The 60,948-nt window shown below is 38.9% G+C and overlaps 1 protein-coding gene across 3 annotated transcripts; it reads right to left on the minus strand.

Moving 5' to 3' along the window:
- Positions 1-28,563: 28,563 nt before the first annotated feature.
- Positions 28,564-60,141, minus strand: LOC106829430 (phospholipid scramblase 1-like). 3 transcript variants are annotated; one of them, XM_070493553.1, is made up of 10 exons: positions 59,966-60,131; positions 52,894-52,917; positions 49,585-49,647; positions 45,438-45,567; positions 45,008-45,294; positions 43,597-43,639; positions 40,421-40,641; positions 38,499-38,660; positions 31,697-31,858; positions 28,564-29,167 (listed from the first exon to the last, which is right to left on the minus strand). In XM_070493553.1, the coding sequence occupies exons 5-10, from the start codon at positions 45,062-45,064 to the stop codon at positions 29,129-29,131; spliced, it is 684 nt and encodes a 227-aa protein (XP_070349654.1). In that variant the 5' UTR covers positions 45,065-45,294; positions 45,438-45,567; positions 49,585-49,647; positions 52,894-52,917; positions 59,966-60,131; the 3' UTR covers positions 28,564-29,128. The 3 variants fall into 3 exon arrangements, with proteins under 3 accessions (XP_070349654.1, XP_014694017.1, XP_070349653.1); XM_014838531.3 differs by lacking the exon at positions 45,438-45,567 and having other exon boundaries at positions 59,966-60,141; XM_070493552.1 differs by lacking the exons at positions 45,438-45,567; positions 49,585-49,647 and having other exon boundaries at positions 59,966-60,098.
- Positions 60,142-60,948: the final 807 nt, after the last annotated feature.

The raw sequence follows: 60,948 nt of genomic DNA on the forward strand, positions 1-60,948 counted from the left end.
GATATTTTTAATTGTATCTAAAGACATGAAATATTTAAATTTACTCCTAATAGAATATTTGCAAGACTAAGCACTGAAAACACCTAACCATTACTGGGAATTCTTAAAGAAGACCTAAATACAAGGAGAAATGTACCATGGTCATTGAGCAGAAGATACAGTATTAGTAAGACATCAGTTCTGTCCCAAAGTAATGAACAGGTTCAATGCCATCCAAATCAATAGCTCAGCAGGAATTTTAAAGTAATATAAAAGGCTCTTGTAAAATTTGTATGAAAATGGAAAGTACTTAACAGAGCCAAACAATCTTTTAAAAGCAAAGCAAAATTGGAAGCTTATATTGCCTGATATTAAGATTTACTCCAAAGTTAGAGTCGAGACAATGTAGTATTGACATAATGGTATATATCTCTATACATCTATCTATCTATATACAGATCAATGGAACAATGGGAGAGAGTAGATTCCAGAAATAGATATATATATTGGCAATTTATTTTCAAAAAAGGTAAAAAGACAATTCAATGGACAAGGATAGCCTTTTTCAAAACATGGTGTTCAAACAACTGGATATCAAATTGGAAAAAAATGAATCTCAACCCTTTCCTCAGATGCACAGATTAACTCAAAACAGAGCTAGACCTAAATATAGAATTTCTGGAGGAAATATGAGAGAGAGTTTTTGCCATTTTGTAGTAGGCAATGATTTCTTAAACAAGTCATAAAAAGCATGAAACATAGGGCCAGCCCAGTGGCCTAGTGGTTAAGTTTGGCGTACTCTGCTTTGGTGGCCTGGGTTCTGTTCCCTGGCACAGACCTATGCCACTTGTGGCCATGCTGTGCTGGTGGCCCACATACAAAATAGAGGAAGACTGGCAACAGATGTTAGCTCAGGATGAATCTTCCTCAGTAAAAACCAATAAAAAAAGCATGAAACATAAAAGATACATGCTAAATTAGGTTTCATCAAAATTGAAACCTATTTTTCCAAGGACAAGAATATGAAAAGTCAAGCCATAAACCTGGAGACAATATTGGCAATTCATGCATCTGAAAAAGGACCTATAGCCAGACTGTATAAAGAATTCTTATAACTCAATACTAAGACAAAGAGACTGATTTTTAAAATGGGCAAAAGATTTCAGCATTTCCTAGAACACATTCAAATAGCTAATAAGCATATGCAGGAAAATGCAAATAAAACCCACAATATTTTAGAATAGAAAGGTTCTAAAAATCTAAAGATCTTCTGACCTTCATTGCCAGAAAAATATTTACAGCATCGTGCATGATCCTCACCTGCAGGTATGTGGTACAAATACATAATTCTCTCCCTGATATATATTTCTTTCCAGACGCTTTGCAGCCAAATCCGCTGTTTTAATTTTAACACACTGTCCAATGTTAAGGCTTTTTCAAAAAAACTCAAATATTTATCTTCTAAATCAGGTGGTAGAAATAATATTTACCTACCTTTCCTAAGTAGCAGTTGCTCCAGCAACAGCTACATCTTAGAGCTTTATGCGTGGTAATGATATCATGGCCTACAATATCACAAATCCTCAAGGTAAAAAGGCCTTGAAGGTCCACAGAAGTGTTGGAGGAGATTGCTTTGCTCTTCTGCAAAAGGAATTCTCTGTCCTTGATTGTTGATGACTTCATATTTTTTGTTTCAAAATGACTGAGGACTAAAGAATGAAACAATGTGGTGGTTTATTAGTAATACTGATGGAGACGTGTATAAATTGCACGTCAAATTACCTTCAAATATGGAACTTACATTGGGTAATCAATGGCGTAGCTTTAAATCACTTAGCTTCACTGGTATCTTAGTTTCCCCCTACAAAAAAATTTAAAAAGATGCATTAGCCACTCTCTGATTCCTTTGACTACTAAAATTCTATGCATAGCTTTTTTGTATCATTTTTGAATTTCAGAGAGATTAATCCATTATTATTATGTTTTCAGTTAGGTTAAGTTTTACTCCTTTCCATCTTTTCCTTCTTCCAGGACACAAAAAATTCTTTATTAGGTCTTCAATCTGGATAGTAGAAACCAAGAAAAAATAGTGGTCCAGTTTCATTCTTTTGCAAGTGACTATCCAGTTTTTCTCAATATCATTTATTAAAGAGACTACCATTTCCCCATTGTATGTTCTTGACTCCTTTGTTGAAAATTAGTTGAGCATATATACTTGGGTTTACTTCTGGCCTCTCTGTTCTGTTCCATTGATCTATGTGTCTGTTTTTATACCAATACCATAATGTTTTGATTAGTGTAGCTTTGTATATAGTTTAAATCAGGACGCTTCCAGTTTTATCCTTCTCTCTCAGGATTTCTTTGTCTATTTGGGGTATTTTCTGGTTCAGTATTAATCTTAGGATTTTTGAAATATCTACAAGAAACTATATTTGAATTTTGATAGTTATTGCATTGAATATATAGATGGCTTTGGATATAATGGGCATTTAATAATATCAGCTCATCTGATCCAAGACTTTGGGATATCTTCTCATTTATTTGTGTCTTCTTCAATCTCTTTCATCAATATCTTATAATTTTCAGTGTAAAGATCTTTCACCTTTTTGGTAAATTTATTCCTAAGTATTTAATTGTTCTTGATGCCTTTGTAAATGGGATTGCTTCTTAATTTCTCTTTCAGATAATTCACTGTTAGTGTATAGAAACAGAACTGATTTCTGTATGTTGATTTTATATCCTGCAATTTGACTGAATTCATTGATTAGTTCCAATCATTTTTTAGGCGAGTCTAGGATTTTCTCTGTATAAGATGATGTTATCTACAAACAGAGACAATTTTACTTATTTCCGTCTGCTATGGATGCCTTCTACTTCTTTTTCCTGTCTAATTGCTGTAGCTGTAGTTCCTGTGCCATGTTGAATAGGACGGATGAGGCTGGGCTCCTTGTCTTGTTCCTGTTCTTAGAGGAAAAGCTTTCAACTATTCAGTGTTGAGAGTGATGTCAGCTATAGGCTTGTCATATATGGCCTTTATTATTTTGAGGTACATTCCTTCTATGCTCAATTAGTTGAGAATTTTTATCATGAAAATATGTTGAATTTTGTCAAATGCTTCTTCTGCATCTATTGAGATGATCATATGATTTTTACCTTTCATTTTATTAATGTGCTATATCGCATATATTCATTTGCATATGTTGAAACACCCTTTCAACCCTGGGATTAATTCCATTTGACAATGTTGTAGGATCCTTTTAATATGCTGTTGAATTTGGCTTGCTAATATTTTGTTGAGAGTTTTTCTGTACATATTTATCAGGTATATTGGCTTGTAATTTTCTTATGGTGTCCCTGGTCTGGTTGTGATATCAGGATAATGCTGGCCTTAGTAAAATGAGTTTGGGAGTGTTTCCTGCTCTTCAGTTTTTGGGAGAGTTTGAGAAGGATTGGCATTAATTCCTCTTTGAATGTTTTGTAGAATTTACCAGTGAAACCATCTGATTCTGAGCTTGCCTTCATTGGGATGTTTTGATCACTGATTCAATCTCTTTACTAGTAATTAGTCCATTAAAATTTTTTATTTCTTCATGATTCAGTCTTGATAGGTTGTGTATTTCTAGGAATTTCTGCATTCTAGATTATCCAATTTGATGGCATGTAATTGTTCATAGTTGTGTCTTATGATTCTGTATATTTCTGTGGTATCAATTGTAATGTCTCCTCTTTTATTTCTGATGTGATTTATTTTTCTTCTCTCTTTCTTCTTAGTCTACCTAAGGTTTGTCAATTTTACTTATCCTTCCAAAAAATCAGTTCTTAGTTTCATTGATATTTTCTATTGTTTTTCTGGTCTCTATTTTGCTTACTTCTCTTTGATCTTTTTTTCTTTTTGTGAGGAAGATTGACCCTGAGCTAATATCTGTGCCAATCCTCCTCTATTTTATGCAGGATGCCGCCACAGCATGACTTGATGAGCGGTGCTAGATCTGCACTTGGGATCCGAACTTGTGAACCCTAGGCTGCTGAAGTGGAGCACATGAACTTAACCACTATGCCACCAGGCTGGCCTCTTTCTGGTCTTTTTTTATTTCCTTCCTTCTTCTAACTTTGGGCTTAGTTTTTTCTTCTTTTTCTAGTTCCTTGATGTATAAAGTCAGGATGTTTATTTGAGATCTTCCTTTTTTCTTAATGTAGGTGTTTATTGCTATAAACCTCCTCTTAGAAATGTTTTTTCTGCATCCCCTGAGTCTTGGTATGTTGTATTTACAATTTCATTTGTTTTAAGACATTTTTTATTCTCTTTTTTTCATTTCTTTTTTGATCCTATGGTTATCCAGGAGTGTACTGTTTAATTTCCACATATTTGTAAGTTTTCCAGTTTTCCTCCTGTTATTAACTTCTAATGTCATACCATTGTTGTCAGAAAAGATATTTCGTATGATTTCCATCTTCTTAAATTTGCTGAGTTGTTTGATACCTGACTTATGATCCATCTTGGAGAATGTTCCATGTGTGCTTCAGAAGAATAAGTATTCTGCTGCTGGTGGATGGAATGTTCTGTATATATTTGTTAGGTCTATTTGACTAAAGTACAGTTTAAGTCCAACATTTCTTTATTGATTTTTTTGTCTGGGTGATCTAGTAAGTGGTAAAAGTGGACTATCGAAGTCTCCTACTACTGTATTGTTGTCAGTTTCTCCCTTCAGATTTGTTAGTATTTGCTTGATATATTTAGATGCTCCAATGTTTGGTACATACATATTCACTAAATTCTTGATAAATTGACCCCTTTGTCATTATATAATTACTATCTTCATCTTTTGTTGTGATTTTTGAGTTAAAGTCTATTTTGCCTGATATAAGTATTGCTACCTTTTCTCTCTTTTGTTTTTCATTTGCATGGAGTATCTTTTTCCATTCCTTCACTTTGACGGTAGCTGTGTCCTTAAAGCTGAAATGAGTCTCTTTTAGGCAGCATATCATAAATCTTGCTATTTATCCTGTCAGCTACTCTGTGCCTTTTGATTGTCTATTTTAACCATTTAAATTTATGCTAATTATTGATAGGTTAGAAATTTCTAATGCCAACTTATAGTTTTCTGGCTGTTTCATACTTCTTTTATTGCTTTCTTCCCCTTTTGCTGTCTTCCTTTTTAATTAATGATTTTCCATAGCACTATGCTTTGATTCCCTTGTTATGCATCTTTTCAGTATAGGTTTTTGCTTTGTGGTTACCGTGAGGCTTACATGGAACATCTTATAACAGTCCATTTAAAACTGACAACAACTTAACTTCATTTGCATACAAAAGCTCTACCTTTTTACTCCTCCCTTCACATTTTGTTTTCTCTCTTTTTATGTTGCACATCCATTAACAAATGATTGTAGGTACAGTTATTTTTAATACTTTTGCCTTTTGCCTTACATACTAGAGTTGAGTGATTAACACACTACCATGTTACAGTGTTATGGTATTATGAATTTGACTATATACTTATCCTTACCAGTGTGTTTTACATTTTCATAAGTTCTCACGTTACTAATTAGTGTCCTTTCATTTCAGGTTGAAGAACTCCTTTCAGAATTTCTTGTAAGGCAGGTCTACTTGTGATGAACTCCCTCAGCCTTTGTTTATCTAGGAAAGTCTATATCTCCCCTCCATTTCTTTTTCTTTTTTTAATTTAATTTTTATTGAGTTAATGATAGGTTACAATCTTGTGAAATTTCAGTTGGACATTATTGTTTGTCAGTCGTGTTGTAGGTGCACCCCTTCACCCTTTGTGCCCACCCCCCACCCCACCTTTCCCCCGGTAGCCACTAATCTGTTCTCTTTGCCTGCATTTTTAAATTTTTCATATGAGTGAAGTCATACAGAGATTGTCCTTCTCTACCTGGCTTATTTCACTTAACATAATTCCCTCAAGATCCATCCATCTTGTTGCAAATGGGATGATTTTGTTCTTTTTTACGGCTGAGTAGTATTCCATTGTGTATATATACCACATCTTCTTTATCCAATAATCTGTTGATGGGCACTTAGGTTGCTTCCATGTCTTGGCTATTATAAATAGTGCTGCAATGAACATTGGGGTGCATGGGACTTTTGGAATTGCTGACTTCAAGCTCTTTGGATAGATACCCAGTAGTGGGATAGCTGGATTTTATGGTAGTTCTATTTTTAATTTTTTGAGGAATTTCCATATTGTTTTCCATGGTGGCTGCACCAGTTTGCATTCCCACCAGCAGTGTGTGAGGGTTCCTTTTTCTCCACAACCTCTCCAACATTTGTTTCTATTTGTTTTAGTTATTTTTGTTATTCTAATGGGTGTAAGGTGATATCTTAGTGTAGTTTTGATTTGCATTTCCCTGATGATCAGTGATGATGAACATCTGTTCATGTGCTTATTAGCCATCTGTATATCTTCTTTGCAGAAATGTCTGTTCATGTCTCTTGCCCATTTTTTGATTGGGCTGTTTGATTTTTTGTTGTTGAGTTGTGTGAGTTCTTTATATATTATGGATATTAAGCCTTTGTCGGATGTATGACTTGAAAATATTTTTTCCCAGTTAGTGGGTTGTTTTTTTGTTTCAATCCTGTTTTCCTTTGCCTTGAAGAAGCTCTTTAGTCTGATGAAGTCCCATTTGTTTATTCTTTCTGTTGTTTCCCTTATCTGAGAAGACATGGTGTCTGAAAAGATCCTTTTAATACTGATGTCAAAGAATGTACTGCCTACATTTTCTTCTGGAAGCCTTAGGGTTTCAGGTGTCACCTTTAGGTCTTTCATCCATTTTGAGTTTATTTTTGTGAATGGTGAAAAATAATTGTCAATTTTCATTCTTTTACATGTGGCTTTCCAGTTTTCCCAGCACCATTTGTTGAAAAGACTTCTTTTCTCCATTGTATGCCCTCAGCTCCATTGTTGAAGATGAGCTGTCTGTAGATGTGTGGTTTTATTTCCAGGCTTTCAATTCTGTTCCATTGAGTTGTGCACCTGTTTTTGTACCAGTACCATGCTGTTTTGATTGCTGTAGCTTTGTAGTATGTTTTGAAGTCAGGGATTGTGATGCCTCCCGTTTTGTTCTTTTTTCTCAGGATTGCTTTAGCAATTCAGGGTCTTTGGTTGCCCCATATGAATTTTAGATTTCTTTGTTCTATTTCTGTAAAGAATGTCATTGGGATTCTGATTGGGATGGCATTGAATCTGTAGATTGCTTTAGGTAGAATGGACATTTTAATTATGTTTATTCCATGTACACGGAATGTCTTTCCATCTCTTTATGTCATCATTCATTTCTTTCAGAAAAGCCTTGTATAGGTCTTTCACTTCCTTAGTTAAATTCACCCTGAGGTATTTTATTCTTTTTGTTGAGATTGTGAATGGTATTGTGTTCTTGAGTTCTTTTTCTGTTAGTTCATTATTAGAGTATAGAAATGCTATTGATTTATGTAAATTGATTTTATACCCTGCAACTTTGCTGTTGTTGTTGATTACTTCTAAAAGTTTTCCAATGGATTCTTTGGGGTTTTCTATATAAAAGATCATGTTATCTGCAAACAGTGAGAGTTTCACTTCTTCCCTCCCTATTTGGATTTCTTTTATTCATTTTTCTTGCCTAATTGCTCTGGCCAGGACCTCCAGTACTATGTTAAATAAGAGTAGTGACAGAGGGCATCCTTGTCTTGTTCCTGTTTTCAGGGGGATGGCACTCAGTTTTTGCCCATTGAGTATGATGTTGGCTGTGGGTTTGTCATATATGGCCTTTATTATGTTGAGGTAGTTCCCTTCTATGGCCGTTTTATTCAGAGTTTTTATCATAAATGGCTGTTGGATTTTGTCAAATGCTTTCTCTGCATCTATCGAGATGATCATGTGGTTTTTATTACTCAGTTTCTTGATGTGGTGTATCACATTGATCGAGTTGCAGATGTTGAACCATCCCTGTGTCCCTGGTATGAATTCCACTTGATCGTGATGTATGATCCTTTGATGAATTGTTGAATTCAGGTTGCCAAAATTTTGTTGAGAATTTTTGCATCTATGACCATCAGTGATATTGGCCTGTAGTTCTCATTTTTCATGCTGTCTTTGTCAGGCTTTGGTATCAATGTGATGTTGGCCTCGTAGAATGTGTTAGGGAGTGTTCCATCCACCCTAATTTTTTGGAATAGCTTGAAAAGGATAGGTATTAAATCCTCTCTGAAAGTTTGGTAGAATTTCCCAGGAAAGCCATCTGGTCCTGCAGTTTTATTCTTTGGGATGCTTTTGATTGCTGTTTCAATCTCTTTCCTTGTGATTTGTCTGCTCAAATTGTCTGCTTCTTCTTGACTAAGCTTTGGGAGATTGTAGGAGTCCAAGAATTTATCCATTTCCTATAGGTTATCCATTTTGTTGGCATACAGTTTTTCATAGTATTCTCTCATAATCTGTTGTATTTCTGTGGAGTCTGTTCCTATTTCTCCTCTTTCATTTCTGGTTTTGTTTATTTGAGCTTTCTCCTTTTCTTTGTAAGTCTGGCTAGGGGTTTGTCAATTTTATTTATCTTCTCAAAGAACCAGCTCTTTGTTTCATTAATCCTTTCTACTGCCTTTTTTGTTTCAATAGCATTTATTTCTGCTCTGATTTTTATTATTTCTCTCCTTCTGCTGACTTTGGGCTTTGTTTGTTCTTTCTCTAATTCAGTTAAGTGTAGTTTAAGATTGCTTATTTGGAATTTTTCTTGTTTGTTAAGATGTGCCTGTATTGCGATGAATTTTCCTCTTAAAACAGCTTTTGCTGTATCCCATATGAGGTGGTATGGCATATTATCATTTTCATTTGTCTCCAGGTGTTTTTTAATTTCTTCTTTAATTTCTTCAATGATCCATTGCTTGTTCAATAGCATATTGTTTAGCCTCCACATCCTTGTGCCTTTCTCAGTTTTTTTCTTGCAATTAATTTCTAGCTTTATAGCATGATTGGGGAAGATGCTTGTTATTATTCAATTTTTTTTAAATTTGTAGAGGCTTGCCTTGTTTCCCAACATATGGTCTATCTTGAGAATGTTCCATGTGTGCTTGAGAAGAATGTGTATTCTGCTGTTTTTGGATGAAGTGATCTATATACATCTATTAAGTCCAACTGTTTTAGCTTTTCATTTAGCTCCACTGTTTCCTTGTTGATTTTCTGTCTGGATGATCTGCCCATTGATGTGAGTGGGGTGTTGAGGTTCCCTACTATTATTGTGTTATTTTTGATATCTTCTTTTAGGTTTGTTAATAGTTGCTTTATGAACTTTGGTGCTCCTGTGTTGGGTGAATAGACATTTATAAGCATTATTTCTTCTTGATGAAGTGTCCCTTTGATCATAATATATTGGCCCTCTATGTCTCTCTTTACCTTGAAATCTGTTTTGTCTGATATAAGTATTGTGACACCTGCTTTCTTTTGTTTGCTATTAGCTTGGAGTATTGTCTTCCACCCCTTCACTCTGAACCTGTGTTTGTCCTTAGAGCTGAGGTGTGTTTCCTGGAGGCAACAAATTGCTGGATCTTGTTCTTTAATCCATTTTGCCATTCTGTGTCTTTTTATTGGAGAGTTCAATCTGTTTACATTGAGGGTGATGATTGATGCATGAGGGCTTGATGCTGTCATTCTGTCACTTATTTTCTGGTTTTCCTGCGTTTCCTTTGCTTCTCGTTCTGTGTATTTTAGCCTATCCATTGACTTCTGCATTTTCTTATGCTGGGTTTCTTAGATTTTTCCTTATTTATATTTTGTGTCTCTGTTCTGTTTTTTAGTTTAGTGGCTACCCTGAAGTTTGTATTCAGAATCTCGTGTATAACATAGTCCATTTTCTGGTAGTCTCTTACTTTCTTAGCCTAGACTTATTCAATCCCTTTCCTCCTCCCCTCCTAAAATATTATTTTCATCCCTTATTCCAACTTGTGTTGTGAGTTTGTGGTTAGAGTGATAAGATTATCTTTGCTTTGGTGATTTCCTTCCCTTTATCCTAACGCTATAGTTGAATATTTGCTATCCTATTCTGATTCTATCTACTTGTCTCCCTACTCCGTGTTTTGTGACCCTTTTCTCCCTTTTTTTCTTTTCACAGGTATGAGAGCCTTCTTGAGGATTTCTTGTAGTTGTGGTCTTGTGGCTACAAAGTCCCTTAGCTTTTGTTTGTCTGGAAAAGATTTAATTTCTCCCCCATATCTGAAGGATATTTTTGCTGGATAGAGTATTCTTGGCTGAAGATTTTTATCCTTTAAAGTTTTGAACATGTCATTCCTAGCTTGTAAGGTTTCTGTAGAGAAATCTGCTGAAAGTCTGACAAGGGTTCCTTTGTAGGTTATTTTCTTCTGCCTTGCTGCCCTGAGAATTCTTTTTTTTTGTCATTCATTTCTGCCATTTTTACTACTATATGCCTTGCAGTAGGTCTTTTTACATTGACAAATCTAGGAGATCTGAAAGCTTCCTCCACACACATTTCTCTCTCAATCCCTACTTTTGGGAAGTCCTCTTCTATAATTTCTTTAAGCACACTTTCTGCTCCATTTTCCTTTTCCACATCCTCAGGGATTCTGATAATTCTTAAGTTGGATTTTCTCATTGAGTCCGCTATTTCTCAGATATTTTCTTCAGTGTTTTAAATTCTTAGTTCTCTTTCTTCCTCTGTGTGGAGCCATTCAGTCTGTCTATCTTCGATTATGCTAATTTGCTCCTCTATGGTGTCTACACGTGCATTCAGGGAATCCATATTCTGTTTTATCTGATCCATTGTATTTTTCATCTCTAGTATTTCTGATTGATTCTTCTTTGTAGTTTCAATCTCTTTTGTGAAGTAACTCCAGAATTTGTTGACATGTTTCTCTATATTTCCCTTTACCTCATTGAGTTTCTTGATGATAGCTACTCTGAATTCATTGTCACTGAGTTTACCTATTTCCAAGTCCTCAGGAAATCTGTGTTTTAATTATTTTTCTTTTGGTCTGGAGCTTTTATAAATTGCTGTATGGTAGAGGAGGGGTTTTTGTGCATAATGCTATTATTCGGTTGCAGTTACAGCCTGTTGCCACTAGATGGGGGTAGAGAGCCATGCGTTCTGAGCCCTCCGCCTTCAGCCATGATGGTGGCACGCAGCGCGGGTTGGGGGAGGAGGGGCACTTTCTGTCGCGTGCTGACCTGGATTCTGTTCAGTGCTGGCTCTCTGGTTTCCTGGGGCCCTGGCTTAATGGGGTTCCTCCACGTGAAAGCTTTCCCCCGTTAGAGCATTTTCACTGCACAGGTCTGTGGGAGTCCTGGACAATCCCACGGACATGCGGCCCCTCCCCTACTCCTTCCATCACCCCTAGCAGCGATCCCAGTCTCTAGGGGAGGGAGCGAAGACGTCTCTTACCCTGTTCCAGCTCCTCTGACGGCAGCTCCAGCCTCTCCGCCCTCCGTCATTTGGCTGCTGTGGGTCTCTGATGATTTCCGTTATTAGGATTTTTTCTTTTTGGTTGGAATTCAGTTGGTGGTTTTAGTTGTAGTTTGGAGGGAAGAGAGTCCCGGGTGAGCTGACGCCGCCATGTCGCTGATGTCCTCTCCCCTTCATTTCTGAAGGGCAACTTTTCCAGGTGAGGTATCCTTTTTCATTCTGCACCTTGAATATTGCATCCCACATTCTCCTGGCTTGAAAGGTTTCTGCTGAGAAAGCCACTGATGTCCTTATGGGAGCTTCCCTTGTATATGAGGAATCTTTTTTCCCTGCTGCTTTTAAAATCCTCTCTTTGTTTTTGATTTTAGACAATTTTATTATAGTGTGTCTTGGAGAAAATCTTTTTGAGTTGAAATTTTTGGGGGCTCTATGAGCTTCATGAAGCTTGAGGTCGAAATCTCTCTGTAGATTTGGGAAGTTCTCAGCCATTATTACTTTAAGTAAACTTTAAGCCCCCTTTGCACTCTGTTCTACTTCTGGGACTCCAATAAGTCTTAGATTGCTTCTTTTAATGGTTTCCTATAGTTCACATAGGCTTTCTTCATTCTTTTTACTTTATTCATTTCTGACTGAAAAATTTCAAATGACTGTCTTTGACTTCACAGATTGTTTCTTCTGCTTGATCGTTTGTTATTGATGTTCTATGTTGCATTTTTTATTTCACTCATATTCTTTACCTCATGATTTCTGTTTGGTTCTTTTTTATGATTTCTATCTCTGTTAAACTTGTCATTTTGTTCATGTATTGTTTTGCTAATTTCATTGAATTGTTTTTGTTTTCTTGTGGTTCGCTGAGCTCCCTTAAAACAACTATTTTGAATCTTTATTGGGCAAATTTCCATTTTTTGGGGGTTCTGTTAGTGCAAAATTATTATGTTCCTTTGGTGCTGTCATGCTTCCTTGATTTTCCTCTTCCTGGCAGTTTTACATGGCTGTGGTTTCATTTGAAGAAGCAGTCAACACCTATAGTCTTTTTTGACTGATTTTTGGAGAGAAATACCTTCTGTTACCTCTCTTAGGGATTCCGAGGGTTTCTCACATGCTTTCTATGGATATACCTGCTTTGTACTTCTTATTCCCCCTTGGGGGTAATTCTTAAGATTGTATGCAGGTGCTGAAAGCCTCCTGTTTGCTTTCCCTAGGGTGGTACTGAATGCTCAAGTTTATATGATTTTTTGGAGTCCTGCATAGTCAGGCCTGCTTTCTGTGTGTACTCACTGGCTAGATCCAAATGTTTGCTCTCGCCACCTTTGGGACTATGTGCAGAGAGCTGGCCACAGGGTGGGTGTGTTTGAGGGTGAGGTACACAGAGTGTTGGAGGTGGCTCTGAGCCTGCTGGGGAGATCTTGTGGGCAGGCTACCAGATGCAGCCTGTGACGCGAGTAGTGGAATCCGTCCCTTTGATGCCCTCCCAGAGCCCTAGCTGCAGTTCTCTCAGCTGCCCCTTAATTGTTTTACACACCTTCGTATTCTGTATAGGGTGAGAAAAAAGTAGGTCTCTTTGGAAGCATCCTGTACATTTGGAGACGTGGGCATTCGTTCACATGCTCAACGTTCCCCTGCAGGAGAAATCATGGGCCAAGAAGGTCTCCCTTGGTACAGAGCTTTGCTGCCTTCAGGGAAGGATAATGTGTATAAAGTGAAACCATTCCACTTATCCTCTTCAATATGTCCAATTTGTCATATCTTTTTGCTCCAGTGGTATGCTGGAATATCTCTGCTGGACTCCTGGACTTCCACAAAGGCACTCTCATTCGTAAGTGACTGTCAATATCAGTGTTCTTTAGAGGGAATATGATAGAAAACTCTGATTTCACCACTTCCATGGTGTCATTCTCCCCTCATACAATTTTTACAGATTAAAAATGTGAGCTTCAAATATGTTTTGTTATCTTTCAGATTTATAAATATAGTGACTAGAAAGAGAACTCAGGTATTCTCAAGAAGAGGAATAGCAGGAGTCTCTGAATTTGATCATGGAATGGGGATGGGGGGTACGGGAAATGAGAAAATGTATCAGGGCAGGAAAGAAGAGGCACATGTAGGGTCAGATATATTTTAAAACTCTGGTTAAGTATAAGTTGGAAATAAGATGGGGTTGGAGATTTGTTAGTCATAAGCTATGATGTTTGATTTACTGCTCTCTAGATAGGAAGATAAATGTCTGCTTCTTACTTTGGATACTGAACACCTGAGTGGGGATCTCAGAGATTTGTCCTAAACCCAGGAACTTAGGCATCCTCTCCAAAAAGGCAGCAAGATTTTCACTTATATCAGAACAGCAGCAATGAAGCATCAGCAAAGTTGTAGATCTTTTTGCCTAAAAACTACAGTTTCCCAATTTGAGTTATAAAATCTCTATTAGATAGGCCACAAACAGGACCATAGACATAAACAAAGGGAAGAAGTCAGTTGTGGTGACCAACAGTTGGAATGCATTACACTCTGGAAACTACGTGTGGAATGGCCACCTGGGAGGTGAGTTTGAGGGGGCTTAGTCCTCTGTCTGGACCACAATCCACAGACTCCCAAAGTTTTTATGAGGAGGAGTCTAAGGTAAGACACCCAAGCGGCCACAATAATAAACATTGCGTTCAGAACTTTGAAGCTAATTAGTTTTATGAATACTCACCTGTTTCCTAGGATGTAATGCTGATGATTTCTCCTGTAGTCCTGGAATGGCAGCAGAGGCACAAGTGGAGTGCCAAGCACTAAATTCAAATAATTGACCAAGCTGGGGCCACTTCCTATGGGCTTACTGATAGCTAAGGGCCCTACCGCTCTGAATAATAATCATAGGGAGAATTTTAAAAATTACTTTGTGGTTCATAAAATGGTTTAAGAGCATTGTATGTGATCTTCTGTTGTGCTGGTTTTCTTTCTTGCACCATGTGAAGGGGAATTTTTTTGAGAAGTACCCCTTCAGACTGAGTACAAATATGTGAAAGAGAGAAAGACAAAATGGAATGTGAATTAGGACATCACATTTGGTATCAGGCTTTGGGTGAGGGGAAAGGTAAAGGCTTTGGTATTTCAAAACAGGAGTGAAATGTATTCAAAACAGAAGAGAGATGGAGCAACCTCACTGCATGAGGACCCTGAAGCAGGGAGCAAGAATACTCTAGCGAGCTTCGCTCTTGCATGAGCCTGTTTGCTAACCTTAGCCATGGACAACAAAACAGTCTTGGGCATTTGTAAACCCCCTTGAACCAAAGAAAGGGGCTTGCATGTTCTGCGGATGGATGTGAGCATGAAAGCAACACTGCCCCTGCATCAAAAACGATTCTTTGGAGACCAGCTGGGTGTCCTACATTCAACTCAATTTTGATACTGTGTATACCCTCCCCCTCCCCCACTTCAGATGCCACTCACAAGCCCAGGTTATCACCTGTTCTGGCCAACTGGCTGTTGATTGGAGTTTCCAGTGACCCTCTCTTTGGACTTCAAATGCCAGTTGCAAGTCCAGATTGTTACCTGTACTTCTGCCTGACTGGCCATAAGTCAGAGGTTCCCATGGCCCCCTCTTTGGGTTCAGTTAATTTGCTAGAGCAACTCATAGAACTCAAGAAACCCATTTACTCACTAGACTACTGATGTACTATAAAAGAATACAACACAAGAACAGCCAGATGGAAGAGATGCATAGGGCAAGGTATGGGGAAAGGGCATGGAGTTTCTGTGCTCTCTGAGCTCAGCACTCTCCCCAAACCTCCCCCTGTTCACCAACCTGGAAGCTCTCCAAACCCTATCCTTTTGGGTTTTTATGGGGGCTTCATTATATAGGCATGATTGATTAAATCATTGGCCCTTGGCAATTGATTCAACCTTCAGCCCTTCTCCCTTCTCAGGATACCAGGGGATAGAATTAAAAGTTATACCTCTCTACTCATAGTTGGTTCCCCTGGCAACTGGCCCCCATCATTATGTCTTTTCCAAAAGTCACCTTGTTAACATAAACTCTATGGTGGTAGAAGGAGGCTTGTTATGAATAAAGTCACCTTTGTTTCTCTGAAGTGATTTCAGGAACTGAGGACAAAGGAGCAAATATTATAACAAAAGATGTTCTATTGGCCTTATTGCTCAGGAAATTCCAAGGGTTTGGGGAGCTATGAGCCAGGAACCCTGGGTTAAAACTAAATATATATATTCTGGAGAATGACACTTTGGTCATCTGAATGAGTAAAGACATATTATTATAAATCACAATATTGTAAGTGTCCCTACTACTTGCTTTCCATATTTTATATTTGTTCTCTCAATTTTAATGAAACAAATCCCACAAATACATTTATTTGAATTATTTGAGTGAATCTGTCTTCTTCACAAAAAACAAAATAGATTTGAAAACAAGTTGAAATGTTTCCTAGCAACTCATTCTCAAAAGCAACTTCTAATGGAGGAAAAAATAAACCATGTTTGTTTCCTGTAATTGTCAGGCAGAATAACTTCAATATGTTAATGATGGGAAACCAGAACCCACAGGCAGAAATAAATTGCCTTTTAGGCAAGCCCACTTCAAGCATCAGTTTTCCAAGTCTGGTCGGTTTCCAGCTTAGGTAAATTTATTAGCTGTCCTTTAGTACAAATAAGCTATTTTCTATTATGTAATATTACAGGTAGACTGAAATCCAACTCTAATGCATGGCGTAGGGGAAGCAAGTTGAGAAGTCTGTGGCCGTTTGGCTCTGTTGGGCGTCATCTTATGGCCATCCTGCTTACAGATCCAGAGCTGCCAATTCAAATCCTGCATTGTTCGGTTAATAGTATTTCACCTGGTCTCATGCTCCAGATTTTTGCCCCCCTCTTTCAATAGCCTGCCACATTTTGATGCCATGAGGCTAAGAAAGGAAGTCAAGGCCTCTGTGCCAGACAGTATTCCACCCTCTTCTGAGATGAGAATGGTCCCCCAGTTTCGCATCTTATATGAAGGCATCTTCTTTCTTCCAAGTGGAGAATCATTTTTCATCTGAGTGTTCAGAATAAATTTTATACGACATTTAAAGCCACAATACAGAAACTCAATTTAACCAATATTTTCTACTTTGCCTTGAGCTACTTCTCTCAGTTTTGAAACCATTGATCATTACCAACATTAAGACATTTTCATTTTCTGCTCTGGCTCTCCTGTAGGAATGTGCTCAAGTGACTTGACTACATTAGAACCTGTAATGCTCACACCAATCTTATGAGGTAAATATTGTTTTCACAGCCACTTGACAATTGAGGAAGTTACGGAACAGGGAGGTACACAGCTTAGAAGAGACAGGGCTGGGTACAGGAACGAGTCCCTAGAAAAGTCAGACAGCCAGGGCATGGCAGGTGGGGGCAGGGACAGGGGCAGGAGCTGGACAGGTTTCTGAGGGAAACTCTGAGCACCCACCCAGGGCGTGTTCTAGGGCTAGGAGGAGTAACTGTGTCCTGGAAGCTTTTTTAAACTCAGTTTTTCCTTAAACAATGGCAGGAATTAGTATTGAATTAATTCAAATTACCCTAAAATTAGAGTAGCTCTTTTTCTTCCCAAACTCCCTTTCAAACTCAATACCTAGACTGCAAAGAATAGCTTACTGGATGCTAGGAGCCCAGTGATTTTCTGGCCATTTTAACTGCCACTGCCTGGAGCTTCTCTTCTCTCCCAACAACTTCTCCACTTATGACCCTGCACCCCGACAATGCCTCTGGCCAGGTACTTGCCTTCTTCCTCTCCCTCCATCCATTCTCCTCCGTTCCCCACTGACCATACACCCAGATCTTCCTTCTCAAGATTGAAAACACAGCTCCATCCTCTGCCTCTGAAACTCCTTCTCCCCACACTTACCCTTTGTCAGGGACATCCACAACATTCTCTGTCACAACCCACTGAACATGACCTGCTTCCTAGGCCCTAGGTGAGCCCCTAAACCTCTCCTGGGACTCAGGCACTCCCAGAGCAAGAAGAGAAATTTCTCACCCTTTGTATTCCCTCTCTGGCTAAAGAATCTTGGGATATGGACTGGGAAGTGTGGGAAGGTGATGGGGTAGGAGTAAAGAAAGCACTTCCCTGTCCTAGGATAATAGCAGACTCAATACTCTATGCACTTTTGCCCCAGCCAAGCCGTATAGAGCACGTGCCCTCTGAAGGAGTGGTCTCAATTTGCTTTTCTGAACTTTTCCACTCTGGCGTGTTTCTAACTGGGATCATTAAATTTCTCTACGTGTTGAGTCTCTTTTGACCAAAAGATTCTATCAACCCTCCCACCCCCTGTACCTCATCACCCATCAACTCCCCTCACATAAACACACCCAAATTTCTAGCCAGGCCTGGGCTCTCTGTGAATGCTTGCTGCATGATGACTTGATTAAAGAGGTAAATTGGCCACATCACCACAGTCTCTGACTTCAGGGCTACATTGAATTGAGGTGTGGCCTCAGGAGATTTATAGTGATTGCTGAAGACTGACACCTCAATTACATCACAGAACACTATGTCCTCCATTCCCCACACCCAGGTTAATAAGCACAGTGAATTACAGCTTGGAACGCTGCAAGAGACAGAGTCTCTCTGAGGAGCAGACACTCAGTAAAACTCGCTGACAAACTAGCCCAAATCCTGAACACCAGTTATCTCCAGGAGAATTTGAAGCCTGAGGGGCACCAAGGGTAACTATGACAAAAATTACAAACTAAGCCCAACTTCTGACTAGATAAACACTAATACTGGACCAAAGTCATACCACAAGGAATGGCGAGCTCATCAAGCATTAAAACAAAATTAATTTGAGGAGGTTCAGGTCCAAGATGGTATCACAGGAGGCTCCAGAACTCACCTTAGGTGGACATACCAAATCTACAGTTACACATGGAACAATTCCCTCTAAAAGAAATCCAGAATCAAGCTGAGCAACTTCTTCTCATTGGGTGAATGAGAAGAAAGCTACATTGAAACAGGTAGGAATGGCTGTGATACACAATTGCCATAAACTCTACCCCAACACATTGCTGTATACTTGGGAGGGACCTTACAGCTCCCAGAATCTCCTTGTAAAGAGAAGTGTTTGGACCCAACATCAGGCACCACGAAAATTTCTAAGACTTCCACCTGAGGGATGGACCCCTAAAATTCCTAATTTGAAAAGTGATCAGGGCTTGCATCCCTGAGATTCACAGGACTACAGTAAACAAAGAAACAGTTCATAGGGGGCTCCCAAAGACTTTCCGTGGTTATCCCCACAGGGCTTAGCATACAGGTGGCAGACAGAAACACCCATCTCTATGTCTTAACTAAAGGATGCTTATTTGCATATCTTAAAAACTATAGCCTGAGGATCAGGTTTCTAATTTAACACACACCTAGAGGCTGACTGTGATCCTCACAGGAGACTGGGGATGCCAGCAGGTACCATCTCCACATTCTCTGTCAGCCCTTCTCCAGGTCACCAGTGTCTCCCTGGAAAGAGCTTGTGCATGTGTCTCATGCCCTAGCTTTCATGGCTGCCATCAGGGATGTCCCCTGGATCACCCGGCTCTGGTGGCTAGTGGGACCTGAGTTCAGGTCCCACAGGACTGTAGCAAAGAAAGAAATATTACTTAAACAGCTATTACTCTAAGGCCCAGCACAGAGAAAACAGACAGAAAGGACCATCTCCCAGTTCTTCTCCCACAGAGGCTGATTTGCATACTTTAAAAGCTGCTGCCTGTGGGTCAGGCTTCTAATTTAGCACAATCTAGGTATAGATTGTGATCCTCCTTGGACCTGGGAGGCCAGAGGGCTCCATCTCTACGTTCTCCCTCTGGCCAGCTTCAAATCACTTCTGTTTCCCTGGAATGAGCTTCTACACATGACTAGCACCCTGGCTACTGCAGCTACTGCCCAAGGGGAACATCACTTATCACCGGGCTCTAACAGCCAGCAGGGCTTGAATTCATGGATCCCACAGGACTGCAGTAAACAAAGAAACAGTTCTCAACTGCCTATCACCTAGGGCTCAGCACAGAAGGACCACACAGAAATGCCCAGCTCCCAGTCTTTCCCTAAAAAATATCTGCTTTCATAACTTTAAAAGCTACTACCTGATAGTCTAACTTCTAGTCAGCCAAAATCTGTGTGCTGATTGAGTTAAACCCCTTTAGAACTCTGACAGGTTTTGGCTTATCCTCAACAACTGTTAGTCACCAAGAAGAAAGAAGGCAGCTTAGACAATGACAAAGATTTGAGGGTCAACCAAGAGCCATGGAAGTTTGAACAACAAGGTTCATCTCCTACATGAGACCACTCATTCAAGACTGGGAGAGGTGGCTGTTTCATCTAATGAACAGAAACCAACACAGAGAATGAATGTAAATGAAGAAACAAAGAAATCAGTTCCAAACAAAAGGATGAGATAGACTTTAGTGAACTGGAGATAAGTGATAAGTCAACTCTGTAAAGAGTTCATAATAATGGCTATAAAGATGCTCTCTGGGGCCTCCCTGGTGGCATAGTAGTTAAGTTTGCGTGCTCCTCTTTTGTGGCTTGGGCTTCACCAGTTCGAATCCTGGACATGGACCTACACACTGCTCATCAAGCCAAACTGAGGGGGTGTCTCACATAGAAGAACTAGTAGGACGTACAACCAGGATATACAACTATGTACTGGGGCTTTGGGGAGAAAAATAAAAGAGGAAGATTGGCAACAGATGTTAGCTCAGGGTCAATCTTCCTCACCAAAAAGCATACCTTTAAACAAAATTTAAAAAATTTTTAAAAAGCTTTCCAAAAAACATGCTCACTGAGATCAGGAGAACAATGCATGAATAAAGTGAGAACTTCAACAAGGGATAGAGAATATAAAAAAGTACCAAAGAAAAATACAGAGCTGAAGAATACACGAACTGAACTGAAAAATTCAAAGAGGGGTTCAACAGCAGAATAGATGAAGTGGAAAAATGGATCAGTAAATTCAAAAACAGGGGCAATGAAATTCATCCAATCAGAGGATCAAAAAGAAAAAGAATGAAGGAGTGAAGATAGCTTAAGGCATTTATGGGACCACATCAAGCAGACCAATATTTACATTATAGGAATCCAAGAAGGAGAAGAGAGACTGAAAGAGGCAGAACAATTATTTGAAGAAAGAAATGACTGAAAACTTCCCTTGCCTTGGGAAACACAGACATCCAAACTGAGGACCCAAATAGTTCCAAATAAGATGAATCCAAAGAGATCCACATCGAGACACATTATGATTAAGTTGTCCAAAGTCAAAGACAAGGAGGAAATCTTAAAAGCAGTAAGAGAAAGACTGTTTGTTACCTACAAGAGAAACTGCGTAAGACTATGAGCAGATTTTTCAGCATAAATGCAGGCCAGAAGGGAGTGGTATGATATAGTTAAAATACTGAAAGAAAAAATCTGCCAAGCAAGAATATTCTACCTGGCACAGTTGTTCTTCATAACTAAAAGAGTGATAAAGAGTTTTCAAGGAAAGCAAAAGCTAAAGAAATGCATCACTAGACCAGACTTACAAGAAATGTTAAAGGAACATCTTTAAGGTGAAATGAAAGAATGCTAATTAGTGACAGGAAAACATATGACAGTATTAATATAACTTACAATGGTAAATAAATAGTTAAATTCTGAATAGTCTAAAGTTGAAATGGTGATGGGTTGATCATTTATAAATCTAGTATGAAGATTAAAAGACAAAAATAATAAAAAGAGAAAACCCTGTAACTACAATAACTTGCTAATGGATACACAAGGTAAAAAGATGTAAATTGTGACATCAAAACCATAAAATGTGTTGGGGGAAGGAGAGTAAAAACATGGACCTATAGAATGCATTCACACATAAGTCTTTTTAAACTTTAAATAGACTGTTATAAATTTAATGTTTTATGTAAGCCTCACGGTAACCACAAAGCAAAAACCTATAGTAGATAAAAAGGGAAAGGAATCTAAGTATACCACAACAGAAAATCATTAAAGAACAAAGGATATGACAAGAAGAAGGGAAGAAAAGAGTTACAAAACAGACAGCGACGAATTAGCAAAATGGCAATAGTTTATTTACTTTAAAAGCAAATAGACCAAATTCTCCAATCAAAAGATATAGAGTGGCTGAATGGATAAAAAAAACCAAGACCCAACTATATGCTGCCTGTAAGAGACTCACTTCACCTTTTTTTTCTTTTCGAGGAAGATTAGCTCTAAGCTAACATCTGCTGCCAATCCTCCTCTTTTTGCTGAGGAAGACTGGCCCTGAGCTAACATCCATACCCATCTTCCTCTGCTTTATATGTGGGAGGCCTACCACAGCATGGCTTGCCAAGCAGTGCTGTGTGCACACCTGGGATACAAACTGGTGAACCCCGGCCCGCCAAAGCAGAATCTGTGTACTTAACTGCTGCATCACTGGGCGGGCCCTTCAGTTCACCTTTAAGGAGACACATGGATGGAAAGTGAAGGGATATAAAAGACATTCCATGAAAATGGAAACCCAAAGAAAGCAGAGGGAGCTATATTTATACCAGAAAAAACAGACTTAAAGACAAAGACTGTAATAAGAGACAAAGAAAGTCATTATATAATAATAAAGGGGCTAATCTGACAAGAGGATATAACATTTGTAAATATTTGTGCACCCAACATAGAAGCACCTAAATATATAAAGTAAATATTAATAGACCTAAACGGAGGGATAGACAGAAAACAATAATGCTATAGGAGTTCAATACCTCACTTTCATCAACGGATAGATCATCCAGAGAGACAATCAATATGGAAACATTGAACTTAAACGACATATTAGACAAGATGGACTTAGACATTTACGGAACATTCCATCCAAAAGCAGCAGAATAGACATTCTTCTCAAGTGTACATGCAACATTTTCCAGGATAGATCATGTGTTATCAGGATAGATCATGTGTTATTCCACAAAACAAGTCTTAATAAATTTAAGAAGATTGAAATCATATCGAGCATCTTTTCCACACATAATGGTATGAAACTAGAAATCAATTACAAGAAGAAAACTGGAAAATTCACATTTTTATATGTAAAAATTAAACAACATACTACTGAACAACGAAATGGTCAATGAAGAAATCAAAAGAGAAATAAAAAAAATCTTCAGACAAATGAAAATGGAAATACAACATACCAAAACTTATGAGATGCAGCAAAAGCAGATCTATGAGGGAATTTCATATTAATAAACTTTATATTAAAAAATAAGGAGGATCTCCAAGAAACAACCTAACTTTAGACCAAATGGTACTAGAAAAAGAACAACAAACTAAGCTGGAAGTTAGTAGAAGGAAGGAAGTAACAAAGATCAGAGTAGAAATAAAAAATTAGAGACTAAAAATAATAGAAAATATCAATGGAATTAAGAGCTGGTTTTTTGAAAAGATAAACAAAATAAGCAAACCTTATTGAGACTCACCAAAGAAAAAGAGAGAGGACTCAAATAAATAAGATAAAATAATGAAAGAGGAGATGTTACAACCGATACCACAGAAATACAAAAGATCCTAAGAGCCTACAATGAACAACTATATGCCAACAAGTTAGACAAACTAGAAGAAACAGATAAATTCCTACAAACAACAACTTTCCAAGACTACATCATGAAGAAAGAGAAAATCTGAGCAGACCAATTACTAGGAAGGAGATTAAATCAGTGACCTCCCAACAAACAGAAGTCCAGGACCAGATGGCTTCACTAGTGAATTCTACCAAGTATTTTAAAAAGAATGAATATCCATCTTTATCAAACTCTTCCAAACATAGGAGAGGAGGGAATACTTCCAGTCTCGTTTTCAAGAGGCCAGCATACCAGGGTAAGTACCAGACAAGCACACTGCAGAAAAGAAAATTACAGGCCAATAGCCATAGGAACATAGATGCAAAAATCCTCAACACAATATTAGCAAAACAAATTCAACAATATATTAAAGGAATCATACATCATGATCAAATGGGATTTATTTCAGGGATGCAAAGATGGTTCAAAATGTGCAAATCAATCTATGTGATACACAATTTAATAAAATGAAGGATAACAGTCATATCATCAGCAAATCATGCAAAAAAGCAACTGACAAAATTCAAAATCTATTCGTGATAAAAAGTCTCAACAAACTGGGTATAGAAGGAATGTAACTCAATATAACAAAGGTCATATATGACAAGCCCACAGCTAACATCATATTCAATGGCAAAAAGCTGAAAGTTTTTCCACTAAGATCAGGAACAAGAAAAGGATGCCCACTTTTGTCACTTTTATTCAACATAGTACTAGAAGTTATTCAGAACAATTAGGCAAAAAAAAAAAGAAAAAAAGGGCCTCTAAATCAGACAGAAGTAGACTTATCTCCTCTTGCCGATGACATAATATCATACAAAGAGCACCCTAAAGACTCCACCGCTAAACTATTAGAGCTAATCAGTGTATTGTTAGAGTTGCAAGACACAAAAAAACCCCCACAAAATTAGTTGTGTTTCTATACACTGACTACAAACTATCAGAAGGAGAAATTATGACAATGGTCCCATTTACAACTGCATCAAAGAGAATCAAATACCTAGGAATAAATTTAACCAAGGAGATGAAAGACGTATACACTAAAAGCGATAAGACATTGATGAAAGAAATTGAAGAAGATAAAAATAAATGGAAAGATATTCTGTGCTCAAGGATTGGAAGAATTAATCTTGTTAAAATGTCCATACTACTCAAAGCAATCCACAGATTCAATGGAATCTCTATCAAAATTCCAATGGTAATTTTCACCAAAAGAGAAAAAATAATCCTAAAATTTGCATGGGACCACAAAAACCCAGAATTGCCAACGCAATCTTAAGAAAGAAGAACAAAGCTGGAGGCATCACGCTCCAAGTTCAAACTATATCACAAAGCTCTAGTAATCAAAACTATATAGTATTGGCATAAAACCAGACACATACATCAGTGGAACAGAATAGAGAGCCCAGAAATAAACCCATAAATATGGGTTTTATGACGTTTAATTAAGTGTTTAATTTGTGATAAAGGAGCCAAGAATATAATGGGAATTATATAAAAAATTATAATCTTCAATAAATGGTGCTGGGAAAACTGGATGGCTACACAAAAGAATGAAACTGGACCACTACCTTACATCATACACAAAAATAAACTGAAAATGAGTTAAAGACTTGAATGTAAGACCTGAAACCATAAAACTCCTAGAAGAAAACCATAGGCAATACGCTCCTTGACATTGTTCTTCTCAATGATTTTTTTAGATTTGACACCAAAAGGAAAGGCAACAAAAGCAAAAATCAACAAGTGGCACTATATCAAATTAAAAAGCTTATGCACAACAAGGGAAACTATCAGTGAAATGAAAACGCGACCTCCAGAATGAGAGAACATATTTACATATCATATATCTACCAGGGGGATAGTATCTAAAATATATAAAGAATTCATAAAACTCAACAGAAAAAAACAATCTGATTAAAAATGAGCACAGGATCTGAATAGACATTTTTCCAAAGATGACATACACATGGCTAACAGGTATATGAAAAAGTGCTCAACATCACTAATCATCAGGGAAATGCAAATCAAAACCACAGCGAGGTATCACCTCACACTGGTCGGAATGGCTACTATCAAAAAGACAAGAAAAACAAGTGCTGGCAAGAATATGGTGATAAGGGAACGCTGTGCACTCTTGCTGGGAATGTAAAATGATGCAGCCACGAGGGGAAACAGTATGGAGATTCCACAAAAAGTTAAAAATAGAACTGCCGTGTGATCCAGCAATTCCACTTCTGGGTATTCAACTAAAGGAAACGAAATCACCATCTCCAAAAGGTGTCTGCACCCACGTGTTCATTGCATTATTATTTATGTTAGCTAAGACACAGAAACAAGCTAAGTGTTCACTGACAGATGAATGGATAAAGAAAATGTGGTATATATAATGTGGTATATATACAATGGAACATTATTCAGCCATAAAAAGGAAGGAAATCCTGCCACTTGCAATAATATAGGTGGACCTTGAGGGCATTATTGTAAATGATATAAGCCAATCAGAGAAAGACATATACTGTATGATCTCACCTATATGTGGAATCTAATAAAAACTGAAACCGTAGATACAGAGAACAGAGGGTGGTTGTCAGTGGTATGGGCGGGGGGTTGGAGAAATGAGTTGTGAAACGGTAAAAACTTCCAGTTGTAAGACAAATAAGTCCTGCGGATGTAATGTACAGCATGGTGATGACGGTTAATAATGCTCTATTGTATATTTGAAAGTTTCTAACAGAATAAATCTCGGTTCTTATCACAAGGAAAAAAAAATTGTAGCTATGTGAGATGATGGATGTTAACCGCTTATTGTAGTAATTATTTTGCAATATATACATATATCAAATCATTATGTTGTACTTCTAAAAGTAATACAATGTCAATTATACCTCCGTAAAAGTTGGAAAAATTACTTGACTATGTGCTGTCCTAAACAACATGTCAAGATTCCTGTGATGCTGTGTCATAGTGAATCCATCAGGTGACACTCGGTTGCACTTTGTCCCTTTACTGACCATGATCACTTTGATCACTTGATTGTGGCGGGTGCTAGGCCCTGCTGTATAAATTACTCTTTCCTTCACGGGAAAGAAAGTTGAAACTATGTGTATCTTCCTTCTTACCAAACTTCAGGTACATCTGTAGGGATGCGTAGTGCCCTATTTTACTCAATGGTGATAATCTCTTATATAAATATTTTGATGCTCGAATTGTCCTTAATTTTGCTGGTGGGAGCCCTTTCAGTTTGGTTCCTTCGTCCTTTTGACATGCCACCATTATTCCTTGAGCACCTCCTGGATTTACCATAAGTCGTTCAAGGCTCATCTTGTACTTTTTCCCGCCACGGCTCTGGGTAGAGCCATTTCTCAAAGAGCCCAGTTTAAGTGTAGGATGGTATTTAGAAGCCAAGATCTAGGACTTGGTGGCAGAATGATGACCTGATGTGTGATGCTGTTCCTTTGTTCTCTTCAGGGTCAAAAAAACAGGCAAAGGGAGCCTGCGTTCTGAATTCATCCATGACACCACATCTCTGTATATCACATCATCCTGTGGGAAAGAGTCTACTCAAAGGCATGGGAAAATGGGGGAAAGGCCACAAATACCTTTCTAGGATTTCCTTTTCTTCCACACGCTTTGGTCCTTTTAAATGCCTGTGATTAAGGAGTACTGAATTGATTGAACCCTAGTGAAGTAAGAAAAAGTCAGCTAGACTGTGGGAATATCCTGGAAGTTGAGGGCACAGAAACCATTCTACTCCAGCCTAACGTCTGCCCTAGTGCAGGTGTGTAGTAATTGTTTTGCGTATATATACTCATAAGTAGGGCATTTTCATGAATTTTTTTGATATATAGTAAATCCATTCACCTGGAATCACCTATCTTGATTGAAAATAAATTTTCTTACTTTTTTTTCATTATTCTCTTGGCTCCATCTAATTTCTGCTTCTGGAATTCCTGTTGTGCATAAATTGAAGCTGATGAATCTGTTCCTCAGGAATTACCTTTTCTCTCAAACTTTGTATTTATCTGATTTCCCAGAGAATTTCTAAAATCTGTTTTTTACTTTATTGTGCTATCTTTCTACTTTATGCAATCTACTGTAGCACTTTCTCCATCATACTTTAACATGTGGTCATCATATTTTTCAACTTTATTAAAATTTTGCCTCATCAGCATGTTCCTTTTTCTCTACTTCCTCTTCCAGAAATAAATATGCATCATTCCCTCAAATCTCATTGAGATTACGAATCAAGACATTTGCAGCAACTCATGGTATTTTTCTCATTTAAATTTCTAATTTTTCATATTTGATGATTTTTCTCTTTGTAAATATTTAATGAGGAGGTATTTAATATTTGAGCTTTAATGCGTCCTGCAGAAAGTGTGTGGGTTTCTGCTCAGCTTTTCCTCGCATGGCTGAAGAAGGAAGGAACTGCTCAGATTAACTGCAGCTTTACTTTGCTTAACCACAGATCCTAAATCCTATGCAAAGAAGGCGGGGGGGGGGGGGGGTCGTGGGGGGGGGGTGATGAAAGCAAGATGTGTCTGTCACAGAGAGAAACGTCAGTGCCTCTAGCTTCATTTGGGGTTGGTTTTGGTACCTGAGAGCTGGCGTGGAAAGCCCTCTCCTTCTCCAGCTGGTGTAATTAATGCCACCAGGATCCAGCTGTGCAGGTACCCCACTTTACCTGGCATGCTATCTGTGCCAACCATAAACTGAACGTGAGCACCCATTACATCTCATCATTGGAATCTGGCATCTGGTGAATTATTAAGGCTAATGAGAGGTGGTCTGGTCTTCGCTTTTCCTATCCCAGTGTTCCCAACATTAGGAACAGTGCTGTTGGAATTCTGCTGACCAGGAAAGGGAGTCGCTCCCCTAAGCCCTTGCTTCCTAAGCACACGTTTGCTTTGCATGAATTCCTTTGTGGTTTGGATCCCCTCTCACTCAATCCAATCTTCCCTACAAGATAGAGCATAAAAATTCCTTTCCATTTCTGACAGGTAGAAATGCTAGTTTCCAGCACTGGAAATTAGTAAACGGATTTTACTAAAGATTATTATATGCTTTTGCTCTTTTTAACGGAGATTTGAAATGGAAGGGGGTCCATGTGTAAGGTTCAGAACATCATCTGAATTGATTATTCACAGTTTGTTTAAAAATAAAAATCAAATATGCAAAGAAACATATCAACGGTTTTTAGCTCACTTATTTGAGTGTTGGTATAAATAATCTACGAGACTATTATTGAAGTTTATACTCTGACGGAATATCTATGTTCTATTTAATTAACACCTGCACGATCTCAGAACTACCACGTCCTATGAATGAGAGAAGACAGGAGCTAGCCAGTCCATGTGTAAATAATTACTTCAAAAATTATAATAATACCCCAGTTTTATAGTGAATGTCTTTAAATGTGTCCTTCTTTGGGACAGAATCATGTCTTTTTTTACTGAAAATCATCAAAAATTGGTAACTTATTGTCTTGTCAATATTGAAATTTTATCTACAGTAGCAGATTAGCTTATGGGAGAAAAATATAGTGTGATTTGCTGAATAAAAAACAAATACAGATTTTACTTTTCTTTTATAATATGTATATTGAGTATTATCAGAAGATAATTGCACAGGAAACTGAAATCGTGTTCATTTTTAATTTTTTGCATCTACAGTATTTGCAAAATAACATTAGTTGTTACAGATGAAATATATTGCAACTAGATTTATAAAATAATATATACTTTTATATTAAAATTAGTCTAGTAAGTCTTTAATTTAGTATAAAACTTGAAAATAAAGCAGAGACTATAGTTCTAAGGAATTTATCATAGGAAATTCCATGTTTAAATGTAAAAATTCCTACATCCTTTCTCTGAAATACACAATGAAAAAGAAAATGTATAAAATAAAAGAAAATGTATAAAAACATTTATAAGTAATACAGAAAATAAACTCTATAATGTGAAAAGTGAAATCATACACCTGGAGCTTCAGGCATCACAGTGTAATTCAAACACGCTATAAGCCATTTCAATAAAGAAAAAAAAAAACTGAGTTTTTCTTCTCCGTAATCCCAATCAATACAGGCTTCAAGTTTTCTGAGGAGACTATCATTAATCCACTACCACATTCCTGCTTTCTAGTTATTGCCTCCACTGCTTTCAAAAAACATGAAGTCCTAGAGAAAAACAAAAATACACAAATGAGTTTTCAGTAAAAAAAAGATCAATTTTCAGACGCATAAATGTTAAGGGATCTGATGAAACATGATAACATATCTGCTAAACAAGACAAACGGACCCTAGTAAGTCAATCTGGGAAAAGTTGATAGCTTCAGCTTTCCATTTTAAAGCAACTCAATTCTAAAATTCTATTCACTTATTGATACCTGCATGAATTTAATTAATCCTCTGGTAATTTCTCTAAATTTCACTTTTTCTCATGCCTCTCAGAATGTTCCTCTTTCAATCTTTCTTCCTCATCTTTTTGTACTCCTCTAATAAAATAACTCTTTCTGTGACTGGAATTCCATACACAAATTTTAGATTTTTTCAGGAGAATGACAGCCCTCTTAGAGTTAGAATGTATCATAGCATTTTTTGGCCCAGTTTTATGATTTCTCTTCCAAACTGGTCCACTGTATTCCCCAGCTTGTCTCACTCCCTCCATGTCTAACCACACACTCTTGCCTATATGACTTCTGCCCAAACCACAGATTTTTGTGTCTCTCACATCTATCTTTTCCGTTGTCAGTTCACAAAGAAATAATTTAATCCTTGTCACCATTCACTTGCAATTGCACTATTGCAATTTTACCTCTTGTCAATCTATTTCTCACATAGTCACCAGGATTTATTTTTCTAAAATTTGGATTTATAACTATTTTCTTTTCTTTTTGTTTTTTTGAGGAAGATTAGCCCTGAGCTAACTACTGCCAGTCCTCCTCTTTTTGCTGAGGAAGCCTGGCCCTGAGCTAATATCCGTGCCCATCTTCCTCTACTTTATACATGGGATGCCTACCACAGCATGGCGTGCCAAGCGGTGCCATGTCCGCACTCAGGATCCAAACCAGCGAACCCTGGGCCGCCGAGAAGCAGAACGTGCAAACTTAACTGCTGCACCACTGGGCGGGCCCTATAACTATTTTCTTTATATCTAGCAAAACTAACTAATTAACTAAATGATTTTCAATATCTTCCCAATGTCTACAAGAAGTTGCTCAATCTTTAAAAGTCCTTTAGAAGAAGCCCAATCTACCCCATAGTCATTTCATAATTACCCCACCACCACCCCCAATCCATTTTTCATCTATCCAAACACGCCAGGGTAAGATTAAATGTTACTTTTCATGTGAAATAAACACTCATTGAAAACACATATAGAAAATATTGAGCCCATGCCAAATTAAATAGAATAGCTTAATAAAATCCCAGTGACCCCTCACCCAGCTCCAATAATTATTAACATGACAATCTTGGTTCAGCAATCACTCCATCCCCTAGAGCCCCTGCCCTCACCCCCCATTATTTAAAAGCAAATTTGTGATTTCATACCATTTTATACTGAAATACTTCAGTATGTGCCCCTAAAAATTATGGACTGTTCTGCTTTTACATAACCATATCATCCTACCTAAAAATAAAAACTTAATAATTAATATCATCAAATAGCCGGTCAATGCTCAAATTTCCCTGAATGCCTTGTAAATGTCTTTTTATACTGTTTGTTTTTATGTTTTTTGTTTGTATCGGTATACAAACTGCATTAAGTTGATGTCTCTTAGGTCTCTCTCTTTTTATTTTATTTTTATCTTATTATTCTGACATGTATTTGTTGAAGCAACTAGCTCCTTTTTCTATAAATTCTCTTAGTTTTTAGTTTTTTCTGATTTCACCCCCAAGTCAATGTTTAAGATATTCATCTTGTGGCCCCAAACCTTGCTTGCATATTGGAATCACCCAACAGCTCTAAACAGCTTGAAGGCTAGTCCCCTCTCCAGAGATTTTGATTTACGATCTGGTGCAGTGTTGACACGGGGAGTTTGAAAGCTACCCAGCTGTTTCCACTGTGCAGCTATGGTTGAAAACCACTGCTCTGTCCCAGGAGTCCTTGGCTTCGCTGTGTATGGAGTCACCTGGGGAGCTATACATACCTCATTCTGAGCTTCTGATTTAGGTAAACTGGAGTATGGGCTGACACTTGGGTTTTTGAGAAGCTCCCTGGGTTATTTAACGTGAAGACAAGCTCAGAATCACTGCTCTAGCCCATGTATTGCCTCTTGATTGGCAGTGCCATTTAAGGGCTTGATTGGATGTATTCTGTTATTGCAGTTTACACTCCTGTATTAGATGAATTAATAATGAATCCGGAGGAAATCTCCTTGTTTCACTAAGTCTTATCCATGTAAATCCAGATTCAAAGTCTACTCCAAAGCACCAATTTCCATTTTTTAATAAAAACCCCAAAGACCAGGGCCTCTCCCTAACACATGAAGTCCTGCTGTTACCATGTGAAACTGCACAGACCATCCAGAGAGAAACTAGTCACCTGTGAATCCAGAGATTCAGGAGAAAATGGAATTTCAGAATGAGGATTAAATAAAACCTATAAACTTAAGAAGATCATTTAAAATGTACAATTTACTGAATCATTTCAGAATGAGAATTGAGAGACCATCTATACTCCAGATGAACCAGAATACACTTACAATGAGGAAACATGCGCCAAGCATCGCAGCTTTCATTTTCACATCAAGGTCTAAAGGGAACTGGATCCCAAAGTTATCAGCATCTGTATATGCCTCTCTCAGAAAACCACCCCACTGCTTGGAAATCTTGCCAACCACATTTGCTTCATCAAGAGACTTAACCTAAATTGAAAAAGAAAAAGACAGTCTTAAAGAATTCTAGAAACCCAATAATAAGGCTACTTCCAAAGTTGGAATAAAATTAAACAAATACTCTACTAAAATTATATGCCATACATAACTATGAACATTATATCATTCATCAGACGCATGTAAAAACCTGGATCTTTTTATAGATACATGAAAAAAACTGTTTCTTTGCTACAGAGATCTTATATGAAAGAAGTTGTGCTGAAATATTTTCTATTCTACATTAAGACACACAGTAATAAATGAGTTGAATTTATCTAAAACAAAATTTAAATAAGAAAAGATACAAATATGAAATGTTTCTTTGACGAAATTTCTAGAAGCCATCAGGAAGTAATAAATAAACCCCATGTGACCTCTGCTTTAAGAGAAGCACAGGGCATTTACACAGGCAGAGTGTTTAATGGGATGGGAGGACCTGTTACTACCCGCTGTCAGTAGGAAAATGTGAATGGCTAAGAAGCTGGGAAAGAGGACTGGCAGTTTTGAGAGAGGGAAAGTAACCGCGAAGTAACTTGATGGTATACCCCGGGTCAAAAGTTGGGGTAAGACTAGACAGCAGGAGGTGGGTAAACAGCAAAAGAGGAAGAGTGTATGAAAAAAAGGGCTCCAAAGTAAAATTTTTCTAATCTTACAATTCTGCCTGATAGCCCTGGGCCATCACAAATAGTGAACAGATTGTGGCCGGACAAACGCACCTCACCAAGTGGGCATGCGGGGACTGAATTTAGCCCACACCCACCAAAGTACGTACACATAGGTTGCATCAACCCAGGAGGAGAAGCATCCTTTTCAAACGTACATGCGGTACCATATGTGCTAGAAACACCCTTGCCTCAGGCTGGGATCAGCTAAATTAATGAGGGAAACTGAAAACAGTTGACATTTTATTTGGGTGTGGGTAGATGAGTTCTTTAAAAATCTGAAATAAATTCTAATATGAAAACTGTGGGAGCATAGATAGCATGTTCATCAAACATCCCCCGTCTCTATAGGGCCAGTGTTCTCTGCACACTGATAATTCGTCCTGGCCACGTGACCTGTTTGACCAATGGAATGTTAGTTGCTGTGACAGGAGCAGAGGCCTTAGCCGAGGCTAAGTGGGTCAGCCTGGCTCTTGCTCTCCAGGGATCAGCCACGAGGAAAGCAGGACCCAGGGGGCTGCTGTAGCTACAGCTCCAAAACAAACATACCTGGGACAGATCTGAGGCCAACCTACAGCCCGAATCAGAGCCATCTAGCTAAGCCTAGGAATGTGCCCTGAGGCCCCACTGACCTGCAGGCCTGTGAGCATGGGAATAAATGCCCGTTTTTTTTAAGCCACTGAGCTCTAGGGCTTATAAGCTATGCAACACTATTGTGGCAAAATAGCCTAACACAAATTCCTTCTTGCACATTGTAGTGTTTTATCTGCTAATAGCTCTCATTGAAGGATTTCAAGCTAGTAATAAAATCTTACATTTTATTTTTCAATTGAGTTATTTCTAATTTTTGAAATATTTTTAAATGAAATATACAAAAGATAACGTACTAACCACCATAATCCCACCACTAGACGTAACGGACAGTAACTTTCCCCTTTCTCACTCCTACAGCAGGAAATTTAAAAATTCACCAACATTTACATAGGAAGTAGAACATATAATTTTTTTATGGAAAAGTTCAGAAATGTGAATAGTCAATTCATATGTGACTTGAAGTTACTGCTGAAAAGTCAACAGGATTAGATAATTTTTAGCTAAATTCTAGATAATATTTTAAAAACAGAAAATCTAGGTAATAAAAAGATTTAAACTTCTGGAAATAAACTGATATATCACTATTAAAGGTATTCTAAAAAGTAATCTATAGGCTCATCTCACAATATAAATATAAATGCAAAAAATCCAAATACAACATTAGCATATAGAACCTAGGGAAGTATCAAAAGAATATACTATCAAAGAGTAAAATACTAGAAAATCATATAATTCACAACATATGAGTATATCCATAGAGGCTGAAAAGGTATTTTTACTAATTAAGCCTTTATATAACATTTAGTATATGCAAGGCATTTAAATGCTTTACAAGTATGAAGTAATTTTTTTTCTCCTAAGATATGTACTATTATTACACACAACTGTCATGTGAAAAAGCTGAAGCAAAGAGAGGGTTAAGTAGTTTGTCAAGTTCACACGGATAAGCAGTCATGGGGATGGGTCTGAAGCCCAGGCTTGCTGCTCCAGAGTGTCTGTATTTGTGACAATCATGATACTCTGCCTTTTAGGAAGTTAAGTATCAATTCTTAATAAAAACTTAGGTCAGAGGTCGACAAACAAAGGTCAATGGGCCAAATCTGGCCTGCCCCCTGTTTTTGTAAACGGTTTTGTCAGGAAACAGTTACACGCAGTATTTATGTACTGTTTATGACTCCTTTCATGCTACAATGACAGAGCTGAGTAGTTGCAACAATATGTATATGGCCCATAAAGTGTAAAATGTTTTCTCTTATTCCTTATAAAAGGAAAAAAGCATGCTGATTCCTGCTCTAGGTAAAATAAGAATAGAAAAATACTGTGAAAAATGACAGCCAATATCTTTCTAAATTATGAAATATTTGCTGCTATTTCAATTGAAATCATCAACTTGGTAGGTATTCCCACAATTGGCCTTATTCAGTTTTGCTGTAGAAGTAGGCTGGAAAAGAAAATGAGCTAATTGGTAAACATTAAACATTAAAACATTTGAAGAGCTAAAATAGTTTCATTTGCCTTGTGATTTTATACCTAGGAAAACCAAGTAAATACAGCAAAAATGCCCTCTAAACTTAATTCTGGAGTCCAGTCACATGACTGGATATACAGTAAACAAAAATAAACAGCTTTTCTCAATGTTAATAATAAGTAGCTAAAAATATTAATATTCCTCCCTAATAGTGATAATGCCTATATGTTACTTAGGAATAAATTTATCAAAAAAGATAGAGGTTCTTCATGAATAAACCTATTTGGTCTCGTGAAGAATACAAACTTAGAAACGAATGAATAAAAAGACAGAATGCTTCTAGGATGAGACAAGTTTAGCATCACAAATACGTTAATTTTAAAAGATGATAAACAGATTAATACAATACCAGTGAGATTCTAACTTCTGAAAAATTGAATGAAATGACCTTACTGTTCACAGGGAATAAAACATCTGATAATAGCAAGAAAATACGATAAAGAAGGATACCGATGACCATTGGGCTATGACTAGATGTAGGATGTATCATTAAGTCACTACCATTGAATCATAAGGCACTGCTGTAAGGACAGATAGTGAGATCAATGCAACAGAGGAGAGAATCTAGAAATAGCTCCCATTACTTGTGGGAATTTAATGGATGGTATTTCAGTTCAGGAAGGAATGAATAGTCTACTTAGTAAATTGTGAAGACACAGCTGTCTAGCCACCTGGAAGAAAAAAGTTTGATCTTATATTGTACAAATAAAATTCCATGTGAGTTAAACATTTAAATGTAAAAAGACAAAAAACAAGTAGATAAAATATAACATCGAGGAGAACATAACTAAGACAGGAGAACCAGAAACTATTAAAATACATATATTTGACTACGTAAAGTTTAAAATTTCTATATTGCTATACATATATATATTATTTGTGGAAAATATTTGCAAATCAGAGGACAGACGCAGGGTCAATGTCTTCAACACAAAAATTATATTTATAAATTGACAAGAAAAAAAGCAAACAACCCAATAGATAAAACAGGCAATGGATATGAATGGACAATTCCACGAGAGCAAATATAAGTAGCTGGTAAACCTAGATAAAATGCTCACAATCCCTAATGGTTAGGGAATTACATTAGAGGTAATCTTTTCCCTCTACCGCTTGCTGATTTTAGATTCCCTTGTTTAGTTTGAAGTTCGCAATTTAAGCTGTATGTAGGTGCCATTTATTTTTCTTACCCAGAACTCCTTGCACTTTCAAAATCTAAGGATCCATGGCATCAAGTCTGCAAGATTCTTAGTCATTCATCTCTTTGAATATTATCTCAGCACATTTTCTGTCTTCTCTTTTTCTGTAACTCCTCTTTGGTACATGCAAGAGTAGTTTATTATAGCTTCTGTTCCCTTCAATTTTTTTTGTCCCTTCAAATTTACATCTTTCCCCCACTTCCTTTTTATTTTCCTCATATGGATCAGCCAGTTCACTAGTTCTCTCTTCACGTGCATCTAATTTGCAACTCAAACTTTCCAATGAAGATTTATCAAGGACTGTTCCTCATTTCTGGAAGTTCTATTTGGCTTGTTTTCAAATCCTCCTGTCCTTTATTAGTAGTCTCATTCTTCCCTTATGACAGTTTTTGTTTTATCTTTTGTCTCTTTAATGTTTATTGAGGTATTTCTTGTATGATTGCAAACTGTTCTATTACATGCAGTTGTTCCTGGTAAATTAGTTTCTAGAGAATTATGTAGTTTTTGAATCTGCCCACATGAAGATAGGCTTTTTCTGTGGGAATAGAGGGTGCCCTTGGGGATCAATGTCCTTCTAGTGTGCTTTAGCATTTGATTCTGCCATCTGTATACCACTGGGGATCAACTTCTATGTTTCGAGATTCCTGAATCACAACAGTGGTATGAATTCAGACTTCAAACTCATAGATAAGGCTGGATTGGGGGGATAACAGTTTCACACAGGCATATTTTCACCCCCTACCAAGAATCCTGGAAAGAGACAGATTTATCATCTCCATGGGATAAAAAGTCTACTTGTCTTCCTTCTACTCACCCTTGGGATAATCTGCTCATGGCTTCAACTACCATCTGTATGCTGAAAACTCTCCAACCTTTTCCTCTACATACCTAAAATTATACATGACTCAAATACAAATCATTAGCTTCCCACAAACAACTGTTTGTCCTCCAATATTCTTAATTCAGCCTATGGCATCATTATTCATTCAGCTTTCCAAACATTAGACATCAGAATCATCTCCAAATTTGCTTTAATCCTCAACTGACATAAATCCATGAATCAGTTCTACTTAGTACACTTATTAAATGCCTCTTGAATTCTTCTTTCCTTTAGAAGGACTCTTGCTCCTGCTGTGTTTCTACACCAAGTTGCTATGCCTGTTGGCACTCAAATGGAGTTCACATTCCATAATGGTCCCTCATATTGATAATTTCTGCTTTCAAATTCTCCATTTTCTAGCTTACAGAAAGTGATTCAAGGCACTACTTTCTCAATTCCCTCAAAGATGTTACCTAGTTAACACCATTGTAGGTACACAAGAAAAGTTAACTCATTACATATACTGGGGGCTTTAAGGCATCCATTGAGAAGGGTTGCTGGATGATTTCTAAATCCCTTAGCATTAAATATAGGAGGTTCACAATACAGTCTGACTTGCTTCACCAGTATTTTCACTTATTTTCCACAAATAAACTATATGTCAGCCAAACTTCTGTTAATGTTCCCTTAAAGAACAAATATCTTTTTAGTCTTCCACGTCTTTGATAGGAATGATAACCCTACACAGAGAACTATTATACATAAACCCATAACGTCTTTACACATACATGGTACACAGCCCCCCGACCCTCCACCACACACTGTGCATATCGCTTTGTAAGAGTCCTTATAAAGTCTCTGTTACATCACGTGTTTTCTTAGAATTACCTCTCCCTCATGAGGCTCTGAAGTCAATGAGGGGAAGGACTCATCTTTATATAACCAGGGTCTAACAGGAATTGCAAATCATGTGACTAGAGAAGCCAGGCAGATCACGTAAAAGAAAAGCTGGATAGTGAAAGACCTTAGGAAGTCAAGGGACAGTGACAGAGTTCCCCTTTCTTATCACAAGGGGGCAGCACTGCCCAGGTTCAGCCTGTTTGTGCCTTTTCTATGAAAATGTAGGCTCAATTTACCAGATTTTCTGATTGCCTAACAATATGAGAAAACCAAGATTAAGTTATGAAATATCCTGATTTTTAAAGATTTGCCACTAAATAACTTGGGCTACAAGGCTGGCCCATCTGTTGGAAAACTGCTGTCATCAAATTCCTCCCTGTAGTAAATACACAGCTATATCATGGTTTCTGAGGATGGAATTTAATACAAGGGTAAAGGAGCGTCCTTAGAGAAGCATAATTGGGTAGTAGGCCTTAATGCTATTTTCCTGAAAACTCTCTTTGCATAATTTGGCTTTTTGTAGGAACTTAAAGGTGTCAGACCTTCTGAGGAGGATCTAGCACATTGGCAGCCTGCACTGCGGACTAGCGAGGGTCCATATGCTCTGCAGTCAGACTCAGATGACAAGGTTAATGTCGTATTTCAAATAGAGAATACACAGAAACCACCATGTTTAAATGTTCGATGTTTTGCTTATATTTCTTGACTACAAAGCTCTGCTTCTCTTTTTTCCATTTAGCATAACCAACACAGATGCTTAATCAGAGCAACAACCATCTTTCTGACCAAAGGTAAATATATGAGCCATTATCTTCCTCTTGAGATATCAGAATACGTATATTTATTTAATATGTTTGTAACATCCCCCCAAATTATATTATTCTTATATTAGGAAGGTAACGCCTATGAACACTATCACATCTCTTACCTCAAACTCAACATCTGCACAACATCTGCACACAATACACGGACCGATAATCTTAAGTACATCCTCTCTCCTCTCATTTTGAACTGTAAACTTAGGCAGACACGGGTGCCATATCTGAGTCACATAACCTATTGGTACACCAGGAGGAGCGTGGATTTCTAGCTATAAAAGCAAAAAGATATATATAAAAATCATCATCATCATAATGTCTAATAATAACTCATTTATTGAACACTTCTTTTTTTTTTCTTTTTTGGTTAGGAAGATTGGCCCTGAGCTAACATCTGTTGCCAATCTTCCTCTTTTGTTTTGCTTGAGAAAGACTGTTGCTGCACTCACATCTTCTATTTTATCAATCTTCTTCTATTTTATGTGGGACGCTACCACAGCATGGCTTGATGATTTGTGCTAGGTCTATGCCTGGGATCTGAACCTGTGAACCCCGGACCACCAAAGTGGAGTGCACGAACTTAACCACCATGCCACCAGACTGGCCCCTTGAACACTTTCTAAGTGTCAGACACTGTTCTAAGCACCACTCAATTCATAATACATCCCTACTGGGTTGCCACTATTATCCCTATCTATAGAGGACGTAACTGAGGAACAGAGAGGTTAATTAAGTTGTACTAGATTCTCCAGCTACAAAGTGGGAAAGATGAGACACAAACTCAGGCAGGCTGTATGCAGAGTCTTCACTCTTAAGCTCTGCTCTAGTGGTCTCCTACTTCTTAATTTCCATCCTTATGAAAAATGTCTAAAAATTTAAACTCCTTTAAAAGCAGTAGTTTAGATGTAGGAACACAGCTCTGATCCATGGTGCAGTTTTCAAACAGGAGTGGTAACGGTGTGATCATGGAAAGAAAACGGGGCCTGGAATGTTGGCTCTGCTACTCAGCTGGGCACCTTGAGAATGCCTCCGTGTGCTCATCCGCAAATGAGGGCTTCCCAGGCCCACTGTGTATGAGCAGACACTATAACACGTCAATGTGCGCTTTATACTGTAGCGCGCATTCCACCAAACTCTCAGTGTTTCCTCAGGTATTCCCAGGATAGATATTATTCCTAAGCTAAATGACATAGAAAACAAAATAATTCAGCATGAACAACTTCAGTTATCTTTTTAAAATAAACGCACTATTGGACTTCCAGTATCTGTGTGCTTGTATCTTTGTCTGTGTCATGCTCTCAGAGCTACCTATGTGCAACGACTAAGTGACCCGGGCAGGGCTGGTCTCACACCAATGGGGACACAGGCAAAGGCCAACTTTCCTATAAACTCTCTGTGCCCTGGCATCTCCCCTGAGATCCATGTTCTCCACCAATGGGCTGTCAAGTAATAGGAAGGAGACACTTGGTGTTTACGGAGCTAATGGTTCTCATACTAGTGTTTACCTCTTACGGAGGACTCAAATATATTAATTTTTTAAATGGCAAAATGAAAAACACAGAAGTTGAGATTTTTCAGAGGGGGCCTCTCCTAGGTTTGCTTCTTAGTAGGTTGGCCAAAATTGTGAGATGAATACATCCGTTCTTTCCTCATTCTTCTGTCCACTTGTTCCTGGGATGGTATTCCAGGATATTCTTTACGGTGCCCCTGTTCTGGTCTTGGTCAGGCCTCTCACGGTCATTTCAGATAAGGGATTTGACCAAGGTGCCCTACCTTCTCAGTTCTCCCAAAGGTCAAGAAGTCTGGTCTCTGAGTGGATGCTCAATCCCATGAGACACACTGCTCAGGGATACGGGGCTAACTGCTCACTGTTTTACACCTGCTCCTTTTCCTGCACAATTTATTCTCAAGCATAAACCAATAATTTATGGGCCAATTTCCCTTTAAGTCTAATTTGATTATACGGGTTCAACAAAAGGAGGAAAACTCTTACCAAACTACCTACAAAGTACCCTTGTAATTGCTCACCGACCTCTTGAAGGCAGCAGGGGAAAAAGCAGCTGTTACACCTCAGTGGTCTCTGCATGGTTATGACTTCTTGGCCTAGATTATCAACAATCCTCAGGGTAAAAGGTCGAGCAGGCCCAAAACAATATCGGGTACAGCAATCAGTATCCTCCTTTGCAAAGTAAATCATCTGTCCAAAGCTGTTCTTAATTTCATATTTGTTTTCAGTTTCAAAACCTGTTAGGACTAAAAACAGAAAAGAGGGAATCATTATGACCATGATGTTATAAGAATATTGAATTTACCCCAAGATACTATAACATCTAGTTATGCCATGTTTAGTTGATATTTCAAGTAACACAAGAAGAAAGAAAAGGAAAGGTGTTTAGAGATGATTCAGACAGAGGAAAAAACGGCAAAGGCAAAGAAGGAGGGGAGGGCATTAAGGCACAGAGACATTAAGAGTCCCTCTGGGAGACTTGGAGGAGCACACTCCTGTCCTCGTAATTCCGTAGGCACACGTCAGAAAGGCAGACTCGGCTGCCGAAGATGGTGCGATGCTGCAGATGGTCAAAGCCATGCGAGGTGGATGCAGAAGATGTCCACTAGCTCGGTGTCGTTTTCATATACTCAGTTAGGAAGGAGAATATAGGATGATTGCTATGTTTCTGCTTTATGAAATATAGCCAAGAACTGGTTTGAGATTTTATTTTACATACCATATTGATGGCTTATCTTTTTGCACCATGTTTGAGGGAAAGTAATGTACTTACCTTACTTACTCTCCATGTGAAGAGGGAGAGAGTGAAATGGAAGGTAGATTAGAACATCACGTGGGCCCAGGGCACCTGTGTTTAGCTCAGCAGCAGTTGCTCAGGAGGGGGAGACAGGTATTACACAAGGGGGAAAGGTGCTTGGCAACCAAGGCTGCAGCTCAGAACATCTGGAACACTGGCATCCTAAGTGAGCTCTGCACCTTAGAGGGTTCACCTCTCCACAGGGACACAGAGCAGTGTCAAGGCTGACACTCACGTCATTTCTTACCAAAGGGCTTCCCATACAGACCCACATGTAGGAAATCTCTCCTTACTTGAGCCAGGAAGGAGCAATTAATGGTCCCATTTGTCCCTAGCCCTCAATAACTTGGGTCATAGGATGTCAGAGGCCACCAAAATAATGAGTGATTAAAAGAAATATATGGAGACAAAAGCTACTCTCTAATATCTGTGTGGATGGACTTTTAGTCAGGTAGAGATGTCCTTCACAAATTCTATCATCATGACCTCCCTTAAGTGTCTTTCTCTGACTTAGACAAGCCTGCTCTGTCTTCATAAGAACTGCCCTTGACCTCAACATCTGCAGGTCTATTGTTTCGTGAGAAAAAAACTAAACTGATTCACGAGATGGGATCTGTTATCTAACCGTTTCATTAAGTAGCTTAACCTCAAAAATGTTCAGCTTGTTCATCTATAAAATGAGGTAAACGGGCTTCTACAATCTATAATTTCCTTCTAGTTAAAAAAATGAAAACAAATAAAAATATGAATTCTATGGCTATGTCTTTATTGTCTATTAAGTTTTGAATTGGGAAAGTTATAAGTGCTTGTCGTACTCTCAGATGCTAAAAATAAACTGAGTAGTCTTCACCTCTTTACATTATTCATAATGTTAAAATATAGACTTTCAGGGGCTGGCCCCGTGGCCGAGTGGTTAAGTTCGCGCGCTCCACTGCAGGCGGCCCAGTGTTTCGTTGGTTCGAATCCTGGGCGCGGACACGGCACTGCTCATCAAACCACGCTGAGGCAGTGTCCCACATGCCACAATTAGAAGGACCCACAACGAAGACTACACAACTATGTACTGGGGGGTTTTGGGGAGAAAAAGGAAAAAAATAAAATCTTTAAAAAAAAAATATAGACTTTCAATTTGAGACAAAAAGAAAATTAAAGACATCCCTTTTTTAAAACTAAAGAATGATTAACTACTAAATTTGGAACTTACTTTATATTTCATGATTAATACATATATATTTCACAAATACATATACAACTTAGAAGTCTAAAAACTACAGACATACAGTTTAGAGTATTTGTATATATAATGTATAGTGTCTGGTTTTGGGGGTTTTATAATCTCAAAAATAAATTCTTTAGAATGAAACATTTAAAAAAATTTAGAATACAAATTATCAAACAACAAAGAGAACTTTTCCAGAGAAAACTTAGTATAAACAAACAAAAATGAGAACATTATAAATATCTAACAATGTAAATTAGAAGTAATCTAAATGTAAGAGGTGACAATTATATATTCTAACCAAGTCTATTACTATACTAGTAAAATTCATGTTATAATTTCTACCAGTGGAAAGGTACTTTGCAGAGAGGTGAAGAGGATTTGACAGATAGCTGCTAAAAACTAGCAAAGTTTTCACTAGACTCTTTATATCTAGAAGGAAGACACTACGGTTCATGAATCTACCCAGGCTCTCTTTCCCCTGGCAGGAGTTCTGAAACATCTAGTGGCTTCCTAAGTTTATCTTGCACCTGAGGAACGCTGGGCCCAAGCAGACACAGGGTGGAGTCATGCCCCATTCACAGGAGCAGGAGAGCTGTTCTGGGAAGCCAGGCCTTGAGGCCTGCTGGTCCGCCTCCTCCAACACTTCAGTGGCCCCATATCCAGGGGGATGCTCCTCAGCCCGTGGAACAAATGTTATAGGGTTCATCTGAGCTCCCAAGAGGAACTGTGGGCAGGAATACGATGTTCCAAAACATATCCATCCAAATTCAAAATGTTTATTGGTTTTAGAAATCTACTCAGGTAGCTGAACTATTGCATTTGGCTCTGTGCCAATCTCAAGGTAATCAGAAACCAGGCAAAAAGCAGCTGAAGTGATGGAAGTCAGGCAAAGAGAGAAACCACTGAAGTGACAAAGTAGCTTTGATTGGTTTCCTTCTAAGTTAGGGTCTGCACCATGAGGACAGATGCCCAGCATAAGAGTATTTCACCACTTGACTCTTAATTTCAGGAAACCAGCTGCTGCTAATCATTATTTCATTAGCATGAAGAGAGGCATTTGTAAATGACCAGGTTTAACTGTTCCGCAGCAGGGACAGTGTTATATTGGTGGCTGTTGATATGCCTTTATCTGCATAAATGTCCTCTCTTTCAACAAATATGATCAATACGCTGAAGACTTACCTTCCAGAAGCTCAATTTGCTGATGAACCAGTATCTGATCTATCTATTATAGTAAAAAAGAATCAATCTGTAAGTATATATTACATGTTTTTAAGCCAACCAAATTAACATTAGTTTTTATATTTTAAAGAATGCATATAATCAATTACCAATATTATCAATATTTAATCATGGTTTATATTAGTACTGGGTGTAACCAAAGTTAATATAGTTTTAATTGAAAAAATATCCATTGAATGTGTTCACTATTAATGTGGGCAAATTCAGGTCAAATAAAATTGACTTACACTGGAATCCCTATAGAAATTAGAAAAAAAGATCCTTCTAGAAAAGGATTAAAAAATATTAAACGTTTTTATCCATTTAAAGAGCTTTTTCCTATAAATATGAAAATTTTTCTTTTTACTTATACTTGATATTTATTATTATTTGCAGTAGGTGATAACTTCTACATATTTTGTAAAATCTTAATTAAGAAAAAAATTGATTTAGGGTATTTCTTGGAGAATTAATGAACAACTAAAAGTTCTTACAGTATATGCTGTCCAAGTGCATTGTGGGAAGTTAAATTAATGCAAAGAGTACAAGAGAGACAACTCATTTACTAAAAACTAATTGAATATCATAGGAATATTCATTTATTTGTTTATAGATTAGACACAAAGAATTTCATATTTCTACATTCCCTACTTGATTTCTAACAGCAAACAAATATGAAACCTCACATGCAGTACATTAAAATCCAGGATGTTTTCCCTTATTGATAGCTTAATAAAATTGGATCTTCAAAGAACAAAATCATCATAAAAATGTAATTGTGTTAATTATAATAAAAAAGTGAGTCACATTATACACAAAACATTAACTCCTTTTTTGGTACCCCTTATTGGAACTGAAAACTAAATTGAGTTTGACGTTTCTTTCCACCTCCTAGGTAATTATTCAGTGTTGGGATTAAAGAGCACAGGATCCAGAACCAAGATTCCAGAATAAAAAGCCATTCCCACTTCCTTAGTGTTTTGATGCTGAGCAAATTGTGTAACTTCTCTGGACCTCAGATTCTTCTTCTGTAAAATGGTGATAATTATAGCACCTATATATCATAGAGTTTCTAAACCAGTTAATACATGCATTATACTCAGGAACAGAGGCTGGAAAACAGTGCTTAATAAAGATTTGCTATTGGCTATTATCACAGATTCTGTTCAAGATCATGGAAAACACAATTTTATAAGACATTTGCATTTTGCTTTAAAATTAAACCTGACCTAGAAGAATTAGAGTAATTTGTTAGCAAAAAATATTGTTTTACCATTTTGGACTTCCGTGAATCAGTCATTTATTAATCTTATTATGTAAAGTGGAAGCACGGTTTTATTTTTTTATGACTGTTTTATGTGTTTGAAATTACCTGACTTAAATATTCCAACCCAGGTGGACAGTCTGATGGAGGTGCTGGTGCTGGCATCCATGGTAGCCCTCCAGGTCTACCTGGATGATTATACACTGGCTGCTGCTGGACAGGAGAGCCCACTGGGCCAGCACCTGGATAATCAGCTGGTGGGACTGAGAGGCCAGCCTGGGGGCCAGGATAGCCAGCCTGGGGGCCAGAGTAGCCAGCCTGGGGGCCAGGATAGCCAGCCTGGGGGCCAGGATAGCCAGCCTGCGGGCCAGGATAGCCAGGAGGTCCTGGAGGTCCTAAAATAGGAACAAGCGAAATAATTTGTAACTGCACAGAAAAGCGGACACATCAACTCTTTGAGGATTACCCCAGTTATCTACCAAGTAAAATTTCAGCTCAGAAATCCTGTTTCTATGAAGCTTAAAGTGTGTGTTTTTACCTTTCAGCAATTTTTCAGTGAAATATCTGTTTCATATCCACTTCTACTTTGAGGATTTGGGACTGTGTATAGAGTTGGCCCACAACCTTAACCTTATCGTTCAAAACTTAGATGAAAATATGCTTGAAACCTAAGAAAGTGAAAGAAAATCAACAATGATTTTGAGTCACCTACATAAAGATTCTGGAGTGCTTTCATGGAAAAGAGAGATGACATTGAGGAGAAGGCCCAAAATAAAGGCTTTGAGCCAGCATTTCTAGGACCAAATGAGTCTATAAAAAATGATAATTCTAGAATTCTAACAAGTAACATCTCCTTATGTGTAGAACTGGGGGTGGTTTTGCCCCCTCAAGACGCATTTGGCAAGGTCTGTTTTGGCTGTCACAAGTGGAGGGGAGGGGGATTCTGGCATCTGAGGGATAGAGGCCATGGATGCTGCTAAATATCCTAAATGCTGAGAAGAACACCCTGGACAAAAGGAATTATTCATCCCCAAATATTGCAGTGCTGCTATTGAGAAACCCTGGTGCCTGGTGTAGAGGTAAAGAGCATGTCATTCCTTCCAGGCCTCTCCAGACACTTGTCTGGGTTAACAGTTTCCCTGAAGTTCTAAGCTATGGTGTAACCCATTCCTAAGACCCTCTACGGGAAAAAAAAGTTCCATTGTGATACTTAGGTTACTAATTGAAATTTCACAATTTAGCACCTTTAGCTCTTTGGACAATACAATTTGAGAACCAAGGAAGGTAAAAAGTTATAATGGGCAAAATTGTCTTTAGTATTTAATAAGCACAGTAGAGAAAGAAATTTAATAAGTGTATACTATGTATTCCATGTGAATTTGTGATTACAGCGAAGCTTCATAAGCTTATATGAATGGCCCACAGGGTAGTAATTCCATAGGAACGGAATACAATTTCAAAGGACTGTATTTCATAATATTTTATCAGTAAAGGCTATGCAAAAGTTAATACCCAGAGTAGGCAATTTATAAATACTTTTAATGAAACACTGATGACAAAAACACATACATGATTAAAAAGACAGAAAAAAGACTAAACCTCAATGTCTTTTAAATATAGCTTTTATAAGTCATTCCTTCTTAAAATGAATAAATGTTTACAGATGATCTATAATGTGACTGGCTCTGTTCTAGCATCAGAGGATTCAGTTATCAACAAGGCAACCTGCTCTCAGAGAGCTGACAGGCAACTTCTGGGTGACAGAAAATAAATGTTTAAAAAAGATTTCAGATTGATCTGAGGGAGAAAATACATGGGGGAGAGGGCAAGGTATCACATAGTTACTGGCCCAGTGGCGTAGTGGTTAAGTTCATGCACTTCAGTGGCCTGGGGTTTGCGAGTTCAGATCCCAGGCAAGGATCTTCATACCACTCATCAAGCCAAGCTGGGGTGGCATCCCACATACAAAATACAGGAAGATTGGCACAGACATTAGCTCAGCAACAATCTTCCTCAAGCAAAGAGAGGAAGATGGGCAACAGATAGCTCAGGACCAATCTTCCTCACCAAAAAAAAAAAGAATTTATATGGGGACCTAAAAGATGAGAAGGGAAAAACTTTATGTGAAAATCTGGTAGGAAATGTTCCAGAAGAAAGGGAAACCCAAATGCAAAATCCCTGACTTTTGGAATGAATTTGGCATGTGTGAGAAAGAAAGGAACCCCATCAGGAAGAGGAAGACTAGAAACCATAGTCGGGGGGCCGGCCCCGTGGCCGAGTGGTTAAGTTCACACGCTCTGCTTTGGCAGCCCGGGGTTTCACCAGTTCGGATCCTGGGCGCGGACACGGCACCTCTCATCAAGCCATGCTGAAGCGGCATCCCACATGCCACAACTAGAAGGACCCACAAATAAAATATACAACTATATAATGGGGGAATCTGGAGAGAAAAAGGAGGGGGAAAAAAAAAAACAAAAAGAAGATTGGCAACAGCTGTTAGAACAGGTGCCAATCGTAAAAAAAAAAAAAAAACTGCTGTCAGTAAAGACATAGGAGCAGTTCATCTAGGGAGCCCCCTAAAAGGGAGTTTGGGTTTTATTCCAAGCGTGATTGACAGGCCTCAGAGGATCCACAGCAGAAGAGTGAGTTCCGTGATCTGATGTACATCTACAAGGTTTTTCGGAGCGCCAAGCACTGGGATTTAAAATGAGACCTGCAGACGCAATCCCTGCCGTCACGGCCTAACAGGAGCGAGAATGTTAGACCCTATGGCTCACTCTAAGGAAGGGGAACACCAGTGCGATGAAGTGAAACTAGAAATCAGAGACAAGTGCTTTGAAGGAAAGAACCAGGGTGTTATGATTACACATGCCAGAGGAAGCTGCTTGGATGGGGAGAGAGGAAGGGAAGGAGTTGGGGCAGCTTCCCTGAGGACCACCTTTCAGCTGAGACCTAAAGGATGCAAAGAAGTTGAGGCCAGCAGCAGAGAAAGAACATTTTAGAGAGAAGCTCTGGGATAGTAACAAGCATTAGGGCCTTGAAAAATCTGAAAACAGTCCAGTCTCCCTGAAGAGGAGAGAGCCAGGCCTAAGAGGCACTTAAGGAGAAGGCTGGGGAACCTCCAAGCAACTAACTTGTTTAAAACCACCAGACAACTATGAAGAACAGAAGCCAGAATTTGGAGCCTGACCCAGCCTCTCTATGCCCGTTTTCTCTTGCATAATGGGGATAATTAATAGTATTTACTCCATAAGAGTATCTGAGAATTAAATGACTTAATCCACATTACGCATGGTGCTCTCGATTTGAAGCCGTCACTATTGTTAGCATCATTGTCATAAGACTTGAGCTATATGTGGCTTTGGACTTTAGATAGAAAGTTGAGCCATTTTTCTCACAAACTCTCAAGTCTGATTATAACCCAATTTAATTATGTATCACCTACTTTTAATTAGCTATGGGTGGATTAAATCATTCTCCAAGTGCCTTGGGTGACTATCATAGACTTGCTAATAATTCTCCAAATGCCAACCCTATAAGAATTGAGAGCAGCGGTTCTGAGCCTGGCTGCATATTAGAAGCAGGTGGGGAATTAAAAAATGACCAATCCCTGGGTCCCACTTTCGGAGCTTCTGCTTTAACTGTCCTGAGACAGTGCGCTGGTGCTAGCGTTTTTAAGAGCTTCCACAATAATACTTCAGGGCAGGCACCCTTGCGAACTATCAGCTTTGAGCCTTGCCGTTTGTCTAGCTCATATTCTCTTAATTGCAAACATCTGCGTGAGATCCTGGTTCCATGGGGAGATTTCCGGCTAGACACTTAAACAGACCGTTCAGCTCCCAAGCACATTTGTTTGCTCAGAGTAGAATGCAAAATGCATACACTCTTCTGCCCAAACCAGATTCCCTTTGATACTAGGTCCCCAGGATGGTTTCTCAAGATGTGGGTAGCTCACCTACTTGCAATCTGGGTGCACCATGAACTATGCCATTTAGGAAAGTTCTGGTAAATTTGATAACTCCATTTGTCTAAATGAAAATCTCTGAAGTCTTTTATGCATTGGTTCACAGGAAAAAATGTACTCCCAGTACATAGTGAGATGACTCAATTACTTTTCTTAGAAATGCAAGATATAGTTCAGCATGTATACAAAAGTCAAGCTTTCATATGTTACCAAATGAAAATGAGAATTATCCCCAGGTGGGTACATTTCTACTGCTTACAGCTTCCAGGTTTAAGCAGTTGTCTCTTTTTGGTGACTTTCACTGAATACAATTAACCTTAGCTCATACGTGACTCAAAAACATCCAGGGACAAACCTCCTGAATGTGATTACATGATTCCAATGCTCAGAACAGATGGAGAATCAATAAAATCTTTTATTTAATAGATGTATTCTAGGGTTTAATTTATGTGCAACCTTGTATTTCATTTGCTAAATGTAAACTCTCTATTGTTTTTATTAACTCTACATCTTTACTATCCTGTATAAATAAAAATTACTTTTATAATGATACATAGTCAAAAAAATCAAGAACAATTAGGCTGCCAAGTTCACCATTGCACTTTTAATAAAAAGCACTGCTAAAATAAGTACACATAGATGGACAGACAGACAGACACCCTTTGGAGAACAGCAATAACTGAGTAATTTTGTTTTTTTATTCTTTAAACAAATGTTTTACCTTGGAATGCTGCCGGGGGATATTGAGGGGGAGACCCAGCTGGTAAATTTCTTCCTGGCATGTCTGCAATTCAAGGAGAGGGAAACATATATGGAAATACAGAGAAAGAAAAATGCATTGTCCTTCAACAGCTTTAATTTGCACGCTCTTGTGCTGTATGGAAATAGACTGAAGTCTTCACTTAACAAAAGCTCTGCCTGTCATCAGAGTTACTCGGCAGTGGAATCCCATTTCAAACTCCCTTTCGGATAAATGAGGCAACGGGGTTCCTAGGGCTGAATTTCTAGTTTTCAAATATGCCCGGTGGTGAGCGTTTACTTCCATACACTGATTTTGTTGGTATTAGAGAAAATGATTGTTTTAAAACCACATATACACTGTGAAGGAGATAAATGAAACTGGTTGGAGGTGAGGATGGTAATGGAAGAATTACGATTATAAAGATTTCGATAATCATTGCTATTGACAAATTGAAGTGGCAAGCAATAGGATATATTGGAGTATATAAGGAAGCCATTTGGTGTAAACCTAATTCGGCCTGACTTTGTTTTTTCCAAAAGGGCCTGACTGTGGCCGTTGAGCATGCATTGTATATCTGCTTTAAAACATTTCCTATGGCAAGAACAAATGGCCTTAAGATAAAGCTGCAATTTCCCCCCACATTGGCATTTCCTTAAGGATAATCATCTTTCCTTAGGCTAGGAACTGATTGCTGCACTCACCTTTCACCACTCAGCTCACCTGTGACCACCCAGCTGGAGACAACAGACCTGCCACCCTGCTGTGTCCACCGAGACAGCAGACCTACCTGCTGTGTCCATCAATTGCTGTGCCCACAGAGCAGTCTGGCGATTATTGTAAAACGGACATTTCAATCATATGTGAAACATCCTGTTTGGGGTATATAACCGCTCTGTACACCTCACTTCTTTGGTGCCCTTTCTTCCTTCGGGAAAAAAGGCTCCGGGCCATGGTCCTCAGATTTCAGCTCAGAATAAACTCTCCCAGATTTTCATTTATAGATTGGTTATGGATTATTTTTGTCGACGTTATACAAATTATTTTATAATATTTAAAATAATGCATACATTTCAGTATCTAAATATCCTTTTTATGCTTACTCTGCAACCACTCCAATAAGGTTGCACCATAAGAAATCCCCAATATTTGACTAATTTTGACCTACAAAAATCACAACTGACAATTACAATAATCTAACATAGTAAACTTTGTTATCTACTAATCAGTGTGTTTTGAATAATCTTGATATATGTCCATGGTTCACTCTCCTAGTCTTCACATTTGTGTTTCTCCAGTCATTCATTTAGTAGCCACTCCAGCCAGACGATAAATACTTACTGATATCCTCCTGTGTCACCCCTGAGTTAGGCTCTGGGGCTACACTGGCTCTGCCTCCACGAAGTTATGGTCTAGCGGACATTACACTTATACCATATTCTCCTCTCTTTCCTCATGGCTCACTAACTCTAGATTCAAAATAATTTCTTTTGGAATCATGGGGACATGGCATCAATACAGAAGAAAATGTTTGTCAAACTTTCAATCCAATACATTTTCTCTATACTTATCTATCATGAGCCTTCAAAGACCACTCAACGCATGTGGTTTCAGTGCGAAGGCTGGATTGCGGGCCCCCTTTCTCCTCCGTTCAATTGGCTTCATAATAACCTCAACAGAATGGAGTCCATGGAGACTCTGCAAATTCAGGTGACAGTGAACCCTCTACTTCAATCAGCGCTTTTCTCTGAAGGGACACTGCGACATGCATCGAATTATCACAGATCTCTGAAATACCACATCATTCCATCCCAGCCATTCCCTTCTGTTTCGTGCTTCAGGTAGTGGCCTAGCTCCTGGTTTTCTAGCTCTCGAGATCACATCCCTCACTCCCAATCTAAGTTGGAAACTACAAGATCAGACTCAACAGATCTCAAGGAAACACACTGCAAGTCTGAGTTAAAGACATACCTTAACCGATATGTCACATTTTGGCATCTCTTAACAGATACTGTTGTTTGACCAAATACACATATGCATAAAGGGGTTGACAGATTCAAGATTTTAGGAGGTTTTGGTACCAGAGCAATGATCCTGGTTTCAGAAATTCCAGGGGGAATTCACATGGAGAGAAAATAATAAGTTAATGGGCAAGGAGTCAAGTAGACCAAAGAGTACGTGGAGTATGGATGGATTTCTGAATCCAGGAAATGCAACTTAAAATAACTTACAAAAATCACAGGACTATCACATTGCCTTAAAGCTATTTTACTTTTACTTCTATAGATATGTATATTTACATACATACTTACACTTTATTTCCATTTGTGCACCCATATATACATACACACACACAATTATATATATGAAGCTGAGTTAAAAGATGACCACAGTCAAAGGAATCTTTCTAAAGGGATATGCAGCATCCTAAAGCATGTAGCAAATAAGACAGCTTAATACTATATAAATTTACATTTAGAAAGCTTTGAGTTTTGTAAATAAAATTAAACTAATATAGCAAACATTAAGAGAAGAGCACGAAACTTCATGAAGGAAAGTCGAGGTTTCTGTTCCTAACAACTATCTGACGTATCTAGCAAGGCTGACATTGTGGTGATAGGTAAACATCTCTTTCACCATTGAAATAAAGAAAAAGAGAGAATATAAATCCTTTGGAAAACAGGATTTTGTTTTTCTTATTTTCCCCAAAATGTATTGTTTTTCTCTTCAGAACCTTAGATTTTTAAAAAGAGAAAGTCTTCTATTACATACTTGGTCAAATACCCATCTTATTTAGAATTTTCTTGAGAGAAAAAAAGCCAGAACATAGTGATTGGTATTGATTTAAATCTATTCCCATCATAACATATTCATATGTTATGAAATATATATCAGGGATGTATCTGAGGATTTTATTACAGTGGACTGACATATTAAATCTATTATCTGTTAATTAATATGATCTTAACAATTGCTATGTATATAAAACACACACAGAAAAGGGAAAACTGATCTGGATGGACTATAGCATAAATGATACAACAGATTTCATAGTAAGCCTAAAATTTCTTAGGTTTGTCTAAGGCTTTTCTATTTTTAAAGGAAAAATTAGTGGTAGTGGATATTTGTGTACATCTCTATAATCAGCGCAGTGAACCAGACTGGATTCTGGAGCATGAACAACACAAAGCAAATTACATCCTTTCAGAAACCGAATAAAACATTATGACAACACATTAACAACAGACGTAACATTAGGAGCAAAGCAAACACTCAAAGAAAATTACTTACTTTGTTTGTCCATGATTTAAGAGTCTGAAAAATAAGACCAGATATTAATATGTTGTCTACAAATTTACAGGTCAAATATGACTGCTGAAACAAGATACTCTGACATTATACATATACATAGGATACTCCTGTATTCACCTAGTCTACCCGAATCTGGTCACTTAAACCCTTTGGCCTTGACCCTATTCCTCACTGCTGCGGCTCTGAATAGGACTTTAGAAGTTGTGGGTCAGCCCAGGTAGGAGGACAATTTCTAAAAGCTTGGGAGGATAGGGTCCAAGGAGGCAGAGAGCAGGAAGGAAACACTGTGAGCCGAAGATCCCACCTGGTAATCCAGTTAAACATCGGAGGCTTCCAACCTACACAACCTAAAGTGAGCACGTGACCCAAAACCCTGTACTCAACCTCATGGCTGGGCTCCACTCGCGGTTCAACTGGACAGACAGGTTAGCTACCAGGCCACACTACTGCAAATATCTCTGAATTCCAGGTCCCGTGGACGTGTTCTGCCCAACGTGAACAGTGAATCTGAAAAGCCCTGACCCTTTGTTCTAAGCCTCAAGACATGCTGTTGGCCAGGGAACGCACGCTTAGGGGATGTCACAGCTGTAGCACCATGACAATCACACCGAAACTTTGTGTTTGCTTATTTCTAAGAAAATTAATAATAAAAAACATTGTACTCAGTACTTCTGTCTTCGAGAGCCTTGATCCCATCCCAGTCTTTCCCACTCCTCTCCGGCCACTCTTTTGCCTCTCTTCACCTTAAATCCCAGCCCCCATACGCCTGTTAATTACAGTTAAGACATGAGGCAAAACCTCTGTTACCTGACTGTTCTATCTTGGACCCACACACTAACGTGAATCAGCCCTGCCCTTCCCAAGCCATCTCCAGTCTTGGTGCCCCTTTAATAACTCCTCCTGCTGCGTCACCCGAATTGGTAAATAAAAGTCAACGGATGCCTCTATATTCTCAAGTAAAATGTGGTGTTCCCAAGAAGAAACCACATCCTGCCTCTCCTTTCAATTTTATTTCTTTATCGTTGCCTACTTTAAGCATAAAATTTCATACTCTGCTAAAACTCTTAAGAACATTTCAATTATAGTCACTTCTTAATTATATATACTCAAGAAGTTCAGTAATGGTTGAATAATTCAGAATGGGTTTACTTGGCCCTGGAATAAAGCAAAAAGGTGGAGTTACTGATTTTATTTCTTGGCTTTTCTTAGAATAATTGTAACCCAAGTTTTCCTTAACTCGTCAGAAACCAACCACTGTGGACCTCCTCAGGCAAGAAGGGCAAAAAGATTAAAATTTCTGTTTTTCTGTAATTAATCTATAAGATGTTCAGTAAGCTAATAAACACACGTAACCAAAGGAGGCTAAAAGTTTTCCTAGGCCACATTTGTGTAATTGGGTCTGTCATGGGAAGAACTATAAAAGGAGAGTAAATTCATACACACCAAATGCCATGATTATTTTCGTCAACTTCACATTTCCATGGTCAAAGATTATACATTAAAAGTAACACCCATTACCTCACAATATGCCAAGAGAACCTTAACAGATATATAACATTAAAAGACTGAAGTTCTGGAGTAGAAATAAGTCGTATCCCTTAATTAATACACTGGACTAAACATCTCTGAAGAGTTTAACTATCCCCTGTTGCTCCTAGGACACCACTCTTTAATATGATTAGTTAAAAAAAATATTCTATGGCCTTCAGCCAATTTAACAGCAATTTTAAAGAACTATTGTTTCCATCATTCTCCCTTAGCCTACAATGGCAGAAAGGCACTCATTTCAAGGACAGATCCTGAGTAACACCCGGAGAAGGAACATGGGCAAGTTCTTCCATGTGGAGGGGACTTTAAAATTATTAAAATAATTTTTTTATTTTAAAAAAATTAAAATATTTTTAATTGAAAAACATTTTTTTCTTGTGTTTAGTTGTTTGAGCCTGGGAAGTCCCGTGCGAGTCGGAAAGAAAGGACATGCCAGAAAAAGAGGAAATTCATAAATGCCTCTATGCATCATATTAGGAACGGGTGAGGCTCGTCAGTGATGACACTTCGACCGTACTTCCCCAGTCCTGGCCAAATGAGCACCAACCACGCATACGAGAGTATTTCTCTTCCACGGCGTCAGAGAGCATTCCCTCCTTGCCCAGAAATCCAAGGAAGCAGAACTAGACAGACTCTGAAACAGCGCTCATTTGTTCATCTTTGCTCTTTTCCTCCCTATTTGGTTACGATATTTTGAGTCAAACTATAGGTTTGTGAAGATGAGTATCTGTTGGCAAAGCCACTGCAGAACAAAGTCTGGGTCCTCACTTTCCTGCAGGTTTTAGAATTCTAGCAATTACATGGCATCTCAAGCATGAAAAATGCTATGTCACAAGCTCTGGTGCAGAATGTTAAGTGACAGGTGTACCTGCAGGTGTGCCAAGTGGAATGAAGCATGTGTGGAATAATGATACCCACCATGTTCATCCCCGTACTCTCTTGCTTGCTGTCTTAAGGATCTTTTGATTTCCTCAAACTCAATGGGTTATTACAAGACATAACGTCACTCAGTTTTGGAAATGACTGGGCTGAGTCCTGGGTAAGTTAATTAGTGAATTAATTAACATAATGACTATTTTTTTTTTGGTGAGGAAGATTGTTGCTGAGCTAAGATCTGTGCCAATCTTTCTCTGTTTTGTATGTGGGATGCCACCACAGCATGGCTTGATGAGCAGTGTGTTGGTTTGATGCGGGGACAGCGAGCCGAAGAGTCGAGAGAAAGATTTCTTGGACTCTCAAGGTCTGGCAGTAGTGCTCTTTTATTTAGAGAATAGTATGGAATAGCATGGGGACAGGACCCATGGGCAGTCAGAGCTGCTGCTGCTGCCATGTGTTGAGGGTTAGGGCTAAATTTATAAGGCATGGGTATGTGACTTATTTTTACTGGAAAAAGAAAAGATGATGTAAAAAGTCATTAAATGGTTTCAGTGCAGATGGGGTCTGGTTATTGTGTGGTGATATAACTTTAGATATGAATCTGGTCATATAGATCTGCACGTAGGTGAGGAGGCCCTGGGCTTCTCTCCCTGGGGCAGCCCTAATTCACAGCATAAAAATCCATCGAGTCATATAGATCGGCATGTAGGCCAGGTCACCTTGGGCTTCTCTACCTGGGGCAGCCTTAATCCACATCAGGTTCACTTAGGATCCAAACCCATGAACCCCCAAGCGGAGCACATGAATTTAACCACTACACCACCTGGCCTGCCCTGACATGATACCTTTTTTTTTTAAGATTTTATTTTTTTCCTTTTTCTCCCCAAAGCCCCCCAGTACATAGTTGTATATTCTTCGTTGTGGGTCCTTCTAGTTGTGGCATGTGGGACGCTGCCTCAGCGTGGCTTGATGAGCAGTGCCATGTCCGCGCCCAGGATTCGAACCAACGAAACACTGGGCCGCCTGCAGCAGAGCGGGCGAACTCAACCACTCGGCCACGGGGCCAGCCCCCTGACATGATAACTTTTAAATAATGCCTTCCACAACTCTTAGTAGGAAACAAATCCAAGAAGACTTCCAAGAAAGAGAAAATCATATTTATCCTGTACTAAAAGAAAAAAAATCTCTAATAAAATCATATTATATATTGCACTGTTGGAATCTTCATTACTTCAGGACAAACACAGATCTTCAAATTATAATCTGATTAACTCTGTTAGGTGAGAGCTTCTGAAGAGACTGAAGCATCATATGCTATATACATATACGTATAGCTCTGTTAAAATTACTCTCTCAGGCACCATAAGTCCCCTGCTGCTCCGGGCTATTTGGTAATTATACACCTCCACCACCACAAAGAAAGGCAAGGGGTGCAGGTCATCCAGTTATGGCTCCACAATCAGATGACAGTGACACCCTCTCACCCATCTCTTGGGGGCCTGGAATTTCTCTCTTCTTGCTTCCAAAGAGTATTAATATAAAATCTGGAACCCACGGGGGAAGCATCCCTAATTTTGGAAGATCCTAAAACTACTATGCCTATAAACTAGGCATAAAGTCGATTTGGATTATTTACCCAAATTTACTTCTTAATCGCCTAAGAACAAAGCAGTTAACATTTTTCTCAGAGTCCTAAGATGGGGATATATGTTCTGAATTATTTTAGCACAAATGTTACTGCTCTAAAGACAATCCCAGAATTCTACGTCCCTACCTTCCCATGAGTAAGTGAGAATGAGACACTAGACCGGGGAGGAGGAACTGGGCACAGGATGTGGAGAAGCCAACGCTTGCTGAGCTAAGACACAAATTAGAAAATTTCCATGTTGTTCAGCTCATGAATGTAGGTCAATTTTGTGCATTTAAAAACATTGAGTTGACATCTAAGGACAAAAACATTTCATCTGATGAACTGTGGTTGTGGTAAAAGACAAGTAGACCACAAACAGATAAGTTTACACAAATAGGTGGGCCAAGATGGTGAGCATTCGAGTACACCAGTCCACCGGACAGGAAGGCTGTGGGCGGAGGTGGGGTGGCTGCGGCCAACGCATAAATGCAAACCGGGTAACGGGAGTCTTCCTGTAAAATCCACGCCTGTATTTCAGGTTCATGGAAAGAAAACAAATACGCTCAGAACCATTTGGATAGCATTTTATGGTAAACCTTGGAGAAAAAAGTAGACATTACATCAACTGGGACGAATTGAGAGAGGGGTGGGTGGTCAAGTGGTCTACAAATCTAACAAGTAACCCAGGGACAAAGGAAACACAAACGAATCTTGACGTCCCTTATCATAGGCTGGTTGCTTTATACTCCTGAAAAGCCTCTGCTGACAACTCAGAGCCCCCTGACATGGATCCGTTGTTTCCTTTCCTCCTTATAAGTGAGGAAACAAGGCCCAGAGAATAAATGACCACTGAATGCTCAGAACAGCTGAACTACAAGGATTCAGGACTCAGGTCCTTTGCACTCATGTCCTTGATCCATTGAGGAAAAGAAAGACATTTTCCCAAATTGTCAAGTTTCTTTGAAACTTGTTAAAAAACTATCTTTATGATATCTTACGTAACATAGAAAGCATGGAATTTTAAATTTACTTGTGGCCATTTTGTTTTTACTAGGCCAGGCGAAAATTTTTTCTAAGTGCTTATTAAATTCAAAATTTGGAAAATGAAAAGCACAATTGTTAGTACTGAGTAACTACTGTGCTTCAGCTTTTTAAATTTAGCATTACTCAAGAAAGTGCAATACACACATATATAAATGTATGTGTACATATATAAATATGTATGTACATATTCACTCAGTATAAAGCTTGTGCCTTTTTTCAAAGAAGGATTGAAGGCCTAGAGTATGTGAGGTACTGTAACAATCACTAGAACAGAAATGACAATTAACAATACATGATTACAATACTCTAAGTATGATGAATAATCATAATGATGCTTTAAGAAGGAGTTATGGGGCACTAATTTAGATGGGGGGGCTTGTCAAGAAAGAGATCTGAGAGCAGAAAGAAGTCTAAATTCAACCAACCAGGCCATGGAGGCGTGTGTGGTGTGTGTGGGGGTGTGGCGTGGTGGGGAGGCATTCTAGCCAGAGGAGCAGAGGGGACTACACAGGTAGAAGTCCTGTGGCCAGAGGGAGCCTGACTCATTCAAGGGAACGGAGGTCTGTGTGTTAAAGAGCAAAAGAGGAAGAAATCATCAGACATGAGGTGGAGAGGTGTACAGGGGACAGTTCTTGCACCATCAATGTCTCTCCACCTGCTCTCCAGCTCTCGGAGGCCAGATCATTGCCTGTCTTGTCCAGGACAAGAGACTTAATCAGTGCTCGTTGATTCAACAATGTGTGTACAGTTTATTTCTGTCCTTTCAGTTGGAAAGAACAGCTCCCTCAGATGCAAAGGCTGCTCAGTCCACAAGCAGCCACTTCACATGGCACTCCTCTACCCAGCTGTGCAAATCCACTCACTTCCCTTTTCACTTACTTTTTATTTCATTTCCTTCCACAAGGGTGTAAGGCAGCATTAAGAGAAAGTTCTGCTGTTAAGTAAGTTCAAGGAAGAAAAACTGGTACCTGAAATCACTTGACACTTCCTATGATGCAAGCGACACTTGTACTAACCATGTACCTCCTATTGCTAAACCTAGAACTGGGAAGTGGCCAGGCCACGCCTTCCAGTAATAACTCTGTAAATCAGATCACAGGAAACCAGATAGTGAGCTTGGGAAACTAGGAACTTTGTCACAAAGCAGGAAAAGTTAACTGAGTATTTTCTGCAGTGCCAGTCATGGCTCTAAACACATCACACTAATGCATGTCTTCCTGTAACTCACATGTCAACCTAACATATCTGACTGTAATTCTTGTAACTCATTCTAGTCGTTCCACAACTTCAGAGACAGGCATGGAAGGGGTGTAGAGGAAGAAACCGGCGGGGAGCCCACAGATAGTAAGGAGCAGAGGGAGGAATCAACTCCGGCAGGTGGGCTCCCAAGCTGACACTCTTAGCTTCTCTGCTAGAAACCTACTGTATCTTCCCAATTCTGGTGTTCCACGGTGCCTAGCACAGTTTTGGGCTGCAGCCATACTCCTAGTTAATACTTACTGTTAGATGTTACAGCTAGCAGGCTCTAGTAAGCATCTCTTCTAATCCCCCCAACCTGCTGGCAGATACCCCAGCCCAGGTTCTTGCCATGATGCAGCGCTGCTCTCTGCTGCGATAAGAGATGTACTAAGCAAAGTCGAGCCTGCAAGGCGGTTTCAGGCAGGACACACCTTGTCGCTGGGAAGGTCCCAGGACTGGACAGGGGTACCGCCGGCCCAGCTGGGACCCTAAGAGGAGCCCCGGCTCCACTTCCGGGGTCGCTCCCCGAGGCCAGCCCCATCCTCTACCCCGGGCGGCCTTGGGGGGGGGGGAGGGGGGCGGGGGCCGGAGGGTCGTTCCACGAGCTTCCCCGGAATTGCCCCCACAGGAAACTCGGAGCGACCTCGGGCGAGCCCCCGGCTCCGGGTTTCGTTTCCGGATGGGGCGCGCACGAGCGGGCTCGCCTGCGCCTACCTGGTGCCCGCGCTCCGGCCGCGCCGCCCGCTGCTCCCCGCGGAGAGCCGCTCCGTCCTGGGTCGAGCGCAGCGACGCACTGGACGGCCGCAGCACCTGGCCCTGGGGAAATTACTAGCCGGGAAGGTGGGGTGGGGTTACCGGCCCGATAAGCCGGAGAACTTCCTCTTCCTCTCAGGGGGGCGTGGGCTGCTCGGAAGGGACAGGGGTCAAGCTCGTTTTTCCTTATGGTCCCTTTTCTCTTTCGCTTTCTTGCTGTCTCTGTCTCTGTCTCTCCACCAAACGATGTTAACCCCCTTTAAGAGTCAAACCGACCAGCTGTGTTTAGAGTGTTTAATTTTTCCAGGCCCTCGACTGGAACTTAAGGATTCAGTGATTTTTTTTTTTTTTCATTTAGTGTTTTTATTTACGAGAGGAACACAAGATCCTCCAAACAATAAAGGATAGTATGGAGGAAAGCGAATCTGACCTTCTGCACCCCCTACATTTCTCCCCTTTACTTAACAGACATTTGGATGTTTACTAAGAGAGGTGAGGTGCCGGGAGAGAAGAGCATTGGAAGGGAACGGAATAGAGAAGGAAACAGAAAATAAGACGGAAAAAGGAAGGAGGAAACCAAGCCACTTTGGTTTAAATCCCGTCTCATCTCTGTGACTTTGTGCCAATTGCAATATCTGTGCCTGTTTTTTAATCTGTTAATGAGGGTAGTTAGTATCTACAAATAGGGTTTTTGTTTTTTTTTTAAGGAAGATTAGCCCTGAGCTAACTGCTGCCAATCCTCCTCTTTTTGCTGAGGAAGGCTGGCCCTGAGCTAACATCCTGCCTATCTTCCTCTACTTTATATGTGGGATGCCTGCCACAGCATGGCGTGCCAAGCGGTGCCATGTCCACACCCGGGATCCAAACCTGTGACCCGGGCCGCAGAAGCAGAATGTGCACGGTTAACCTCTGTGCCACCCGGCTGGCCCCTAAGCATAGGATTT

This window comes from Equus asinus, chromosome 21, assembly GCF_041296235.1.
Source record: "Equus asinus isolate D_3611 breed Donkey chromosome 21, EquAss-T2T_v2, whole genome shotgun sequence".
NCBI classification, from domain to species: Eukaryota; Metazoa; Chordata; class Mammalia; order Perissodactyla; family Equidae; genus Equus; species Equus asinus.

Bases quoted from the DNA above. Each gene is read 5' to 3' on its own strand.
- LOC106829430 (XM_014838531.3), bottom strand. The intron at 45,295-49,584 runs GTAAAACATTTG...TTCCTATTTTAG, and splicing joins TCCCCCGGCAGCATTCCAAG to GACCTCCAGGACCTCCTGGC. The intron at 43,640-45,007 runs GTAATTTCAAAC...TTACTATAATAG, and splicing joins GGTTGGAATATTTAAGTCAG to ATAGATCAGATACTGGTTCA.